A 71,301-nucleotide genomic window follows, 5' to 3' on the forward strand; every position below is an offset into this window, starting at 1 on the left:
GGAAATACTAGCCCCACATTCTGAGACCAGGAGTAGCTTGTAGAGATCCAGATGATGGCATGTCCACCCTGATGATGAGACAATCATTCCACACGTCTTGTCCATTTCACTTCCTGAATATCCCTAGGGCTGGTCCTTTTTGTCCATCCCCATGCCATCTCCTGGCCGCTGCCACCACCCACGCCCCTGGATGAGGCCAGCCTCCTCATTGGCCTTCCTGCCTCTACTGCCTCTACCCACAGTAGCCAGGAGGGATTTTTAAAAAAATGCAAATCTGATCATGCCGTTCCCCAGATTAAATCTCTGTGTCCCCGTGGCCCCTGGACTAAGTCCAAGCCCTTTTCCCAGCCCACAAGGCCTTTCAGGCTCTCATTCCTGCCACTCAGCCTTTATCACCCGCCCTCTGCCCTTCCAGGCCTTGTTCATGCTGTTCCCTTGCCTGGCACACTCCTCCTCCCCTTTGCCGGGTGAACTCCTCTGCATTCCCGAAGCTCCCTCCTGGACGCCTTCCCTGATTCTGCAGTCCTTCTCCCAATGTGGCCCTTACCAAGCCCTGCTGCTTCTTGGTCTGCTCTCCCCTCCCCAGACCACGAGCAGGGACTGTGCCTGGGTGTCTTCACTGCAGTGTCTCCGGTGCCGCCTAGTTGCTGACACACAGCAGGTGAGGAACAATGAGGAGCGAGGAACTGGCTCAATGATACAGACAACTCTCTACAGCCATTGTCCTGGGCTCTGACCTGCCCCAATCCTGAGCGATGAGGGGTCCCTGTGGTGCCCTGGGAACGATGTTGAGTCTGGCAGACGTTGGCCACTTTGCGTGCCCACCCAGGGGGGCCCAGGGCTGGTTCTAGCATGCTGCCTCCCCGGTGGGCTCTGGTGGTGCCGCTGACGGCTTGTTGGGCTCATTTTCCGTAGCCCACCAGGAGGATGACCACGGAGCCCTGTCCCGGGCGGGGGTGGGGGGTGGGGCGGGGCGGCGCATGGCCGGCAGCCTCGGCCCCGTGTTCCCAGTGAGCAGCAGCAGGTGCCTCTCCCAGCGGCTCCCCAGCAGGTGCAGCTCCCTCACTCTGAGCCTTTTCCCTCGGAGAGCTGACTTTCAGCGGCAGTTCCTGCAGGCCCGTGGTCCCGGACCCTAGCCCAGGCCCAGGCCCAAGCCCAGGCCCAGGCCCAGGCCCAGGCCCAGGCCCAGGCCCAGCCAGGGGCCATGCCCACTGCCTCTCAGGATGGGTCCCCAGAAGCTGGCTCTGGGAAGAGGATTCTTGGGAAGAGGATTCTATTAAGGCCTGGCCCCCGGGGGACATGGTAAGGGAGCGGGCAGCAGGATGGGGAAGGGAAGCAACAAGCAAAGGGGAGCTTTCAGGCAACGTCTCGGCTTCTGTCTGAGCCCAGGAGGAACGGTGCTGTGCATAGAAGTCGATTTCATGAGGCGTTCTTGCTTGTTGTAAAGAAAAGAATTCAAACATACAGAGGTGGTTTATGGCGACAAAGGGAACTTCCTGCCATCTCCATTCCAGAGTAAGTATCTGGTCAGAAGTTTTCTATTTAATTTATTTCTATTTTTTTACCACGTTGGGTGATGTGGCTATTTTGTCATATTTAATGCCCACGGACCCCTGAGAAACGGATAGAATCTCCCATTTACCAGAGGGGGAGCTGGCTCAGGGCGGAGACATGACCTGCTGACGCCAGCAGGCGGCAGAGCCAGCACTCCAGCTGTGGTGGGTGACTGCAGATGAGAACAAGGGAGTCAGCTGAGAGGAAAGGAGGGGCTCCGTTAGGCGTCAGCTTTCCTCAGTGAGGCCTGGGGGCCGGGAAGGAAGGTGTTGGGGTTCAGTGGGAGCCCCTTGTCAGCACCTGGTGTCCGGGGTGGGCAGGGGGCCTGGCCGCTTGGGACCACCTGGGAGGAGTGGAGCACATTTGTTTGCTTACAAAGCTGCAAGCATCCTATTGGATATTGACGTGGTGTCTGTGTGAGTGGTTGGCTGGGGCAGCCAGCAACCGCTCCACCCCTTCTAATCCCCGAGGGCGGGAGGAGGGGTCGATGGAGCTGCCCCGGCTCCTTCCTCAGCCAAGCCTGCTCAAGCCACCCATCAGGCTTTTAACCTTGATCTTGACCCCACTGCGCCTGCAGCCCGTGTCCTGCCCACCATGGCCCTGTCAAAGCCTCCCACACCTGTCCTTCTCCTCTCCAGGTCCCCTCAGCACATGTCTGTCCCCAGGACTAGGGAGCTGAGAGCCCAGACCAAGGGGTGTGGGACCCAGCTCTGTCCCCAGGGCTGGGGGGCTGTGAGCCCACCCCAACGGGCTCGGGACTTCAGCTTCTGTGGGGCCACTGCTCGGGCGTTCACGTCAGTGGGGGCCAGTGGCTGGGATGGACAGCTCTGGGCCAAGAGCTGTGTGAAGCTGAGATGACCGCGGGCACTAGCAGCCCCCCAGTAATGCCCGAGGGGCGGGGCGCACGAGGACCCCAGCTCCCGGCGCTCATGGAGAGATCTCTGGGGTGTGCCCCTGGGGTTAGCTCCACTCGCTCACATACAGCCTTTATGGGCTCCTTCTCTTCTGTTTTCTAGAACCACTTTCTAAATAAACCTAAGGGGTGCGCCTGGGTACTTGGCGAAGACAGCGGGGACGCTCTCCCTGAGGCCTGCCTTCCAGGCCCCTGCGAGGTCCCCCCTTCCCTGTCCTCTCCAGCTCCCACTCCAACAGCAGGTGCATGTTCTCTGCGCCCCGCCCTCGCTCTGTTCTCGGGGGTCTCACACCCTGTGCTGGGGTCCACGGCATCACTCATGCCTACACGGAAATCCCTCTGCCATCCACCTCCTTCCTGGCTGCAGACCAGGCCCCGGGAGCTGTCACCGACCTGTCTGAAGGTGGAGCCCAAGTCACCCCAGTCTAGGCCATTTCCATCTCAGGGAGAAACGCTGCACACCGAGTGGCCAGAAAGGTCATTCAACACGAGCAAAACACAATTTAATTCTGCCCGGTGCGGGCAGTCCGCCCTCTCCCGGGGCCCCGGTCAGAGTTCCCGAGGGAAAGCACCTGTTCTCTCCGCCGACAGCGGCTCCGGAAGGACCCTCCGAGGCTGGCCACCTCCGGGCGGGACAGCTGCCTCCGCCCATCGCCCATCGGGGCTTGCGTTCGCCGGGAGGGGAAGCTGCAGAGAGTGCGGGGACCTCAGCACCTTCATGCTGCTCGGCCGGCCTCCTCCGCTGTCCGCTGTCCGCTGCCCGCTGTCCGCTGCCCGCTGCCCGCTGTCCTTCAGCTCCATCCAGTCCCGCTGGCGGCCGCCAGGCGGAGCCGCAGCCCTAAAACACCTTCCGGGGCACACAGCCCTCCAGCTCCAGCAGCTCCGGCCAGCCCTCGTATTTGTTCGTGTTGGGGGTGTTCTTTAAGTACTGGAGAGGCGAGAAGAGGGAGGAACAGCGATAACGGGGGAGGCTGCGCAGAACGCACACCTGCTTTTGCCTGGAGCTTTAAAACCGAAATGCTTTCACTTACTTCGTTCTCACCACTGCCCCCTGGTGGACAGCGCCGGGTATTACTAGTCCATTTCACAGACGGGCAAACTGAGCCCCGGAGGGGATGCAACTTGCCCAAGATTTCAGCGATGGGGTCAGAGCCGGATCACTGACTGTCATGGGGTGGTGATGGGGACACCAAGAGCGGGGGTGGGGCTGCAGAGTTTAGGCCCTCTCCCAAATTCTCTATCAGCCTCTCTGGAACATCCAAAATAATCCTATATAATAAAGAGGTAATATGCAAATTGACCATCACTCCAACACACAAGATGGCCACCCCCATGTGGTCAAAGATGGCCACCCCCATGTGGACACAAGATGGCCATCAGGGGAGGGCAGTTGGGGGTGATCAGGCCTGCAGGGGAGGGCAGTTAGGGGTGACTGGGCTGGCAGAGGAGGGCAGTTGGGGGCAACCAGGCCTGCAGGGGAGGGCATTTGGGGGTGACCAGGCCTGCAGGGGAGGGCAGTTGGGGGTGACCAGGCCTTCAGGGGAGGGCAGTTGGGGGGGACCAGTCCTGCAGGGGAGGGCAGTTGGGGTGGATCAGGCCTGCAGGGGAGGGCAGTTAGGGGCAATTGGGCCAGCAGGGGAGCAGTTAGGCGTCGATCAGGCTGGCAGGGGCGTGGTTAGGGGTGATCAGGCTGGCAGGCAGAAGCGGTTAGGGGCAATCAGGCAGGCAGGCAGGCAAGAGGTTGGGAGTCAGCAGTCCTGGATTGTGAGAGGGATGTCCGACTGCCCATTGGAATCAGGCCTAAATGGGCAGTTGGACATCCTTCTAGGGGTCCCAGGTTGGAGAGGGTGCAGGCTGGGCTGAGGGACACCCCCCCCATGCATGAATTTCGTGCACCGGGCCTCTAGTAACAATAATAACAAAAAAAGCTTCCTAGCAATTATTAAATGCTTGCTCTATGCCAGGCACGAAGTGTCTTAGGTAGTTAATCCTCCCAGTAGCCCTAAGAAGTGCATACTATTAACATCCCGTGACACAGATGGGGACAGTGAGGCACATGGGACCAAAGTAACTGCTTATGGCCACCCTGCTGGTACGTGGTGGAACCGCTGTGTAATATTAATTCACATAATTGATACATTCCCAAGGGGATACAATCAGTTAAAGATTGTGTTTAAATGCCCAGGCTTAGTTTTTGGAAGAAAAACTGTAAATGGCAAAATCTACGGCTGGAATAGTCGTGGCTAACCCTTAGGAAGAAAGACTAGAATCTAGATGCCCCTCCTCTAAAACCCGGCTCCCAGGTGTGGGATCAAATGACACGATGGCTTTCATCCATCATGGTCTTCGGCTCACTGATGGGTGATGGGTCTCAGTCAGCTGGTCATAAATTTCAGGGGAAGGATGGCGCTGACGCTTCCTCTTTGCTGTCTCGGCCCAGCCTGGATGGGTCTAGAAGCTGTGCTTTAAGGAAGAACAGGGCCTGCCCTGCATCTTCCTAGAAAGTCCCCCCCACTCCATACCTCCCTCAGGGATGTTCTGGGGACCCTGGCCCCTGCCTCCTGTGTCCTCCACCCAGAGGGTATAACAGAGGCGCGTCTCCTTTTCACCTCCAGCTAGTTTGTATTATTTCTTATTTTTAAAAAGTAACTTCTAATTAGGATACATTCTCTTAGAAGCAGATGCCGATGAACCAGGCCCACGTTTTCCAACAGGGCAAACACCTGCAGCCCCATGGTGGCCCCCTCCCTGTCCCCTCCCTGGCTCCCTCCCTGGCCTCAGCACGTGGCCTCTGACTCTGCCCCGGCTCTGCCTCCGCAGCCCCTGCCCCTCCAGGCTGCTGGCCCGTGTCTCCTCCCTGCCTTCTGAAGGTCCCGCCCACAGAGCTCTCCAGCTCAGCCAGGGCGGCCCTTCTGAAAGCAGCCAGGACAGGACATCTTTGTGGAGGCAGCAGACCTGGATGAGAAATCCATCTGGCTCACTGAGACCGAGCAACCGGCTAAAGCCTCTGCAAGGCTCTGGATCCTCCTCTGTGAGATGGGACGGTAATTGTACCCACCTCATGGTGGCTCCTAAATAGAACCCTGGGGGAACTTGCTCCAGTGCCTGCACAGAGCAAGTGCTTGCTGAATGCTAGGCGTTCTTATTATCAATCTGCTCTTGTCACTCTCCCTCTTAAGCTTCCCATGGCTCCCCGCCGCCCCCCAGGACAGAGTCACCTCAGTGGCCCTGCATGTCTGACTCATTGACCTTAGCTCCCTGTCTTGGAGCTGGGCAGAGCTGAGCGTTCTCATCACCGCCGGGGAAGGCCTGGCCAGTTCCCTCAGGTTTCAGAGTTGCTCTGGGCAGGGGATGCACAGATGGGGACCGCCTTGGACAAGGGGAGATGAAGCATTTCCCTGGGGCCCCCCCCACCCTCTGTTTATCCCCCCTTCACCTCAAACTCCACCTCTGGGGGCCTCCCTGACCCCCTCTCCTTAAGCCACCCCAGGAAGTGACCGTGGATCCTTTATGGGGGACCCCTCCTGACTCCTCCCACATACTCAGGTGGGCTCCCCAAGTCCCCTAATTGGTGCAAGGTCACCCTGTCCACAGGGAACTCAGAAGGAGCCTCAGGCTCCCCTGGTCCAACCCCTCTCCCCCTTTACAGGTGGGGAGACTGAGGCCTGGGAGGAGGGGCTTGGCTAAGGTGGGACCAGAAGCCAGGCATCCTGACCCCTGTGCTGGGCTCCCCTCCCCCCACCATGCAGGCTTCATCTCTACATCTATTTATCTTTCTTCCATGCCTCACTTGCCGGGTACCCTTCTTTTCTCCTCCCCCTCCTTGTTGGTACTCAGCCACGTGCCTATGCATTTGTATAATACTAGAGGCCTGGTGCATGAAATTCATGCACAGGGGGGTGGTGGTCCCTCAGCCCAGCCTGCACCCTCTCCAATCTGGGACATCTCTCTCACAATCCAGGACTGCTGGCTCCCAACTGCTCACCTGCCTGCCTTCCTGATTGCCCCTAACCCCGTGGTCGGCAAACTGCGGCTCGTGAGCCACATGTGGCTCTTCCACAAAATATCACATGCAGGTGCACACATACAGTGCGATTGAAACTTCATGGCCCATGTGCAGAAGTCAGTTTTAGGCTCTCAAAAGAAATTTCAATCATTGTACTATTGATATTTGGCTCTGTTGACTAATGAGTTTGCCTACCACTGCCCTAACCGCTTTTGCCTGCCAGCCTGATCACCCCTAACCACTCCCCTGCCAGCCTGATTGATGCCTAACTGCTCCCCTGCCAGCCTGATTGCCCCTAACTGCCCTCCCCTGCAGGCTTGATTGCCGCCAACTGCCCTCCCCTGCTGGCCATCTTGTGGTGGCCATCTTGTGTCCACATGGGGGCAGCCATCTTTGACCACATGGGGGCAGCCATCTTGTGTGTTGGAGTGATAGTCAATTTGCATATTACTCTTCTATTAGATAGGATCCTGGCAAAGTGGTCAACACCATGAACTTCTGGGGTGAGCCAAGCAGGCCACCCTGACCTCTGGGGTGGATGACAGCTAAATGGCCCTCCCCACACTACCCTGTGTGTCCTTCCCAAGCCACCCCCGTCCTGTCCATCCATCCAGGCCCTGCCCCTCACTCGCTGGGACGGGAGTCACCAGGAACCCACCTGCTCAAAGGGGCTTTTGTTACTGATGTCTCTGGCCCCCAAGAAGACCCAGCTGTCCCGGAAACCCAGCTGCCCCGCGTAGGAGCTGCCCAAGTTGGAGAAGAGCTTCCGGAGTTCATCGTTCATCCTGCAGAGGACAGAGAGGATGATCAGCTCAGCCTGGAGAAGGGGGCGGGGGGGGGGGGCATAGGCTTCGAGTCGCCAGGGGGAGCAGGGGGGCGGGGCCTGACGGGACTCCTCTCCGAAGGTGGAGGGGGGGTGGGGGGTGTGAGCTGGGAGGTGTTAGAATGATTCGCTTCTGTTTACAATGCAATCGGTGTTCCTTCGGAAAATATGGAACATCACAAAGTAACAAAAATTACAGCCTCACCCTCTTGACACCATCATTGTAAAATTTTAATGCATTTCCTTCATGTCCTTTCCCCCATGTATTGGGGGAATTATAGCAACTCTTTTGTAACCAGCTTTCCCCCTACTTAATACTAAGGGATGAACCCCTGAAACAGGACAAAATAGTGTTGAATGCAAACTGCAATCAAAAATGAAATAAAAAATACTGAAGGATGAGTGTACTTCCATGTCCTTAACTGTTTTCTACATCACCATTTTCGATGCAGTATATCCTCCTCCGTGTATACAGAAACATGTCATATGTCACCACATGCCACGGTTTCTGTAACTATGTGTCCAGTTCGTCACGGTTGTAACCAAGGCTGCAATGACCTTCTAGAACCTCTCTCTGCGCTTGTCTGCTATTTCCTTAGGAGGAGTTGCCGGACGACGGGGCTGGTGGGGAGCGAGAAAGGGCAGGGAGGGTTTGGCTCCCTTCCCCCCAGCAGGTGGGGGTTCCCACTTACTTGGTCCCCGGGTCATCGTAGGAGGCCACTAGCACCAGCATGCCCTCGGGAATTGCTTTAAGGAATTTCACCAGGAGCTTAGGATCTGGGGGAGCAAGGAGAGCAAGGTGCGGGTCACTTAGGGAAAGACCATTGGCCATTCTCATTCCCACCTCCCGCCCGGGTGACCCAGGAGTGGCCGGGCAGCTCAGGGCCCAGCGGGAGGCGGCCTCCCGGGGTGGTGCTCCCGCACTGAGGGGTGAGGGCGCCCTCGCTCCGGTGGTCTGGGCCCCGGTTATGGAATTGGCAAGTTCCCAGGCGATTCGGACGTGCAGCTGGTGGAAGGGCCCTGGGGACTTCCACTGGGGGTCAGAGGTCAGTCGACTCTCAGGAGCTCGGGGCTCTTTGCACACCCCCGACACCCCCTTCTGCAGTGGCTACGAGCCTCGCTGGTCTTGCTGACTTCATTTTTAAAAATAAGTATAGTTAACATATAATGTTATATTAGTTTCACATGTACAACACCGGGATTGGACATTTATCTACCTTATGAAGTGACACCACGGGAAGTCTACGAACCACCTGTCACCATACAAAGTTACTGCAACATTGTTGACTGTATTCCCCGAGCTGCGCATTGCACCCCGGTGACTTACTTATTTTATAGCTAGAAGTCATAAACTTATTCCCCGGCACCATCTTCAGCCATCCTATCCCTCTATCCCTCCCTCCGCTGAAAACCATCAGCTTTTCTCCGTGTCTGTGAGTCTGTTTCTGTTTTTTGTTTGTTTGTTTTTAGATTCCATACATAAGTGAAATCATACGGGATTCTTCTCTGTCTGACTTATTTCGTTTAGCGTAATATCCTGTAGGTCCATCCATGTTGTCACAAATGGTAAGATTTCATTCTTTTTTATGGCTGAGTAATATCTCACTGAGTAATATTTCAGTGTAATAATCACATCTTCTTTATCTGTTTATCTATTGATGGACATCTGGGCTGCTTCTATGTCTTGGCGATTGTAAATAATGCTGCAATGAACCTAAGGGTGCATATGTCTTTTTGAGTTAGTGATTTGGATTTTTTCGGAGGGCACATTCACTGGACTGCAGGTCACAGAGAGAGAGAATTTAGGCTCCTACAACTCGCCAGTTTATATTAAGGAGCAGGTCCCGTCCCATCTGCATCTTTCTCACCTCCCTGCACTGTGAAGGCGCTGCATCTGACCCAGAGCAGGCCTAGGTGCGGGCTGGGCTGGGGGACGAGGCGGGCATCAGCTCCCTGCTTCCTTCAAGGACTCTGATTTGTTCCTGTTGTGCTTACTTTGATGACCAAAAAAGCAATAATGTCTTTCTACTCAGGACAATGATATAATTTCCTTTTAAGATATATTTATTTAGATTAAAAAGCGGCACGATTTGAAGGAAATTCTAATAATGCAGATGGCTCTCTGGATATGGAGCAACTTGCACAGGGGCCTGGCTTTGCTCAGGGCCAGGCGGACTGTGACTTCCTGAGGGGTGGCCTGTGCACAGAGGCGCTCAGGAAGCACGTCTGCGCAGAGAGAGAAGATGCTGCCAAAAGGCAGCTGGGCGCCTCAGAGCTGTCCTTCTGGGCCCAGGAGGCCTCACCCACTAAGGACCCCTGTGGCCTTAAAATGAACACCCTCGCCCTGACCGGTTTGGCTCAGTGGACAGAGCGTCGGCCTGCGGACTGAAGGGTCCCAGGTTCGATTCCGGTCAAGGGCATGTACCTTGGTTGCGGGCACATCCCCAGTAGGGGGTGTGCAGGAGGCAGCTGATCGATGTTTCTCTCTCATCGATGTTTCTAACTCTCTATCCCTCTCTCTTCCTCTCTGTAAAAAATCAATAAAATATATTAAAAAATAAATAAACACCCTCTATCTAGCAGAGCAAACTGGGCCCTATACCTCGTTCTTAGCACATCAGTTGCACACATGCCTGGCCTCCAACTCCAGCCCCAGCATGTCTTTGCCAGAAGGTTTTCTTTGGCCTCCATATTCTTTTTTTGTACCCTGGGGCAGGCCAGAGTGTGGAAATGCGACGGAATGAGGGGTGGGAGCCCCCCAGCTCCCTTGCCCCTCCGGGATATCTCTGAGGCGTGTATTCGACTCTGGCCCCCGAGTTCCAGTTGCCTGCCGCGTTCAGTCTCTTGATAACACACTGTACCGGCTGCTTTCCCTTCCCCATCTCACTTCTCCACTGACACTGTCTGAGATCACCACGTTTCAAAGGCCGCAGGACGGCGTGAACCCCAGCCACGCCTCCTTCTGGTTGTCTTCTGTGGAAACAAGAGCCAGGCCCCCCAGCACCCCAATAGCTCTTTCGCCACAGGAAGGAGCTCAGCCCACCCGTGACCTCATTGCCAACAGAGGTGCCCACCTACCTCCAGAGTACATGTCGAAACTGGCCTGTCTCAACATCTTCCCTGTGGTTCCTGAGGGGTGAGAGAGCAGAACTATTATTTGCTGTGCTGTGTTGTTCTGCCTGTCATTTGGTGGAAAATGAGTACTTTTTAGTCTAAAGTCTAAAGATCCTATCTAATAAAGATGGAATATGCAGATTGACTCTAACTCTGCGACAAAGATGGCAGCACCCACAGCCAATAAGAAGGGAATATGCAAATTGATGCAACAAGGCGAGAGGCAGAAGGCGGCTCTGGCCTGGAGCAAAGGTGGTGCTGGCAGCCAGAGGGGAAGGAAGGCCTATTCTTGCACGAATCTTCGTGCATCGGGCCTCTAGTAGAATAATAATGGAACAAAATCAGGTCCTGTAGAAAGCATGCAGGACTAAGCAACTTTCTGGGCTGATGTGAGTGGCACAACATAATGGAGGAAGGTCTCCGGGATCGAACAGAATTCCACTGATCTGGGTCTGTGTTCTGCCTTTTCACTTCCTAATGCACCACTGAGCATTTTGACCTCTTTTTTTTTTTCATCTGAACAATGGGCTTTGGGAACTAAATAAGATGTATTTAAAGTAGATAGTCAGCATACAAGATACAGTTTAGCTACAAACTAGTCATGAAAATAACCACAATTGTCATCTTTACTCCCACCTACGTCAGAGCTCTGCAATTTGAGTCCTCTGACGCTTGAAGGGAAAGGGATTTGCAGGGGGGTGAACCGAACTCGGTGTCTTGAGTTCAGTAATCTCAATTGCGTGTTGTGGGTTTTGCAAAGGGTCCAAGACCTACAGAGAACCGGGAGTTCTGGAGGAAAAGTGCATTCTCGCTCTGTGCCACTAGATGGAGGTGTTGCAGAGGGGATGGCAGCGCTATAGTCTCACCGGGGGTCCTTCCCCCTGCCACCCAATAGTAGGTCCAGGATTCCTGAAGAGAGTGGGGCTGGGCCCAGGAGGTGGAGGGTCTCCCGCTGGGTGGAGGGTGGGGTGGGGGAGGGATTCTTCCAGCCACTGCGGTCCAAGCCCCTGGGCACTTCACCTGGCCTCTTGGAAGGGGAACGTGACCCTGTTAAACTGAGACCGTGGGCATCTGCGGAATATTTTGGAATCGGAGGGAGGAGATATAGTTTGAACAGTTCCTCAAAGTAACTGCCCCCTGAAAGGTTGCAAAGCGCCAGTCTTCGACAGTCCTTGTGTTCTGGCTCCCTGTGCAGAGGCGGCCCTGGCCTCGCACAGAGCTGGCATACAGTAGGTGCTGTGTACATGCTTGGAGACATTTCTAGTCTAGGGAGGTGGTTCAGGTGAGTGATGCAGACCTGGAGCCAGCCAGATCCGGGTTAAAATCTAGATGATGCTCTTGGCTGTGCAACCTGGGGCAAGTCGCCTAACCTCTCCGAGCTTCCATTTGTCCACCTGGCAGTGGGGACACTGAGCATCGTGCCATTCTAGCGTGGCGATGAAATAGCGAGCCCGTAGTAAATGCTCACTAAATGCTAGCTTTTGGTGTTGTTGATCGTTGTTTTCATCTTCGGACTTTGTGAGGTGAGGAAACGAGGCCCTGAGCCCCTGTCATCAGAGACTTTTTGAGAGGTCTTCTCGGGCAGGGGCCCAGGTCGGGGCGGGGGGGGGAGGGGGGGAGAGAAAACCAGCAGGTTCAGCCTGGTCAGCGGCGGCAGGAGCATTTTCTGCAGCCTGAAGGGGCTCTGAGACCAGTCCCAGCGGCCTGCATGCCCCCCCTCCGGGAGGGGCCACCATCGGAGGCAATCAGGCTGCTCTCTCCTCAAGACTTTGGAGGAGACCCACCTCTTGGCCTCCTCCTCTCCCCGCCCCCACCCTTCCTCAGCTTCCAGGAAGCTGTCAGGCCGCCTGTGACCCCGCTCTGGCCAGGCTCCTGGGAAACGCACCTCCAGAAGTTCCAGTCTTACCCCCTCGCTTCCTGAGTGCGGGACTGTGGTCACGTGCCACACACACTTGACCTTTCCCCTCCTGATGCCCACTGTGCCCTTTCCCGCCTGCCTGCCCTTTGTCCGGGAAGTGGCTCTTAGATCCAGGGAAATGGCCCATGTTCCCCCCATCTAGGAGCTGAAGGCAGAGAGGGGGTCTTGGCTGGGGCCAGGCCCCTGGTCCTTACTCGAATCCCATAAACAAACCCCCTCCTGAAATGCCTCCCCATTTCAGGCTTGGCCTGCAACTGGCCTCCCGTTCATCGCCTGCTGGAGAGGCAGGGTCAGTAGTACTGGGGCCTCCCCTGGGTCTCCCTGCCCCCAGCCCCCCTACTTCAAGTAGGAGAGAAGTTTCTGGAATGCAGGGCTGGGCCTCATGCTCTGCTCAAAGCCTTCCCGAGGTTCCTCATTGCCCTCTGCTTCAAGCCACACTTTTTAGTGGGACGCACAGCCCCTCAGCCTCTGGCCCTGCCGGCCTCTGCAGCCTCGCCGCCCACCACTGCCTGGCTGCGGGGTGCAGCCAGAGAGACCCCCAGCCTCTCCTCCCTCTTCGCCTCCCTGCGCCCTGCACGGTGCGGCCCCTGCCTGGGAGGAGCCTCCCCACTTTCCTCCCAGCCATCCTACCCTCCTTCAGGCCTCATCTAACCATCACCTCCCCTCCCGGACCACCCTGCCCCAGCTCTGTGCTTCCGGCTCCTCGGACGCTCCCACACTGCGCTGTGTGTGAACTTCATGCACACCCGCAGGGGCTGTGAAGCCAGGGACGCCCCCCACCCCCACCCCCGGCCCGCCCCCAGCGCTCTGGGCAGGGCCTGGCCCACCACAGCTGCTGTTGACGTGGCTGAATAAACGAATGAAGGTGTGCACCCAGCCATGATCTCATGTTGTCATCGTTGTCTCTTAAGGTCTCACGGTGTCGGTTTAAACCCCAGGGAGAAGCATGTCTCCTGGGACACACACACGCACACACACACACACACACACACACACACACACACACACACACACGGCAGGGCCCGGCCAGGGCTGCGGCAGGACCGGGCCTTTCATACCTTCTAGGCCCGCGGGCCTCCCTGCCTGACACCACGGATGACCCAGGGCATGTGGCAGGAATTGAATGAATGCACCCAGGGTCCCCCCCACACCCCCCTACAGTGGGGGCTGTCTGAGGGGTGGACCAGCAACTCACCGTTCACCAGGGCGATGTTCAGGCCTCTGCCCACGTTGTCCTTCACAGGACTCATGATCCTGAAGAAGAAAAGGAAAGCAAAATAGGACAGCGGGTCCCCAGTGTGGAAAGAACACGGCTCCGCCGCCTGGACTCGGAGAGGGCCCACGCGGGCGAGGCAGAGCGTCAGGAAGTGGCCGGCGGGTTCAGGCCGTGTTTCCTCCTGGGCCCGGCGGAGGGCGGGGTTCTCCGAGGAGTCACTCGGGCCTGTCCGGACCGGAGCAGTCTGCTCGGAGCAAAGGGCCCAGGGTCCCCCTCCTGTCTGCTGGTGTCCTTGGGAACACTGGCCTCCATCTCAGGCCGGTGGTTCTAGGACCACCCTCCCTCCCAGGCTTCAGCAGCCATGGGCCCTGGGGACTCTCACGGGGCAATTCGGGTGGGACGCTCTCGCCCCCACGGGGTGCTGGCTTGGGCCCACGTGCGGACCTGCTGTGGTCCCCCCTCTTTCCACACGCCGAGGCCTGTCCTCGGTGAGGAAAGCAGAGCTGAGGACCGTGCGAGAGGGAACCCTGATGACATGGTGTGAACCCCTGGATGCCGCTGGTCCTGAAGCCACGGCCTCTGGCCTTTTAGGTACGGGAGCCACTGAGGCCCTTGCTTTGCCTCAGCCAGCGGAGCAGGTTCGGATTCCCGGCGAAACCCCTGCCTCGGGCTCCTTCCGTGGGGTGAGCTTGCCATCCCAGGGCCTCAACCACCCGGCTCTTTCTCTTGCACCTGGAAGTCCCGGCACCTCCTGGATCTAGATGTTGACACCTGGATCCTGACCTTGAATCCTCCTCAGAGGCACCTCCCTTCGTGGGAAGCCCGGCCGCGTGGCTGTCAGACAGACCCGAGTCCCAGTCCTGCCTCCACCACCAGTTAGCCCAGGGACCCTGCCTGAGCCTGGGTTTCCTCATCGTTACAAAGGGGACAGGTGCAGCCTCCCGCTGGGAGTGTGGGGGGCTGGGTGAGACGGTGCGGTGAGCACTGAGCGGGGCGCTGGCGGACCTGGAAGCTGTTAGGGTTCTTGGGACTTGGGGCTCACCCACTGGGAGTAAAAGGAAGTGTGTGGGAGGTGTGGGCTGGCCTCAGGGCCTGCACCCACAGCCTCTGGGTCAGCGAACGAATGGATGGATGGATGGATGGATGGATGGATGGATGGATGGATGCAATAAAGGAAACGAAGCACGGGAGCCCTCTGGTACTTACATGTGGTCTTCGAAGCATATGGAGGGGCCCACGACATTGGCGGCCCCGCTGAGGATTTTAAACGCAAAGAAGTTGTCTGGGCAGGGCTTGCTGAGGCCACACTTGATCTTCACGACCTCTGGGGAGGGAACAGACCAGTTTTGGTGGCAGCAGCTGTGTGTAGGACCACCCAGAGTTCGCTTCTGGGTTTCCCGTCACAGCCCCAGGCCCAGGCCCAGCCCCAGCCCCACGCACAGTGCCTCACCCAGCGCAGGCCCCCGGTCAGTGCGTGTGGAGCGGTGAGAGTGGGCAATGCCAGAGGCACCGTGACGAAGAGATTCTCCTGAGAACCTTCCTCCGGGGCCACGGCAGCCTGTGGAGCACCCTCTCCTCCAGGGAGGCCCCCGCTGACCCCCCGGGGCCCTGGCATGGTGGGTAGGAGCATCTCTCCCCAGTGGGTTCCCTTGGGCAAGTCTTCAACCTACTTGCACCTCAACTTCCTGATCTGTGAAATGGGATAACGATGGTGGCTTCCCCCCTGGGTCCTCATGGGGATCGGTGGGTGATGCCCACCGTGGGAGCGGGCAAGGTGGGCGGCACAGGTGTGCCTGCATTTGCCGTCTTCCCAGCCGACGGCCTCTGAGTGCTCGCTCAGCACCGCGATGCTGTGACTCTGTGTCTACTTCAGAAGGTGGCCCCGGAGGCGTCAGGGAGCTGGAGCGGGGTGCAGGGTGAATGTTTGTGTCCATCCTTACAGTCTTTGCTCTGTAACCCCACAGGGCACTGGACCTCAGGCCTCTCAATCAGGTCAAGTCCCACCCCTGGCGCTGCTTTCCCGCTCGGTCAGCACCGCGTAGGGTGAGAGAGGAGGGACCGGGGACCTGGGGTGTTGCCTCTTGTAAGGAGGTGTTGAAAGCGTGGGCTTTGGACCAGATGAGGAGATTGACTCCCACTCCACCATCTGCAGTTCACCTCTCTGAGCCTCAGTTTCCTCATCTATGAAATGGGGATAATTACAGCACCTACACGGGATTGTGGTGAGGATTGCATGAGGTGTCTGTAAAGTCCTGAATACATTGTTTGGCACACATTAGCCCTCGATCAGCGTTACCATTCTCATCATCGTAGCTGCCTCTCCCTCCACTTCTTCCCACCCAGGGGGCTGGGGTCCTCGCTGTTCAGACATCTGCATGTCCAGCATTTGGGGTGTCAGCATCCCTGCCCTCCCAGTGCTCTCTCCACTCTACTCATGTCCTTGACTCTGCAGCCAAGGTCTCCACGGGAGCCCCAGCCTTCCTGCCTCTGAGCCTTTGCATAGGCTGTTCCCGCCTCCACAAGGCACAGCTGAAGGTCACCTCCTCCCTGACGCCATCCATCCCATGGGCAGGGGTGGCCCTCCTGGAGCCCAGAACACTTTGCCCCATTGCTCTCAGCACAATTGGCACTTCTCCCCCAACAGATAATCAGCACCCCCTTCTGGGGCCCCTGTAGTGCCTGTATGGTACTTTGAAGCAGGAACCGTGAGCCAAGCTTGTGGTCATTGCCACAGTGACAATAAGCACAGCCTCCATCTTCAGGGCTCCCAGTGGGTGGATGGGGGCGGGGGGGAGTCAAGGGGAGGCAGCAGTGCAGGGCCAGGCGCTGGGACAGGGGAGGTGGGGACAGGCACATACAGACTGCAGGGTGGGGGGCTGGGGAAGGGGGCAGCTCAGCCATTCCTATCAGCCTGAATGGCTGGGAAGGGGCCGGCCCTGCCACAGGGCTCAGGGGGTCAGAGGGCACATTGGGCGGTGGGAGGAGAGAGCCGGGCAGGTTCTGGAAAGGAGATTTTTCTGGGACCTGAAGGGCTGGGGCTAGAGGCCCTGAGCATCTCACTAAGGCCAAGGGGGTTCTGGGAGATACTTACCGATCTTCTTGGAGGGTGGGCCTGTTGGAGAGAAGAAGAGTCTGCTTAGTGAGAAAGGGTTCAGGGCCCTCCTTGCAGGATGGAGGCTGGGCTGGGCTGGGAGTGGGAAGAGGGGACTGAGCGTGGTGCTGGCCTGGCTGAGCAGAGTCCCCTCCCATGGCAGGTGTTGAAATGAGCTGAAAGTCCCATCTCCTCAGGTTGTCCTTCCTCACTTGCCACTGATACCCCTTCTCACACACACACACACACACACGCACGCACATGCACACACATATACGCATACACATACCCGCACACACATACAAGCACACACATACATGCACAAACATGCACACGCAAGCACACACACGCATACACATACCTGCACACACATACAAGCATACACATACACACACAAACATGCACACACATACATACACATGAGCATACACATACACATGTGCACACATATAAACATACACACAATCACACAGAGACACACAGGCACACAAATACATAAACACATAAAACGTACACATACATGCACATACAAGCATGTATACATGCATGCACATAGACACATGCAGATGCACTAACACAGGCACACGTGTATATTCATGGACACATGCACACACACATAAGCATACACACACATACAAGCGCACACAAACATACACACAAGCATACACATACACATGTGCACACATATAAGCATACACATACAAACACACACAGACACACAAATACATAAACACACAAAACATATACATGCATGCACACAAAAGCATGTATACATATATGCACATGCAGATGCACGGACACAGGCACACGTGTACACTCATGGACACACACACACACACACACACACACCCCTCATGGTTGGAAAGCAGCCGGGCTCTGTTGTGAGACCGCGGAGCTGGAGCCCTGCTCCTGGCTGTGAGCCGGGTGTGGGTTCCCCTGACTTCAGTGGAGGCCGCCACACCCCTCGCAGGCTGTGGAGACCATCCAGTGAGGTCAGGCTGGGGCCCTGGCCTCAGTGACGGGGCGGAGCAGTGGCTGGTGTTGGCCAGCCAGGTCAGAGTGTCCCTTTCCTGACCCCCCGCCCGACTGTCTGCTCCGGGCGCAGGGCCGTGGTCACTTTCTAACGTCTTGTTCACACTGAATCCCGTTGTTTCAGGGGTTCCACGGCAGGTCTCCCCCGATACTGGCAGTGAGTCCTAGAGGACAGGGCTCCTGCAGAAATCCTAGGGCTGGGAACTCTCCTTTTTGGGGGCCCCCCACGGAAACACTTTCCATTTGTCATCAGGGGGCTGTGCACCCTGGAGTGTCCCTTCCCTCTGCGTCCAAGACTCCAGGAGTAGGCTGGGACCCAGGCGGGAGCGTCCTGATATCACATTCCTGGGGACAGCCATTCCCGGGGGTGGGGGTGGGGGGGTAATATCGCCCGAGGGAGAGGGAAGTGTCTCCGTTCAGTGGGAAGACGAGCCTCTGGAGAGCTGGTAGCCACCAGCCTGCCAGAGAGAGTAGCAGCCAGCAGAGCAGGACCCGGGGACTCTGGAGGCTTTGTGAGAGCCCCTAGGGCCAGCCACGCCTGAAGCCCGCTATCCATGGACCCCCAGTCACATGGCACAGACATCCCGTTACGTTTCAACCAGTTAGAGCTGGGCTCGTCACGCCCATCGGAAAGAGCCTGCCCAGTTTGCAGGTAGACCAGGAGTTCTTAGTCTCCTGATTTCGGTGCCATGGACCTGTGGTGGTTTGGGAAAGCCGATGGATACATTTATTCCCAATTCTCTAGAGGCACTTAGCACCTCCGACCGTAACAGACTGCAAGTTACCAAATCATGAAACAAAATAGATTGGATTAGAAAGAAAACCAACTGTATATCAATATATCACAACATATTAGAAGGTAAGTGTGTATCCTAGTAATACATGTGCTTCTATATTAATGCATTATCTACAAGGTGGGGTCTGGGCAGCCGGTTAAGGATCTCTGAAGTAAATGAACGTTACCTCTTCCTGCACCAAACACAAATGTGTTTTTGTTGTTAATCCTCACCTCAGGATATTTTTTCATTAATTTTTTAGACAGAGTGGAAGGGAGGGGGGAGAGAGAGAGAGAGAGAGAGAGAGAGAGAGAGAGAGAGAGAGAGAGAGAGAAACATCGATGTGAGACAGACACATCGATTGGTTGCCTCCCACATATGCCCCAACCAGGGCCGAGGATTGAGCCTGCAACCAAGGTACGTGCCCTTGACCGGAATTGAACCCGGGACCCTTCAGCCTGCAGGCCAACACTCTACCCACTGAGCCAAACTGGCTAGGGCAACACTAACGGGTTTTGATGGTCACTTTTCCCACTGGTCTATTTCCTGCCACTGTGAGCATTTCTCAGGACTCGGGATCATGCACTCTTGTTTTTGTATATTCTGTAATTAAGTCTGTTTGTCTCCCCAGCTCAAACTGTGAGTGGGGGTTGGGGGTTGGGGGTGGGGGTGGAGGGGCATGGTCCTCACTTCAGGGTCTGGGACCTAACAGAATAGTCACTTGATAATTTTGGTTGGAGGTATTGATTTGTCAAACCCCAGGTGGTTGAGTTCTGGGGTCTCTCCCACCTCAGGCTGGGGCTCTCTCCTCCAGAGGACACCTCTGCTCTCAACTCCTGTCTGAGCCTCCATCACCGACCTGGGCTCATCTCCTCCAAGGCCATCAGTGCAGCCCAGCCAATCTCTAGTCAATAAAAGCAGTGCCCTGGGCTGGGGACATGGCGGCCAGCATGCATCTGTATAAATCATCCTGATCTGGGTATAAACCGTGGTTGACAAGTGGACGAGGTGAGGGACAGCTGAGACTCCATGGTGGGGAGCATGTGTTAAGACAGGGTGCCTGGCTTCCGGCTGCTGTGAAGCTATGGGCTGGCCTGGGCCGCTATACGCTATTATGTTTGGCTATGCCATTGCAGGTGGCTCTTGGTCTTCGAGGAGGACAAATTCAGAGGTATCAATCACTTCCCTTACTCTCCTTCCTTTGATAGGATTTGGATCTGGGAGGCTTGGGTTCCCATTTCTATTCTGACATCTACAAGGGGAATTTGGAAGCTTCTGTTTTCTCAGACCACACATAAACCCACAACATGAGGTCAAGCTTGAGTGCACTCCAGTCACAACATGGATCACCCTGGGGGCCTTTGTGCAGATTAAATGAGACTATGACTGTAAAGTCGCTAGCAACCATCACCTCCCATCACCCCTCATCACCCATCACCATTCATCCATCCCTCCGCCCATCCATTCACCCATCACCCATCACCATTCATCCATCCCTCCACCCATCCATTCACCCATCACCATTCATCCATCCCTCCACCCATCCATTCACCCATCACCCATCACCATTTATCCATCCCTCCACCCATCACCCACGCATCACCCATCACCATTCATCCATCCCTCCACCCATCACCCACCCATCACCATTCATCCACCCCTCCACCCATCCATTCATCACCCATGTATCCATCCATTTTTCTTTCACTTAGCGAATGTTTACTGAGCATCTGCTCTGTACCAGGTGCTAGAGAGATGGGTGTGCACAAGCTAAAATCCTTGCCTTCAGGAAGCTTACACTCCAGAGGGTGGAGACAGACAACAACCCAGTGAAAAACAAATAAATGACATTGACGACAAATGCAGCTGTAGCTGGGAGGTCAGGAAAGGCATCTGAAGAGGTAACATCTGAGCAAAGACCTGAAGGCTGAGAAGGAGCTGGCCACAGGGCGATCTGCGTGAAGAGGGTCCCCGGCGGAGGAACAGCCAGCGCAGGTGGAAGGCACTCGATGCACAGTTTTCTTCCCCTCCCCTCCCTGCTTTCCTTCTCTCTGCCTTCCTTCTCGGGTCTCATCTCCAAACTAGCCCTTGATGCAGTAGGCACATGCTTTGGCCAGGGCCTTGGGACACTTCTCTGTTCCCCATGGGCTCCAGGCTTTGGACAGGCTGGGGTGTCCTCTCTCACCTCCCACCCCACAATGGCCGGGGTGCCAAAGGCAAGCCCACACTCTGTCATGTCCCCGGGGGCCCCAGGGATGGAGGGAGGGCGAGATCCTCGGCCCTTCTCAGCCCTGGTCCACAGGCCTTGCCCCAGCAGTGAGCTGCACTCACCCAGCCAGCGGGGCAGACGGATGGTTTTCACGCCGATGCTCATATAGCTGCGGATAAAGATCAGTGAGGTGACCAGGACAAAGATGACGGCCAGGAAACGAAACAGTCCTGCAGAGCAAGGAGACACGGACATGAGACCACAGCACCAGACGGCATCGCTAAGCCACGTGGCGAGACGGCTTGCGAGTCCTTGCCAGGTCCGCACAGTGCGGCCACGTCATGAGACCCCGCGTTGTAGGTCACACCGCATCCACACCGTGGGCCAGCCCCCGGGCCCCCGAGCTGAGAGCCGTGTGAACCACGTGATGATGAGAACGGTGAGATGGTGCTGCATGATGACGGGCCGCGTCCCCCAAGTGGGGCCGCGGGAGAGAAAGTGAGAAACACACCTTGCTGGAGCCCCCCAGAGAGAGAAGCTCCAGGGGCGAGGCCTGGGCACCTGCTGCAGGCGGGCAGGAGGCGGGCTCTGCTGCAGGCAGCCCGGAGGTGAGCCTGCACAGCCGTCAGGAGGGCCCTGGCCAGTGCGGGCAGCCACCCACCGCTGTGCGGCCTCGGACGGAGCTTGGCCTCTCTGAGTCGGAGTCCCTCAGTCACAGAGTGAATATGATGACACCCTTGCCACTGAGCCCATGCTTGCTGGGAGAAATGTGATTGTTGTCACCGTTAGGCAGCCTCCAGGGTGGCTTGGGGGTGGTGTTTGTCCCCACATTTTCCATCAACTCCCCCCGAGAGCCACCACAGATAACCACACACAGGTCTCGACTGGAACACCAGACAGAGGCGGCCTCCCCTGCCTCACAGACACATGCTGCCTGACCCCATCCCATCGCTGGGGACCAACCCACACATGGGATGGACCACTCTGAGCCCCTGGCCCTGCTCTTTGCTCTTCCATGAGGGCGAGAAGCAGGCTCCAATCCACCTCCCGCCCAAGGACTCTGGTGGCTGCTGCTGCTTCTGGATCCAATCCAACCACCAGGCCAGAGCCCTGCTCCTTGTCTGACCACCCCCCACTCCTCCTCCTCGGCGTCACGCTTCTCCTCAGCCCTGAATTCAGCTCTGTGGCCTTGCGCTGGTCCCAAGCTCCTTGGGGTGAGCGAGAAGGCCCCCTGGATACTGTGGGGTGGAGCGCAGGGGTGTGGGGGACCCTCATCCTCAAGGACACAGTGTGGCTATTGGTGGGATTTTCTCTCGGGGATCACATTACATGGCACTCGTTTTGTGCCAGGCACCGTGCCAACAGCTTTTACATGCGTTATCTCAGTTCATCCTCACAGCAACCCTGTGCTGGATCCTACTGGTTATTCCTATTTTACAGATGAGGAAACTGAGGCTCAGGGAGGTGGTCACTTGGTGAGTAAGTGATGGGGGTGGGACTTGAAGCCAGGCTAGTAAATTGGCTTTGAAACTCAACTCCCTCACGGCTGTTTTGGGATGTCAGGGAACTGTGTTCATTTCCTAGTTAGTGCCTCAGTTTCTCTATCTGTCCAAATGAGGGCATAGACTAGAAGGCAAAGTTCTCTTCATGCCCAGCTCGATGGTATGAGGATTCTGGAAGAGCTTTCCTTGAAGCAAATATTTTGTCCCTAATTTCCAATCAGGGTCAGGGCTTTCCAAGCTGAGGACTCCCCATGATCCCGGCCGCACTGGGGTCCCTGCGCCAAAGGTTTCCTAGCCCTTCAGCCTGGAGGCAGAGTCGCCTCCTCCACTCCCCAGGCTCGCCCTGGATCGGTTTCCTCCTGGAATTCTGGCCTGACCCCTTGTCCCAGATACAGCCAGATGACCTCTGAGTCCAGAGCAGCAGACGCTGCTGACAGAAAAAGGATTCCAAACCAACCTCGGACCCAACCTCGAGCCCTAGAATCCCCGTTCCTGGTCCTACCTGATGGTCTCATCCTGTCCCAGGAGGGGCGGCTCGGGCTCAGCGGGAGCCTGTGAGAGAAAAAAATCGAATTCAAAACCGGAGCTTGGCTCTTGCATGAGGGTGAGAAGGGGTCTGAGACTGACAGGACTGAAGGTTAGGGACCGGCACCTCTAAGGGAGGCCGCCGTCCTTTCAGATCGGTGCCTCACCATCTGCCACGTGGACAGAGCAGTGGTTTTCTTTCTCCCTCTCTGCCTCCACCTCTCCTTCACTGGGATTTGATAGTCAACATGGCTTTTTCGAGTGCAGAGATTAGAAAATAGAGTAAGGTGCAGTCTGCCAGCCACCATCTCTTAGAGAATTGATTTATTTCCCCATCCATCCATCCATCCATCCATCCATCCATCCATCCATCCATCCACCCACCCATCCTCTTGTTCATCCATTCATCCATCCATCCATCCACCCACTTGTCCATCCATCCATCCATCCATCCATCCATCCATCCATCCATCCATCCATCCACCCACTTGTCCATCCATCCATCCATCCATCCATCCATCCATCCATCCATCCATCCATCCATCCATCCGTCCATCCATCCATCCGAGAGACATGAGCTAGCGAGCCCCATGGGAACCATCAGGGATCTTTGCTGATGTAGCAAATGAAGAGCGATCAGGGCCTGTGTATTGCAGGTGCGTTTGCACGGTACGTGCATCATCTGCTTTAATCCTCACAGCCAGCATTTTCGGGGAGTAGCTAAGATTCGCCAGGGCTAAGCTCAGGGTTGCTCAGCTTGCAAGGGTCAGAGTCGGAATCTGGATGTGGGTGTCTGGCCACCCCATCCCCACAGGGTCCTCCCTCCAGTGATTGATTTTTGTCTGAGATGAGAGTTGAAATAGAAGTTTCCTCCCCTTTTGAGTCCTGGGCAAGGGGAGGGTCATGCTTGGGCCCACCTCGCCCCAGGCCGACCCCCAGATGCTGGGCAGTTACCAGCGATTCGGCAGCTTTGACCCCCAGCAGGACTGGAGATGCTGGGCTGGAGACCCTGTCCCAGGTCTGGGCCTCCCCACAGCCAGCCCAGGGCCTCTGAGGGCCTCTGACAGCAGCGACCGGCTCCCACCGCTCTTCCCGTCTCCCAACCCCCCCAGAATCTTCTTCACCCTAAGAATCTATCTCAACAGACATGGGGTCCGAAGCCCAACCGCCAAGGACCCAGATACGAGCCGAGCCAGGGACCTGGCACTGAGGCAGGTGGGCTGGATCTGTCGTTGGTATTTAAACAACAGCGACAACAAAGGCAAATCCACGTCTCCTCTTGAGAATTATATAAAATCCACCGTCCTGGCTCGACCCCTCCAGGGCCTTCTAGATGAGAAAGTGGAGTGGTGGTCTGGCCCCACCCACAGAGATTTTGTACAAGTTAACTTTCTGAAATTCAAGTGACCAACGCCCCCTCCTCCTCCCCCCACCGCCATATAAAAATGTATTATCTCGTGAATGTTCTTAGGGGTGACCTATATAGTCCAGGAGCTCAGGCACCTGGATGAGGCTCAGAGGACAGTGTGTGGGGTCCCCTGTGCATGGAGGAGTTAGGATAACTGGGGCGGACAGGAGCGAAGGACAGGGGCAGGGTCAGACAGAAGGGAGAGGGATAGACAGATGAATGGACAGACGTGGATATTCCACAGGGAGCATCCACAGAGACAGACTAGAGAGACAAGGACAAGGGGAGAGGGAGATGGAGAGACAGGGACAGAAGAGAGACTAGGACAAGGAGGAGAACAGAGATAAAGAAAAACTATCACCTGTGTACAGAACGAGAGAGAGAGAGAGAGAGAGAGAGAGAGAGAGAGAGAGAGAGAGAGAGAGAGAGAAGAGAGAGAGAGAGAGAGAGAGAGAGAGAGAGAGAGAGGGACATGGTGGGAGAGAGAGAAAAGCGATAGGGGCAGGGCATATACCTGGGCAGGGAGCTAGACTCTTGCTGTCATGCCCAGGCCAAGCAGGGACTCTGGCTTCAGTGCAGGGACAGGGGAGGGACAGGGACGGCCTGCCCTCCCTCCTGGATGAGCCCCCACTACCCTCTCAGCACTGCAGGGCTCTCTGCTCTCCTGAGTCCCCAATGGCTCGCCCTGCCAGCTGTGGCTGCTCTGGAGTTGAAGCCCAAGGCCTGGCCTGCTGGGGGTGGGAGGGAGCACGGCACCAGGGACAGGGTCGCAGGCTGGGTGGACAAGAATTCCCTCTGCAGCCACCCAAACCCCAAACAGTTCCTTTCTTCCTCGTTCCTGCTGAGATGTCACAACCTGTTATTCAGGTTAGGGTGTTCCGGGGCCAGGGGCCAGGGAGCGATGTCCTGTCCCCCCTGTGTGGTTGCTCCGTGGGCCCAGGGTGGTGTGTGATCACCAAGGAGGTAGATGGGGTGGGAGGGTGGAAAGTAGGGGATGGGGTGGAGGGTGGGGAGTGGGAAGTTGAGAACTGACTCGCTTCTCCCTGACTGGAGAGCCCACCGTCGTCGGCCTCACTGTCCTTGAGCCTCTCTCTATCCTGCCCCTCCCCCTGGGCCCCTTCTGATTTCTGGCTGCAGGTCTGGCCAAGTGTATAAGCTTTTTTTTTCATGGCAGGCAGGCCTTGTCTCTGCACAAGTCGAGCACGGAGGAAGTGCTTGGGTAGATTCTTGCATCGTCTTAGAAGGTTAGGCTGATTAAGCTACCAGCTAGAGAAGGAAGCTGAAGTTCAGAGAGGGCAAGTGACGTGTCTAAGGCCACACAGCCAATTCTGGATTTCATTCCCGAAGCATTCTCTGAGCGCTGGTGGGATGGCAGGCTGTGAGCGAGCCACCCTCCGGAGCAGCCTGGGCCTCTGCATGGCTAGGCCCTCTGTCTGAGCACTGTTCTTCCGCCTCTTTGCCTGGGACACTCCTCCTCGCCCTGCAGGTCTCAGCGTAGAAGTCGCTTCCTCTGGGTTAACCGCTCACCTGTGCTCCTGGATGGGGGGACATTCACCACGGTGCCCTGACCCTGTCCGAAGGCGCTGGGCCAAGCAAAGCATTGAGTTTTCTTGTGATTGGATCAGGAAGGAGCCTGTGACCCAAACAAGGCCAATCAGAGCTTTTCCTTGGATGGGTTTACGGGAACTGGGGAGGAGGCGGTTTTCTCCCGATAATGCTAAGCTAGACAGCAGTACGTCTGGGGCTGCTGGCGTCCCTTTCTGGGCTGTTACACACACCACCTCCTGCTGCAGACCAGTCGGCCAGCAGATGCGAATGCCAGGGCCGAGCAGTGGGCGCTCCGTGTGGTTTCGGTCCTGAGAGAATCAGGCAGCGAAAGGCCTGCGACCTTGGGGAAGAGGGTGGGCTTTGTGAGCCCGCAGACCGGAGTTGCCGCTTACTAGCTGTGTGTCCTGGGGCCTTGGCTCCCTATTCTGTACCAGGAGGGTGATGCTCTCCACCTGGTGGGAAAGGGCGTGGGGCAGGGAGGCCACCTGTCCGGAGGGGGTTTGCTGGCCTCCGCCCGGCTCCTCCCTGCTGGCAGCCCCGCCACCTGCTGCTTGCTGCTGGTGCACCCCATGGCAGGCTCCCAGCGGATGTTTGTTGTTTGTGTGCAGCCACAATGCCACCACGCAGCTCTCTCCTGGTCGCTGGTGACAGTTCTTAATGGCCCTGTGGGAGCCGGAACCTGGGCTTCCTGCTGTTTCGGAGACCTCTGTACAAAGGGCCTTTCAGCTCCCCCGTGGCCTCCCGGAACCCACGGGGCGGAGAGGGCACCGAGGCCCAGAGTGGACGTGCGGCAGCTGTCGTTAGAGGGAGGAGAGTGGCTTTCTGCTTGAAAAGGAGAATCATGAGGAAACACAGACCGACAAACTGGGAGCTGCTGCCTCCATCTAAGTGGCTGCTTCCTCCCCCCAGGCCCCCCATTTTCTCCGAAGCTGAGCTCCGTCCAGGGGACCTGCTCAGCCCTTAGAATCTCACGCGCCTCCTCGGGAGATTCCAGCTCGGGCCATTTCCTCCTCATCCCTGGAAATGCTGTGGATTAAGTGTCGCCAAAGGCAGGGGCTCTCTCTGTTTCCCCTGGCGTCTTTCTGTTGGGCGGTGTGTGAGCAGGGAGTCATGGCGAGGGAGGCCCGCATGCCTGGGAGGGGGGGTGGGGACCGAAGAGGGAGCGACAGGGTCTGAGGGAGAGGGACCCGGGAGGAAAGACTGAGACCGAGGTAGACAGACAGGAACAGAGCAAAGAAGAAGGAGAGACACTGAGAGACCGACAGTGACAGCCCTGTGTGACACACACACACACACACACACACACACACACCTACACGCGTGTCAGGGCCTAGAACCAGGCATGTGTGTGACCTGCCTGGACCCAGTTTTCTCTTGCCCTGAGTTTCCCGCCTTGGGGCCCAGGCCTGTGTGCGGTAATCAAGTAACCAGAGCTGCCTCCTCCTCCGAAGGGCCCTTCGTGTGAACTCCCATGTCCACAGCAAGCGTGTCAGACTCGAGGCCGCAGACTGCAGGCCTCGTTTATTAAAATTCCTGAAATACTCCCCAGACTGAGACACCAGGCACTGGGGTGAGGCCTGCCTTATTTCCACTAAGTTAATCCTACAGCAGCTCAGTGAGGAGTCTGGGGAAACTGAGGCACAGAGAGGTCAGGTCTCACGGCTGGGAGGAGGCAGAGGAAGAAAGGATCTCAGAGACAAACCCAGGCAGAGACGGACCTGGGGGCCGCATTCTCAGCTACTCGTTCTACTCCTCCAGGCCAGGCCCCAGAGCGTCCTGGGAAGGCCCAGGGAGGAGAGCTTCGGGGCTTCGGGGGCCCCTGGTCTCAGTCACGAAAGTCACCTCTGCCATTGCCCAGGAAAGCAGCGCGGACAATGTGGGCATGACTGCACACGGCCGTGTTCTAATCAAACTTTGTTTACCACAACAGGTGGTGGGCAGGAATTGGTTGTGGGCTGTAGCTTGTGGACCCCAATTCCAGGTGTGGCCCCCCCTTAGCCCGAGGTGGGCGTGAGCCCTGCTGCTCCCTTTGATGGGCGGCAGTGCCTGGGTTTGGTGGGCTGGGCTGCCGCGGTGGTGGGATTAGAGTAATGGTGGGGAACCTTTTTCTGCCAAGGGCCATCAGGGTGTTTATAACATCATTCAAGGGCCATACAGAATTATCAGCTTAACCATTAGCCTGCTATACTTGGTCAAACATTTAATGAACTCACCCCAGTGCCTTGGCCGGGCCAGACCAAATGATTTCCCGGGCCTTAGATGGCCCTCATGCGATGTCCCCCACCCCTGGTTAGAGAGTCCCTCATCTTCAGCCCCCCTCACTCAGGGGGAGGCTCCGCCAGCCCCCCTGCTCTGCAGGGCTCAGCTTCCTGCTCTGTCCTCACGTGGGTTTCCAGGGGGACTGTCCTCCCAGTTCACTGACCAGATTATAACCCGAGGGTGCTTTGCTCAGTGCCAGCCCCCAGGGGCCCCCAGGGAGGGGCAGCCCGAGCCATATTTGCACTTTTGGGTTTGCAGAGGCCGCCTCTGGCTTGGGAACTGCGTCTGTATAACAGGGCAGTTAAGAGTGGGGGCTTTGGACACAATCCTGTCTCAGCCTCAGCTTCCTCATCTGTACACGGTCACCACAATCTTTAATGCGGTGAAGGTTAAATGAGAGAATTCGCCCAAAGAATACGGTACTGAGGAAGCGCTCCTGACCACTAAGCAAGCAGGCCCCTTGCTCTGCCCCTTGGGGCTGTGCCCTCCGCTCTCCCCCGCCCTCCCAAGGAGGCAGAAACCCCTCCAGGATGAGAGAAGTGTGCCCAGAGGGGAATGGGCTTCTCCAGGCTCTGCCAGAGCAGCGGGAGGAAGGGGGAGGCTGTCTGGTCCATCATGTAGCCCCTTCCCCCTAGTGCTGGGGGGATGGAATGACCTGAGGCTGCTGGGCATCTTCAGTTTGGGCCTCGTTGCTGAAAGCCTGGCTGTGAGAGGACTGATGGGACCAGGGAGGGGCTGCCTGGAGCCTCTGGTCCCGCCCTGACCCAGCAGGCCAGCTGGTGGCCTGTCTGAATCACTCCAGCAGGTGGAGCATGAGGAAGCGCACTTCAGACCCCGTGGGTGGGTTTATTCCTTCCCGAAGAGGCAGCTGGGTGGTGGCTGCTTGGATTAACTAAGGCCAGGTCCGGGGGAGGCACTGGGAGAGAAATCTTCCCTGGGGAGCTGGGATCCAGAGATCTCGGGAGGAGACAGAATCTTACTAGTAATCATGATAATGATCCTGCTAAGTATTATTGTTGTTAGCCTGTCCATTTTGAGCCCTGTGTCCTTTCATTTAATCTTCCCAACAGTCTTGTGAGGCAGATTATTTTATTAACTGCCCTTTACCCAGGAAGAAATTGGACTTAGAGAGATTAAGTGACGTGTCCAGTAGAAAGTGACTCATACAAGTAGAATGCCAGTAGGCATTGCTATTCATTACCTCAGTAACCGGTTAAGTGAAGTAGGGGTGGTTGGAGCCAGGGGTGGTGGCCCCCTGTTACTTTGGTCACCTGTCCAGCATCCATTCTCCCTTCTTCTAATGCTCGTCCTCACACCATCAGCAGGTGGGTAGGGCTGGCCCCATTTCTGGCTCCAGGGGGCCAGGTGGCCCAGGCCTATCTGATGAGGACGTTCCACCTCTTGCTCACAGGGGCCTCCAGCCCTCACCCAGGCTGGCCGCTGCCCACCAGGAGCTGTGCTGGGCCTGCCAATGTTAGACAGGGGTTGGTCTCATCTGAGGAGGAGGCGCCCAGCCCAACATGTTGGCAAACCATGGCCTCAAGCGTCCGCCACCCCAGGAAGGACCCCTTGGCTCTGTAGGCTCCTAACTTTCCCTTGGATCCGAGTTGCTGGGCCTGTGTGTGCACATGGAGTTGGGCTCAGAAGGAGGCGTGTACAGGACGGCCATAGGACAGACCCCAACGGCAGCTGCTCCTCCTCAGATGAGACCAGCCCGTCTAATACTGGCTGGCCTGGCCTGAGTGGGCAGTGGACAGCATGTATGGGGGCTGGCAGATGCACTGGAGCGGACAGGCAGATGGACAGACTGGAGCAAACACTGGGCAAAGCCCAACTCCTCCCCATAACCGTGCTCGGCCTGGGAGTCGCCACCCGGCTGCTACCTCACCTCCCACCACCAGCTCCTGCCTCCTCTGCAGAGCTCTCCTCCCTCCCCTCCCTCTCCTCCCTCCCCTCCCTCTCCCCCTCCTCCTGGAGTCTGCTGTGCGCCAAGTGCCTACCCATCCTGCTCTCCTACCCCTGCTACCACTCCCCTGCAAATGTAATCGCAGGGAAGTCTGTCCTGATTCCCGGGCTGTCTCCTCTATGGCTCCTTTCCAACCTGGTTTGAAATGGCCACCTGTACCCGTTGTTTTACTTCCAGGTGAGGACCACGTCTGCTTTGCTCTCCTGTCTTTTAAATCACTGAATCCTTGTTTGTCTGACATGCAGGCTGAACTGCTCATCGAAGGGGTCATCTGGGAAGATGCGCCTGCCCCAGCCCTCTCCCAGCCGTGGAGGCGGCATCAGCTGGGCCAGAGGCAGCGCTGCGGCGGTGGAGCACGGTCCGGGGAGGGAAGCTGTTTAACCTCCCAGTGCCTTGCTTTCCCACCTGCAAAGTGGGAGTAGTAATGGTGCCTTCCTCAGAGAGGTGACATGAAGGTTAAGTGTGTTATTATAGAGAGAGCACTTAGCACAGAGCCTGGCTGTTATATGCGTTTTAGTGATTATTATCCTAGATGCCAGACAGTGAGAACTGCAGGGACTAATAGGGGATATCCAGATGGTCACTCCCATTTTACAGCTGAGAAAATTGAGTCTTAATCAAAGGAAGGGGTTAGTCTGACGTTACATGGCTAGAAAACCTCTCCAGACCACGAACCTTTGTTGTAACTTTTCAGACCATTATTTTTTGAGAAAAATGAGAGTTGGGGCCAAAGAACAACATTCCTTCTTCAAATATTTGTGTGGCTCATAGTTGAAGGTCAAGTGTGTTTTTTTTAATGACCAGATGAGTGAATGAATGAAGAAATACCCAAAGCTCTCTGTGGTTAAGGAAAAAAGCCTGCCATGTGGGTTATCAGATCCCTGGCTTGCAAGCCCCACCTCATTCTTGGGCCCTTAGCTAGGCAGATGTAGCTAATAAATCACGGCACACTTTGCTCCGAGTCTGAACCCAGGCTCAACGCCTCACATCCTCATCGCTGTCCTCCACTAACCGATCAGCACTGGCCCCTCAGATAAAACCACCTTCCTCAGTCTGACCTCAGAAATCTCTTTCACGCTGTGGTTTCCCTCCTCTGCTTTCGGCTTCCTCTCCTTATCTGCTGCCCGCCCCCCTTCATTTTCCTTCCTCTCAATAATGTGACCCCGAGGCCTTGCCCTCTGCATTCTGATAGGAACATACCTGACGGCTCAAGCTCCCGCTTCCCCGCTTCGGTGGAGAAAGAAGGCAAGAGGGTCGGTCCAGCTGGGGTCGTGGGTCCCTGAGCCAGCGACCACCACCCTGTCGGAGCGTCTGGCTTCCGGGTCTCGGAGGGGCTGGGGCCTCCCAGGCGGGCCCTGTGGGTGCAGCAGGCCCGGAGGGAGGATGAAGCGGCTCATGGATCACCTTCCGTGGCCAGCTCCTCCTGGCCCTGCCCAGGCGCTGCCCTCCTTCCGAGAGGCCTGCCATAAACTCTCCCTGCCCTCTTAAGCAGCCTCACCCGGAAGGAGGAAGTTAACCTAAGGGCTCCCTGGCAGGAAATGAGTCTCTAGTCTTGCCTGGCCGGGGAGCCCCTTGGAGTGAGCCCTGGCTCGGGCCCAGGCTGAGTGGCTGCTCCCCACAGAGTCCTGGCCTTGGCAGAGGAGGTTCGGCTGGGAATTTGAGCAACTTGGGAATGATATACCACAATGTCTGCCTGAAAACACAAAACACAACAAAACACCGGCCCGCCCCCAAAACGGATCCCATGCAGACCACCTCCCAGGCCTGGGGATGAAGTGGGGTGAAGCTGCTGTCCCCTGGCTGAGGCCCTGGGGCAGGGCGGGGCTGCTGGGGGGAGGGGGAGGTGAGCCTGGGGCGGGACCCATTCAGCCAGGTGTGTGGGGTGGGGCAGCACAGGAGGGTGGGAGGGACGGTGGAGAGAGAGAGTGAGCCTGGGTGATGAAAAGGGGCCCTCCTGATCGGGAGTGAGGAACAGAGAGAGAGAAGTGGTCTGGTGTTTGGGGCACCGGAGCACGTGGAGTTAGAGGTTACTGGAGGGAGGAAGAACAGAGAGGCCCGTAGGCCTAGAATGTCAGTGCAGCAGTGAATGCAGGTTTAATGCCTCTCTCCCTAGGACTCCAGGTGCATTTAGAGGGGCTCAGTGTCCCCCACTCCAGAGTCAACAGCCCCTTCTCCCCCCACTTGTCACTTCTCGGGATTGTTATTCCTGGGGCCCTTCCCCCTCAGGACGAGTGCTCTCCCAGGAGGCACCGGTTCCGGCTCCCGCGGGCCTTCCTCACTTGTTTGCGGTTGGGATGCTTCTGTACTTGGTCATTTCTACCCTGACTGCTTCCAAAGAGGATGTGTGGCCTGAAATGAATATCCAGGGGCAGGAGGTCAAGGAGCTGCTCAGAAAATAAGGACGAGTAGCTAGGAGCTGGTGGGAGGATTAGGCTCTGGGGACTGAGGTGGTCCCAGGCCTGCCTTCTGGCTGCACAGCTGGTTCCTGGGGAGGGGAGGTGGGTCCCCTGGGGGCACATCGAGGACAGGCCATGCTTTCCTGCTTCCTGACTGGTTTTGGGCCTGGTTTTATGTATGCTCCCACCGCTTCCTCTCCTCCCCTCTCTTCCCCTCCCCTCTCTTCCCCTTCCCTGCCTTTGTCTCCCCTCCCCTCTCCCCAGCCTGGACAGTTCAGCTCAGGGCTGGTGCTTCTCAGTAATCAGATCTGACCTCCACTGTCACCTCCTCTGGGAGGCCCTCCGACCCTGCTGCTTAAAGTAAATAAGCAATTGAATCAATAAGTTAAAATTCTGATACGTACTCTGAAGGAGCCTGTGACAGCAAGTAGCAGGGGAGCTTCCTTCATCTGGCCGCTGGTCAGGGAAACCTCTCGCAGGAGGCAGCTTTGGGGCTCTGCTAGTTTCCTGTTTGTGCTGTAGCAAATGGTGGCTTTAAACAGCACAAGTGCATAGCGCACACTTCTGTGGGCCAGAGAGGTCTGACAGGACTCACGGGGCTAAAATCCAGGTGTTGGCAGGACTGCATTCATTCTGGAGGCTCCGGGAGAATGTTTCCTGGCCCTTTTCCACTTCCCAAGGCCTCCCCCACGCCTTGGCTCAAGGCCCCTCTTCCATCTTTAAGGCCAGCTGTGTGGCATCTGTATGACCTTCTTCCATGGCCACATCCTCTACCTCTCTCTTCACAGCTCTTGAGGACCCTGTGAGTACAGTGGGCCCCCTGGCTGCTCCATTCCTCACGTCCAGGAGGAATGCTGGGTGTGAGGTTTTAATGGCCACACAGGACTGTCACAGAGCACCATCCCCATGTACCCTCCTCAGCTGCCAGTGTTTTTCTGTGTGTGCGTGCGTGCGTGCGTGCGTGTGTGTGTGTGTGTATGGGTGTGTGAGTGTGTATGTGTGTGTGTGAGTAAATACATGGCAATGAGATTTTACAGGCACACCTTGTGTCCTTTGTGCACCTTTATTTCCTCCCTTTTAAAAAAATGGAACCAATAAATCCAGCCTTCCTTCCCCACAGGCTTTATGAGGCAAAGTGAGAAAACAGTATCAGGTGCTTTCACAACCCAGGGAAAGAGCCGTCCAAATGGAAGGCCAGGTTCTGAGCACCGCCTCTGCAAGCACCACGTGTGTGTGTGTGTGTGTGTGTGTGTGTGTGTGTGTGTGTAAGTTATACCGTTTTAATTAACCTAGTCCTACATAATAAAAGAGTAATATGCAAATTGACCCTAACTCAGCTACACCCACAAGCCATGCCCACCAGCCACACCCACCAGCCAATCAGAGTGAGTATGCAAATTAACCCAACCAAGATGGCTACAGCCACGGAGAAAGTAGGAGGGAGGCTTGGGTTTCCCTGGTAACAAAAGAAGCCAAGCTTTTCCCTGCCCTGGCCGGCCTAAGCCTCCACTCAAGGCTACAAAGTTTCAATTATGGAAGGTGAATTAACTCCAACAGAAATGGCTGCTGGCCACGGAGTGAGCAGGAGGCTTGGCTCTGCTCCAGGATACAAAGTTTCAATTGTAGAAGGTAAATAAATTCCAGATACCTGGGCCTCTGCTTGCATTGCCAGGGGGCATGGCTGGCCTGCAAACCACCACAGGCCCCTTGCTCAGGCTGCCCCACGCCCCAAGGGAACCCCCACCCTGATCCAGGACACCAGGGCAAACAAGCTGGCCCCCACCCATGCACCAGGCCTCTATCCTATCTGATACAAGAGTAATATGCAGATTGACCATCACTCCAACACACAATATAGCTGCCCCCATGTGGTGAAAGATCCTGCCCCATATGGACACAAGATAGCCACCACAAGATGGACAGCAGGGGAGGGCAGTTGGGAGGCACCAGGCCTGCAAAGGAGGGCAGTTGGAGGCGATCAACCCTGCAGGGGAGGGCAGTTAGCGGTGACCAGGCCGGCAGAGGAGGGAAGTTGGGGGCAAACAGGCTGGCAGGGGAGCAGTTAGACATTAATCAGGCTGGCATGGGAGTGGTTAGGGGGTGATCAGGCTGGCAGGCAGGCGAGCAGTTGGGAGCCAGCAGTCCTGGATTGTGAGAGGGATGTCCGACTGCCCGTTTAGGGGTCCCAGATTGGAGAGGGTGCAGGCTGGGCTGAGGGACATCCCCCCACCCCCGTGCACGAATTTCGTGCACCAGGCCTCTCGTTATTAATAACAGGAAAGGAGCAAAGGGAAGGTCAAATAGTATAGGCATGTCATGTGGGCAGCTTCACCAGGAAGCTAAAACTTCACACTCCCCAGGGGTCCTGCAAAGAGAGATGCATGTCCAGTCAAGTTGGGGGGACTTGCCAAGGTGCTTGTTGTCAGTCACACCTGGGAACAGGGCATTGGCCAGAGTAGGCGTGGCCACTGCAGGTGGACCAAGAGGTGAGGTAGTTACGCCCTGAACAAAGGCGCTCACTCTCTTGGCGCTTGGCCCTCTTGCTGCTCTGGGTGCCCGCGGGTCTCTTGCTGCAGGGGGCGCGCTCCTCGGCTCCCCTTCCTCCGCACACAGTGGACTGACAGACTGCAGCCAGCCTGGTGCTGGCCTGGCCCCGGCTGCAATATGGAAACTTGGGCAGTGACTTTGCTCCCGGCTCTGTGAAGCCCCAACTCCACTTCTTCCAGGGCTGGACTAAGGGAAACGGGACTTTGGACACCCAGGGAGGTAATCCCACTCAAATGAAAATCGCTCATCCTCCGGTGCCAGTCTCATTTCCTCAAAATATCCTAAGGACACCACCTCCAGCACTCACTGGGGGAAGGGATACCCCACTTCCACTGGTAACATTAAGAGGTGAGAGCTTAGATGAGTGGGGGACTAGGAATAACAGCAGCCACAGCTTTTATGAAGCAGTTACTGTGTGCCTGGCGCGCTGGTAAACCAGGCACATGCATACCTGAATTCATCCTCACAACAACCCTCCAAGGGGTAATAAAGTACCATTATTACCTACAATGAGGAGACCGAGGCACAGAGAGGTTAAGTAATTTGCCTGTGGTGACATAGCTAGCAAGCAGGAAGCTGAGGAAGGACACACACACACACACACATACACACACACACACACACACCCTCTGAGAGCTGCAGTCGGCAAGGAGGACTCTGGAATCCTGCAGACACATCTTTCTGGGGGCTTCGGGATACACAGGGGTCCCCAGCATTTCCTGAAATAAGGCGCTTTAAAAAAATCGAGCATGTTCCCGGCAGGTAGACACAGGAATCTAATGAGTATTTCCCCAGAGCTGGGAGGTGCTGAATTAGAAGTCTTCACTCAGAGGGAAGAGCGGAGAGGAACAGGCCTGTCCCTGGCACCCTGGCACGTCTGAGACAAAAGGGCAGAGCAGCAACAGCGTGTGGGCATGTGTGTGCATCTAAGTGTGGGCTCCCCTCGTGTGTGAGCCTGTGTGTGCACAGGGCTCACAGATGTGTGTGTGTGTGTGTGTGTGTGTGTGTGTGTGTGTGTAGGCTGTATTTGACCTTCTGGGTGCCCAAAGACAAAAGAATTGTTTACTACTGAAATAAATGTCTACCACATCGATTTTTCTAGTTCTAATATTTGAGAAGAAACTGGACCAGGACCTATGCAGGGATTTCTTCTGTACAACCTTCAGCATCAGATCAGCAGCATTTCTCACAGCAACCACGGGCCTTGAGCACAAAAGACGCAAGGTGTGCGCTGAAGGCGGGGAGAAAGGCAGAAAGCACCACTATGCCGAGCGCCACCACAATAAACTCCCACAATTTACGGTTCTTCCCACCCTTGTTAATTGACCAAATCCAATGTGGCCACGTGTGCCTGGCGCCTTGGTCTGCCGTGTAATAAAATCAGTGCCTCGGCATCAGAGACACGGCCAACGACAGAATGCAAATAGAGTTAGACGTTTCTTTCCAAGCATTAATAATTCATTCCTCCATTCACGCCTCTCGGGGCTCCTGCTGTTCCGCTGAACCACAGCGACGGACAAACAGTGGGAGTGTCTCCCTCCGAGGCCAGGGCTGGAGTGGGCAGCCGGGCAGAGGCTCTCGGGCTCGGAGGCCTGGGTCGCCAGGAGCCCAGCCAACTGTCCACAGTGTGTGGGGACAGGGAAACGGTGGCTGAATCAGGCCAGAAACCTGACCTGGGCCTCCCTCAGCTAAACTCAAGGTGTCTCGGGGCTGCACCCCCTTCTGCAGGCTCCAGGGAAAAACTTGTTTCCTTTTCCAGTTTCCAGAGGCCACTCCCATGTCTTGGCTGGTGGCCCCTTCCGCCTTCGTCAAGGGCAGCGGGATTGCATCTCTATGACCCTCTTCTAGGGTCGAAAAGATGCACGTCTTCCTCTGAGCCTCTGCTTCCCTCCACTTTGAGGACCCTTGTGGTTTTGAGTCCTCGCGCCCCGCCCCCCTGCCCCTCCCAATACTCCAGGATCATCTCCCTGCCTGAGGGCCCGCTGATGAGCAAGCTGAGTCCCATCGGAGCCTAATTCCCCTTTGCCATGGAACCTAACATACTTACAGTATTTGAAGTGGGAAAATCGCTTCAAATGTTCGAAGAATGATAAAATCAATGCTTGTTTATGATAAAATATTCAGAACAGTGCAGAGCCATATGAAATAACAGTTTAAATGTCCACCTTTATCTGTTCTCCAAGGTGGAACCACTGTTCACACTTTTTAAGCATCCTCCTAGAATTTCCTGTGCACATACCTATATCTATCTCTCTGGTCTCTGTCTCTGTCCCTTTCTATGCCTCTGTTTCTCTCTCTCTCTTGCCTGCTATCCAAGCTGCCATCCGTCAATCTACCCATCCATCCAGCTGGTATGAATTGTGCTCCACACCATGGGTATGAGAAATGCCACGTTTCTTTATTTCTCTAAATCAAGTTAAATCTCACTCCAAACCTCTACTTGTCAGGGTGCAGAGAATTTCAGTACCAACCATCATTCTGGAACTCCCTTCATCCTTCCTCCTTGTCAAAAAATGAGGGAGCGAGGAGCTTAGAGATGTGGAAATGGGATCTGGCCTCTCTCCCGCTTTCCCACAGATTTCTAACAGTGTCTGTGAAGGATCCCAGTTAACGCAACGTAAGAAACAGGCAGGCACGTGGATGGAAGACGGCAACACAGCCAGTATCAACAGCTTGTCTCTTGGAAGTGGGATTACAGCGATTTTAATTTCCTTCTTGACACAACTCTTCTCCCCCTCACCCCTTACATGTTCTATGGTTAACAGATATCTCTATTTTTTAAAAATATATATTTTATTGATTTTTTACAGAGAGGAAGGGAGAGGGATAAACAGCTAGAAACATCGATGAGAGAGAAACATCGATCAGCTGCCTCCTGCACATCCCCCACTGGGGATGTGCCCGCAACCAAGGTACATGCCCTTGACTGGAATCGAATCCGGGACCCTTCAGTCTGCAGGCCGATGCTCTATCCACTGAGCCAAACTGGTCAGGGCCAGATATCTCTTTATAATCATTACCATAAAGTTCATTATCAGTTTCCTACGTCTCCTCTGGCCTCTCCTTTCAGCTGAGTGCTGGCTCCCCAGGACCACAGTGTGGCTGCGGGCACAGGTTTAACAACGCAGACAAACCCTGGGAATGTGAACCCAGGCCACCTGCTTTCCTAGGCACGGGGTGGGGCGCGCAGGGGGAGCTGGGGTTCCATGGTCTGGAGAGAAGAGCCTGGTGTTTACGGTCACCTCACAGCTTTTCAACTGGAGCTCACAGCTGTTGTCCTTTCCCTCCGAGGAGGGCTCCCAGCTTCCAGGCCGCCATGCTTAGGAAGAAGAGTCGGGTCTCTGCCTCCTGAAACTGAAGTCCTCTGCTTTGGGAGCACCCCTGCCACCAACTCAGGATACATTTTCCCAGAACAGAAAGCTCACGTGGTAAACCCGTTACTACAGCTTCATTTTGGTCTCTGTCCCAGCCCAGTCTTCAACCCTTGGCTGCCTCCCTAGACACACTTGGCCACTGGGACGGTGCTTGACATTCATTGCAGAGGCCAACCTTGACCTAAATCCATAAAGAGAGCTGAGTAAATTCGCTGACTTGGGTCGCATTTAGACTCTCTATTGAAGGATAATAGCTTGTTAGTTTTGCTAAGCCTCCAGTCCTTTGATGAGAAGTGTTCAGGGAAAATATTGATCGAGGTTTTGTCCCTATGTGCATACAATTTGTCAACATTTACTTGTGAGTCTTGCTCTCTTAGGGACCAGCAAAGTGACTGAGATTTCAGCAGATGGGTAAGCAGGACCGCATGGAATGGGTGTGCCAGTTGTCTCTTTTTTGTTCAACGTTAGTCCTTTCATTTCTCTAGATTTCACCCATCTGTTAATATTTTGGTTTACTTTCCCCCCATTTGTGTGCATATGACAAACATCTGGATCCAGCACTAGTCTGCTTTGGACTGTCATTTGCTAGAAGCCTTGGCCTTAGCCTCCATAATTCCCGTAGCTATTAATTGTTAAAAATAACAGCCATCCCTGATACCTGCTTATCACTTTATGGTTGACACATTAGTTGCTCCTGCATTGCTCAACTTGACCCTGTGAGGTTTTGGGGTCAGAGAGACATGAGACCAAATCCCAGTTTGACTATTGACTAGCAAGCTGCTTAACTTTCTCATCAGATATGAGTATTCTGGGAATAAACTATAGCCTACTTCCTCGATCATGGTTGATATTCAATATACAGGGACTTGCTAGGATCATTGTTCCCATTTTACTGATAAAAGCAAAGAGAAGCTAAAGAACTTGCCCGAAGCCATACACTCCCAGTCCTGGGTTCTTTCCTCCCCACGAGGCTTCCCAGCTTCCTCTAGGATGCCAGGCACCAGGTATCTGATACTTGAAATCCTCTCAATACTAACCAATTCATCGGGAGGGTATTATTTAATTGCATGTTTCCCAATGGGATGGAATGCAATGTCTGGTGATGTATAGACTTTGCCTCTCCCAGCCCCCTACTCAGTGGTTGAGCTTATCCCCATCTCCTGCCCAGCTGATAAAGACCTGCCAGTGATTGGGGGGGTGGGGGGGATCCCATCCCTAATGCCATGATTGGAAATGGGTCCTCTTGCCTCCTGTTCTGCTCCGCCTATCTCTGCCCACATCCACAAAGAGTAAACATTCAAAACAAATGTTTGGAATAAAATGGGTAATTTGTATGTGAAAAAACAACAGATGTTTGGCTTCAATAAAGGGTATTGGGAAAACTGGACAGCCACATGCAAAAGACTAGAACTGGATCACTATCTTATGCCGTGCACAAGAATTGACTCAAAATGGATGAATGACTTGAATAGAAGACCTGAAACCACAAAATACATAGAAGAAGCATAGGTGCTAAGCTCCTGGACATCAGTTTTAGTGGTGTTTCTGCAGATTCAACTTCAACAGCAAGGGGAACAAAAGCAAAAATGAAAAATGGGACTATATCAAACTAAAAGCTTTTGCATAGCAAAGGAAACCATCAACAAAACAAAAAGGCAGCCTACGAAATGGTAAAAGATATTTGTAAACCATACATCCAATACGGGGTTAATATCCAAAATATAAAAAGAACTCATGCATTTCAACAACAAGAAAACAAACAACCCAATCAAAAAGTGGGTGGAAGATCTGAATAGACATTTTCCCAAAGAAGACACACAGATGACCCAACAGGCACGTGAAAAGATAACCAACCTCACTGATTATGAAGAAAATGCAAATCAAAATCACAACGAGGTATCACCTCACATCTGTTAGAATGGCTACCACCAAAAAGACAAGAAACAACAAGTGCTGGAGAGGATCCGGAGAAAAGGGAACACTAGTGCACTGTGGGTGGGGATTAAATTGGTGCAGCCACTGTGCAAAACAGTATGGAGGTTCCTTAAAATAGTAAGAATAAATTGGTCATATAATTCAGAAAAGATATATGTACCCTTATGTTCATTGCAGCATTATTTACAATTACCAAGATATGAAAAAATCTAAATGTCCATCATCAGACAACTGGATAAAGAAGTTGTGGTACACACACACACACACACACACACACACACACACAATGGAATAATACTCAGTCATAAAAAAGTGAAATTCTTCCATTTGTGCATGTGCCCTGACCGGGAATCAAACCGTGACCTCCCAGTTCATAGGTTAATGCTTAACCACTGAGCAACACCAGCCATGCTGTGACACATGGATGGACCTTGAGGGTATTATGTTAAGTGAAATGAAACAGATGGAAAAAGTCAAATACTGTATGATTTCACTTATAAGTGGACTATAAAAACAAAAGCAGCCTTCCATCAGGGCAAGATCTTCAAGTGAACATCTCTTGCCATCGCCTAGCTGCCTGCACCCATCCTTCAGGGAGATGCAGGTCATTAAAGGAAACCAAACATTGAAAAAAAAAAATACAAGCAAAAATATGAACAAACAACAGCAACAACAACACAAACTCACAGAGGCACACAACAGATCAGTAGTTACCAGAGGGGACGGGGTGGAGGGAGGGTGAAGCAGGCAAAGGAGGCCAAGTGTGTGGTGACAGATGGCAACTAGACTTCTGGTGGTGAGTACAGAAATCGGAGTATAATGTTGCCCACCTGAAACTCATATAATGTTATAAAGCAATGTTACTGTGATTAAAAAACTGAAAACGAAGACCAAATATTTTAGAGGCCACATTCATAGAGCTGGATGGCTTTAGGTTATAGAGAGCAATCATTACCAAGCACATTTCTGTCCTAATTTCCTGCTAACAAACACGCCTTTTATTGCTGGGTGTATTTTCTCCACACACAACCCACCTTTATCAGAACTAGAGGTTATCTGGGTTTTCACAAGGGCTTAGCTTTCCACCTGGCTGCCTACGTGCACCTTTGCTCATGGAGCTGGAGCAGAAGGAGGTGGGAAGGACCAGCGATGTTTGGAGAAGGGGAGGATTTCATGTGGCTATTTATAGGCTGGGCTTCTGAGAAATGGGAGGCCGTAAAGGCCAGGTGCTCTGGCTGAAATCAGAGGGGTAACTTCTGGGTATGTTTGCCACCTGGGGAGGAGAGTACCAATGTAGTGGCTGCTCCTGTCACCTCCTTCCTTCCTTCCCTGTGCCCCTCACCATTCAGGGACCCCACTCTGAGTTCGAGGTGCTTGACTGCAAACTCATCTTATTGTACGTTCTGGGACCTGGGCATACAATGTGGATACCCAAGCAGCCCTATGATACTCAGACTGCAGATTCAATATTGGCATTTCATGCAACATGCTGTTGCTTCCTGTGATAAGGAGGTTGGCGCATGCTGACGAATAGGGGGGATGCTGTATTCTTGGGCTCACTAGTGCCCCACCTTTGACAACTTTATTAAAGGGTCCCTTGGTGACTCAGCCTTGGTATATTAGTTATCTATTGCTGTACAACAATTACCCCCAAAGTGAGCAGCTTAAAAAGACTATATATCTCGATTGTGTGTCCACCACAGATGATGTATTACAGAATTGTACACTTGAAACTTATACCATTTTATTAACCAATGTCATCCCAATAAACTTAATGAAAAAAAAAGGACAATAAATATTGATTATCTTTGCCTGACTGGCTTGGCTCAGTGGTTGAGCATCGATCTATGAACCAGGCGGTCACGGTTCGATACCTGGTCAGGGCACATGCCGGGGTTGCGGGCTCCCTCTCCAGTGTGGGGAGTGCAGGAAGCAGCCAATCAATGATTCTCTCTCATCATTGATGTTTCTATCTCTGTTTCCCTCTCCCTTCCTCTCTGAAATAAAAAAATTAATATATATATGTATATATACATATGTACACACACATAGATAGATAGATAGATAGATAGATAGATAGATAGATAATCTTTCACATTTTTTGTGGGTCAGGAATTTAGGAGAAGTTTAGATGTCTAATTCTGGCTCCTAAGTGGTTTGCTATAAACTAAATGTTTGTTGCCCTCCCCGCCCCCCCCTCCCCAATTCATATATTAAGTCCTAATCTTCAATTTGGAGGAGGGGCCTTTGAGGGGTGATTAGTTCATGAGGTGGAGCCCTCAATAATGGGATTAATGCCCTTATAAAAGAGCCCCAGAGAGCTCCCCTGCCCTCCCTCCCCCTATGTGCAGACACAGTGACAGGATGGCCATCGAAGAACCAGGATTGGGCTCTTACCAGAAACTGAATCTGCCAGCCCCTTTATCTTGGACTTCCCATTCTACAGAACTGTGAGAAATAAATTCCACTGTTTATGAGCCACACGCTTATGGAATATTTGTTATAGCAGCCTGAATGGGTTATGACAAGGTCATAGTCAAAATGTTGGCCGAGGCTGCAGTCATCTGAAGCTTTGATTAGGGTTGGATAATTCGATTCCAAGCCAGCTCACTCACAGCCTGGCCAACGTGGCCTGGCTGCTGGCTGGAGGCCTCAGCTCTCTGCCTTCTGGGTCTCTGTATAGAGCGGCTTGAGACCCCCCAGCACATGGCAGCTGGCTCCTCCGGAGAGGGACCTAAGAGTGGGCGAGGCAAAGCCACGTGTCTTTTATGCCTCGGCCTCAGGGGTCACATCACTTTTGCAAGATCCTAATGGTGACCCCGCTCAGCCCTGTTCAGTGTGGGCGAGGGCACTGAGAGGCAAAGACCACTGGGGCCACCTTGGAGGTTGGCTGCCATGTTTGCTGCACACATTTTAACAGCAGCCCTTTTTCCTACCTGCTCACCGTTTCCCCGGGAGTGTCGTTGTGGAATGACCCCTGCCCAGAGACCTTCCTCCGGGGGCCCCCACAGTTAGGACCTGGGGGCACAGGGGCCTCTTCTGGCACCGTCCTGTTTATCTGTGTTTCACAAAACATTTACAGGAAAATGCAGGCGAAAAAGAACCACATTTTACCGAGCACTTTTTACGTTCTAGGCATTGTGTCGAGCAGTTTACATGCTCATGTAAATGAGTATACACGAGGCAATGTTGTCATTAAACTCTTTTTTTACAAAAAAGAAAACGGAGGCCCAGAGCAGTGCCACAGCCCAAAGTCCCGCAGCTGGAAAGTGGTGGGTGGGGGTTGGGCCACAGAGTCTGTGGAGGGCCCACCTGGTACCTCCTGACATGTTTCATCACAGCCAGAGGACAGAGAGCTGAGAGAGCATTCGAGACAACGGCGAGGCAGGCTTCCATCTTACCCCAAACACAGCCCAAGTCAGGGGGCTCTTCACAGGCCCGCTACAGACCGACTTACACTCTACAAATGGACTTCTGGAAACTATTTCCTTTAAACCAGAACTCATTTTAAGAAAAATAATTTTATATCTCTTTTTTCTCTCTCTATAAAACAAGCTATACCACTCATTTCCAAAAATTGGAATGTAAACACAGAGAGAATAATTAAAAGCCACATGGTACTTCCCTCCGGAAAAGAAAACATTTTGAACATGTTGGGGTCCAAACCCCCTCATGTGGGCGTTATTCCATATACATGCTTGAAATAAAGATGGGCAAAGGTGAGAATCGTAACCAGCACACTGCGCAGCCACCCCCGACACGTAACTGTGCCCGTGGGTTGATGCACAATTGAATGTGACCTTCTTTGGGCTTTGGGGTTGGGCATCATGTATTTCTAAGCACTGCTGGCATGTGCTCTCTTAAACAAATGGATTCTTCTGCCTGACCCGACCCCTTTGGCAAGGCCAAGATCACAACCCGTGAGAAAGAGGAAGAGGGGAAGGCCCAGGGAGGAAGGAGGGTTGGAGGGGCACTTTGTGGCTCAACAGAGGGGCTCCTGCCTCTCCTCTGCTACAGATAGAAGCCCCCTTACTCCTCTTGCGCTGCGGTGCTCAGCTGAGGCCCCGAGAAGCTTGGGCAGTGTCTCCCTCCTGCCCGGAAGCTCCAGGGGTGAACACGCTAAATGTGCTCCAACAGCAAGGAAGCTGGGATACCCGTCCTGGGTGACTAGGGACAGTGCATTCAATTAATAACCACCGAAGAGGGTTTGGTGATGCCCTTGGGTGGTGTGCACTAGAGTAGGAGCCCTCCCATTAGGTCTGACTAAGATCTGTAGCGGGAGGTTAATCAAAACATCAGTTCAAGTGGGGGACTGGCTGGAGGGAGCAGAGAGCACCTTTGAGCCGCTGAGGATATTTGGAACGGAGTGGGCAGTTGGCACCGTGCACCTGAGGTGTGAGTGAATTGGGTGGGTGGGTGCGTGTGGTCAGCGACACCCTTAGACGACAACCAAAAACCAAAAAAGCACAAATGAATCTTGACCTAAACCTGACACCTTGTAAAAAAAATTAACTCAAAATGGATCATAGATCTAAATGTAAAACTAAAACTTTTGGGAGAAAATAGAGAAGAAAGTCTTTGTGACTAGACTAAGGCCAAGTGATCTTGACACCAAAAACACAATCCATAAAAGAAAATAATTTGAAAAATTGGACTTCATCAAAATGAAAACCTTCGCTCTGTGAGAATCCCTGGTCAGGGATGAAAAGACAAGCTAAAGAATGGGAAAAAATATTTTCAAGTTACATATCTGAGAAAGGACTTGTATCCAGAATCTTATCTAATAAAAGAGAAACATGCAAATTAACCATCACTCCGCTACACCCACAGCCAATCAGAGTGAGTATGCAAATTAACCCAACAAAGATGGAGGTTAATTTGCATATGCAGGCACAGAGCAGTGTGAAGCCTGCTATGAGGGGAAGGGGGGCGGCGGAGGGAGCTACTGGAGTGGTGCTTCGGTAAGAAGCGAGGACTTGCCTGCTCCCAGAGGCCCGGGAGCGGGGACATGCGGGCTCCCGGGCAGCCGGGGTGCGGGGACTTGCTGGCTCCCGGGCCGCTGGGGTGGGGAGCAGGGACTTGCTGGCTCCAGGGCGGCTGGGAGTGAAGCCAGGGGCTTATTCTTGCACGAATATCGTGCAACAGGCCTCTAGTATATAGATAACTCTCTAAACGCAATCTACAGAAACAGTAGGAAATGGTCCTATTAAAAATGGACAAAGACTTGAACAAACATTTCATCCCATGGGGATACAGATGACAAATAGGCACATGAATATTTGTTCAACATATTAGCCATTAGTCAAATGTAAATTAAAATCATGATGAGATACCATAACACACCTATTATATTGGCTAAGACAAAAAATACTGACAATACCAAATGCTGACATGAACTCAGAGAACGTGGATCACATGTACATTCCTGGTGAAAAAAAAAGGTGGTACAGCTATTCTGGAACAGCCTGCCAGTTTCTTGTAAAGTTAAGTATATATTTATCATGCAACCTAGCAATTACACTGCTGGGTATTTATTCCAGGGAAATGAAAACATTATGTTCACACAATAACCTATTTCCAAATGTTCATAGCAGCTTTATTTGTAATACCCAAAAACTGGAAGTTGGCCAAATATCCTTATCCTTCAACAGGTGAATGATTAAACAAATGGCGTTAAATCTGTACAACAAAATACCATTCAGCAATACAAAGAAATGAGCTGTTGATACAGCCAACGACTTGGATGACAAAATTATAGTGATGGGTGCCAGCGGCTGGGAGTGGTAGAGGGTGTGACTATAAAGAGAGAACATGAAGGAGTTTCTTTGTGATGATGGAACAGCTGTGCATCCTGGTTGTGGGGGTGGCTGCACAAATCTATCCATGTGATAAAATTTCATAAATCCATACACCACAAAAAGTACATGTAAAAACTGGTGGAATCGAACAATAGTTTAGTTAATAGTGTGCCAATGTCATTTTTTGGGTAAAATGTTAGATGTTACCATTAAGCCGTGTGAAGTATAGATGGGAACTCTGTACTGTTTTTACAGTTTCTTGGGATTATCACATTTTTTTTCTCCAAAATAAAATATGTTCAAATAGACAAAACTGCAAAACAAAGCACTCTGGGTCTTCTCACTCCACGTCTGAGCTCTGCCTACCTGGCAGTGACACCCCCATCTGATGCTTCATGATTTGCCTTTGCCAGGACATATGAATTGAAAACAGAGTAAACCGACATTTTGGATAAAACAGTGTTTCCCAAAGGGTTCTGTTAAACACTAATTCAGCAGGAATTCCTATTAGGCAAGAATAACTATTCTGTGTCCAGGCAAATTTGGGAAACTCTGGGTTAACTTCCTTGCCAAAAGATTGCTTCGTAGGACATGAACATATGTGTGGATCTCCAAGAGGGGGCTACAGAATACAGCAATTCCCTAACATGTTGTCCACAGAATCTTTCCCCCACCTCCTCTGGTTGTCCAAAAGACTAGAGGTTCATGTGCTTAAGAAACATTGAGCTAAAGCATTCATCAGAGAAGAGAAGAGTGAGGCATAAGGAATCGTGTTTACTCTGGAGCCAGGCTTATGGTTTCAGGCAGGGAATCTGTTAGCTTTTGCCAGGTGGTGAGTATAGCGACATAGGAGGTACGTTGGAGAAGGAGAGTCAGTACTTATTATATGGAAAGGTCTGAGTTTTATCTTTTTGCTTCTCCACGTTGAGTTGAGACTTTGGAGAAGATTGTTCCTCCCCTTCCTCTTAGGGGTGAAGGCCCTGACAGTGGAGTTGGATGGAGTAGAGAACAGCTAACAACTCACCCTGGAGGCTGAGCATGAGGAGCTGGCCTTTGGGAAAGTGCGGGGGAGGGGCATGAGGAAGCAGATCCATAGGTGGGGTATTTTCTGATGACTACAGGGTCGGTTATATGGAGTGAAACTTGGGGATGGAGGAGACTGAAGAAGTCACCCCAAATCTCTATCTTTCTGTGCACTTCTTATGGATTATAACATATCTCTAGTGCATTCACTCTCTTTCATTGCAGGACACATTACCCTCAAACTTAGCAGCAGTAACATTTAAAACAGAAATGACATTGACTAGCTCCCACAGTGTCTGTGGGTAAGGGATTCAGGAGTGACTGAAGTGGTTCTAGGTCATGGTCCCTCAAGGTGCTGTGGTCATCTGGAGGTTGGTTTGGGGCTGGAGGCTATGAATCCAGCATGGCTGGCCGGTTCATGCTGCCTGCTGGCAAGAAACCTCAGTTCCTCCAGGAGGACCGCTCCTAAGGCGGCTTGAGTGTTCTCACGACATGGCAGCTGGCTTCTTCCAGAGCAAGGGACCCCAGAGAGAGCAAGGTGGAAGCTGCAATTCTTTTATGATGTGGTCTTGGAGGCCACACTCCATCATTTCAGCAATATCCCATTGGTTACACACATCAGCCCTATTCAGTGTGGCATGAATTCTGGCACGAGAGAATCGTTGAGGGCCATCCTAAAGGCTGGCTACAAAACCCTATAAAAAAAGAAATACCGAGTGAGCCTTCTTCAATAGATGGTGGAAGTTCTTAAATGGCTAAGTGCATTTCCTAGAGGCTGTACCATTTTGGGGTCCCAGTTTGGTCATTCCTTCAACAGTTATTTATTGAGCACCGACTACGTGCCATCCGTTTGCTTTGGACATTTGCAGAGGGAGCCCTGCTAGAGAAGCATATCCCAGGAGCACGGCCAGGAGCCAGCCAGCCAGGCTCAGGAAGAAGCACCGCCTTGGCTGGTGACCAGACCTGCATACCTTGCCGGCCATCCTCATCATTCGAAGCGGGGGCCTTGAGGCGCGTACCAGCCGGAACAGCACTTCTTCCCTCTGTTTGTTGGACAACGACTTCATTTCGCGTGCTCTGCTAAACGACCTCCTCCCCGCTCCCTCCTCTCTTTCTGGTCATAATTCTTCCTGTTCCCATTTTACTTGCAGACAGGTGCCCTCCAAACCACACTCCCCACATGTACTAGAGCTAAGTAGTTTCCTGCTGCCTTCTCCCATATTTCTAAAAGCAAGCTCCTCTTTCCTCACACAGAGAGCCTACCCTGATGGGGAACTTGATTAAAGCACAATTTGCCTCTTCCCTCAGGCTATTTATGTCTCAGTCAAAAGTCTTGGTTGCCAACTCTGCCCATCTTCAGCATAAATGAATTTCTTAGAAGACATCTGAGTTCTCAGAATTGATAGATGTCTTGAAGGTCAAGCTTAGGAAATGGGTACAAACCCACCTGGCCGGCATCGCTCAGTGTTTAAGCATCGACTTATGAACCAGGAGGTCATGGTTAAATTTCCTGTCAGGGCGTATGCTTGGGTTGTGGGCTCGATCCCCAGTGGGGAGTGTGTAGGAGGCAGTCGATCAATAATTCTCTCTCATCATTGATGTTTCTCTCTCTCTCTCCTTCTCCCTTTCTTTTTAAATCAATAGATATATTAAAAATAGATTTAAAATGTGACAAATGTAGAAAAAAGGAAATGGGTACAAATCCTGGACCTTCTGCAGGGCCAGGCAGCAGGGGCGATGTGGTCAGCGGGCCACTGTGCCAATGTTCCTTCAACTGCTCCTCCTCCTCCTGTCCTTGCTTCACAGCCTTAGGATCCCAAATCCTGGAAAATCGCATCTTTGGTTTGGTCAGAGTCAATATTGGCCTCAGGCTCCAGGAAAAAATAAGACTTGACCCATTTTGTATAAAATAAAATGAAAATTAAAAAGCCAGTGTTTTTACATGTTTACTAATTCTTTCAATGGCTCTCACCGGTCTGTCACCATGCCATTCACACCGAAGCTCTCCAGTGCTCAGTGAGTAGACAATTACTTCACCGTCCTTAGGATCCACCCAAGCCTTGCATTTTTTCATAAATGAGCCCTCTAAATTGGCAAACACTCTCAAGAAGTGGTTTAATTGGATGTTCTGTTAATTTACCAATAATCATCTCCTAATGCCATTTATTACAGAAAATTAGATGAATGTAGAACGAGCAGAAAAATATTGATTGCCGCCCTCTGAATTTTTAATGAGTATTTGATTTATGAATTAATTCTTCATTTCATTAATTAGAGTAGCAAGGCAGTCTCCCAAACAAGGCCACGGTGCTGAGGATTATTGTGACTTTTCTCATCAGCAATTTTAGATAACGATTCATTAAAATGAATTTCTTTCCTGGTCCATTTTTTTTATCCTGCTCTAGCAGGAGCCTTATGCTTTATGATTTTTTATGTTCCTTCACTCATCCTTTGTTTTTGATCTATGTGCTCATTTTGGACAACTTTTTTCATCTTCCATAGGGGGTGGCCTGGTTGACCTCTACCATGCCCCTGGGTCATGTAAGTTCATTCAGAAGAGCATTTGGTTCTAGTTGGCTCAAAGACCCAGGCCCCTAAATATGCAAATATCTGTCCCCAAAACTTAGCCGCAGCTTGGTATGTAGCAGGGGCACAATTAATTACTTGTGGAATGATTGATAGAATCAGTGAATACACGCTTTCTGTTTTTCAAAGATCTCCCACAACGAGTATCCTGTTCCGTCTTTTAAATCACCTCTAGAAGTGGAGAAAAGATGGCCTGGTTGACCAGAAGCTCAGGTTCTGGAGTCAGACAGAATCCTGTCTTTGCTATATGCGAACTATGTGATGAGGCAGGTAGATTTACCTCTCTGGTCCTCTGTTTCTTCATCAATGAAATGGGAAGAATTAGATTCTCTGTCTCATGGGGTTTACTTTGTGGTTGTTCTCTGCAACCCCAAATTGGTTCAGATTTGAGACGGATGATGTCACAGATGCACCAAAAGGGTATAAAATATTTATTGCAGCACGAGACTTTCTGGGGGAGGACTGGTCAGGCACCTAAGTTGGTCTTACTATGGTTAGGGGTGAGGCTGGGGTGAGAGTTTGCACACATGAGTAGGGTTTGCATTGGTTGAATTTCCCCATGGGAGGAAGTGTCCGGGCTTTTATCAGCTTGCCCAGGTGTGGGGCAAAGGAAAATGGGAATAGTGGGGGCTTGAAAGCTGTCAGCAGGCAAACATTAAAGATGGAGTCTGACCGTCATGAGAAAATAGTTGCTTAAAGCACATCATAGCCCAGTGTAGGGCTAAGTGTTTAATAAGTGGATTATCAGTGCAATGATTGGTTTAATCCTTCTAAGAAACTTCTGCATTTATTAAGTCATTCTCTCTGTATATCAGTGCAAGAAATTGAGAGACCTGCTCAGAAGTTGTTCTGGCAGAAAGAAAACAGTCGACAAATGGTAGCTGCTGACCTCACTCTCACCATTGCCATCATCATCACCAGCTTTATCTTCACCATCACCATTATCATCATCACCATTGCTACTGCCGCAATCAGCAGCAGCAGCACCAATACCAACACCATCCCATTGTCCCCAGCAGTGCCCCTTCATTGCCACCAACACCAACACCCCTTCATCCCATCGTCCCCAGCAGTGCCGTCATCATTATCTCCACCACCACCATCATCACAGGATTTCTCTTATATTACGTAGATCTACTTTCTTAGTTTGGAGAACTATGTTGCAGACTAAATGACATAACAAAAAATAAAGGTCCATCTTGCTTAAGAATAAGGAATTTAGTCTCTCACATAGCAAGAAGTCCAAGAAGAGTAGTTCCAGGAGCTCAAAGACATCTTAAAAACCCCAGGTTCTTTGTTCTGCTCTGCTATCCTCATCGCGCTATCTAGTCCTCCTTGGTTTGTTTACAAATGTGTGTTTTGGTAGAAAAGAAGGATGTTTCTTCCATGAGTTTCTTTTTCATCATCAAGTAAAATCTTTTACAGAATTGTCTCCCCACAATCCCCCTGCCCCTAGCAGTTTCTCCCGATGTCCCATTGGCTAGAATGATGTCACATGGTCATGCATAAACCCATCACTGGCAAGGGTTGTGGTTTAGCCCAACCCTGGTGTACTCCCTGGGGCTGTGGAGTGGAACTGATTCCTCTGAAGTTTACAGGGGGTGCATGTCAATCCAGCAAGGAGGAAGGAGGGACTCTGGTGGGCAGTCAGTGGAAACTGCTGCAGGGTCTGTTGACTGAGCTCCTGTGCCAGAAAGACAGAACTTGGCGGGACTTGCTCCTTTGGCCAAGGTAGACAGTGATCTGTCTTTACCAAGCATCATTAGGCTGTCAGAGGGAGAAACTCACTCCAATGAGCTGAAGGGAAAAGAAAACTTGTTGGGATGATATTGGGATATATCAGAGTCTTAGAGAATGCAGGCGTGAGGGCAGGTCTGGGAACTTCATTCTAATGCTCTGCCATCAGTGCGTCAACCATCAGACATCTGGACATGGAGGAGCTGCATCCTCCCAACTTCTCTCTGTGCATCTGTTTCACTCTCCTGTCTCTGCCAACTTGTGTTGTCGGCTGTGCTCTGCCCACACCATGCCAGCCCTGGCTTTATAATGCCTTCTGTTCATAATTCCAATGGAGCTTATTGCAGGTTCTGAGGAGAGAGAATTTGATTGGTGCATCTTGAACCGATGCGGTCCACCAGTGTTCACCCCTGCTCCAATGGGCAGAGGCTGGAGGTTGGGTCATGTTGCCACCTGGTCGCTTTGCTCATCCATCAGGGGCCACTTGAGAACGTCCTCTGAGAAGGGGTCAGGGAGTTTCTCTGGAGGTGTCAGGCAGGGAGGAAATGACTGTCTGGAGGAAATGTGGGCCCTTCTCTTGTTGTGAAAGGCTGAATAAATACCTTGGAGTCTGCTCACCACAGCAGTAGCCATGCCTCAGCTGAGGGACCTGTTGGCATAGTGCTGTCTCCCTCATATGTGTAATATGTAGGTAGCAAAGACCCAAGAAAGGCATTGCGGCGGAAGGAACACAGTACTTGCGTAAACTAGCTCCTTTATAAGTATTATTCTGAGCACTCTCACAATGACAGAGTTCTCACTGATATTCTTGAAATCTTATTTCATAAACCCCTGTCATCTACTTCCCCCCATACAGCAGATTCTCTACACCCATAACCCTCCACAAACACAAAACCGAAAGCCTTCTTCAGATTTCACCCTTGCCTGCCTCCGGTTAAACTGCTTCACCCTCTTTTCCTCTCAATTTTCCCATCCCCAAACCCATAGAACCCATCTGGCTGGGCCAGGCCCTCCTTGGAGGGTGGAGTCAAGAAGTGGGCTACAGCCCTGGCCAGTGTGGTTCAGTAGTTAGAGTGTCAACCTGTGCACGGAAGGGTCGTGGGTCAAGGGAATGTACCTGGGTTGCAGGTTCAATCCCTGGCTCTGGTCAGGGTGCATGCAGGAGGCAACCAATCAATGTGTCTCTCTCATATCAATGTTTCTCTCTCTCCTCTGTATATTTTCCCCCTCTCTCTCCTCTCCACTCTCTCTTTTCAAAGTAATGGAAAAAATATCCTCAAGCAAGGATTAACAACAACAACAACAACAACAACAAAAAGAGAAGTGGGTTGCAAAGGTTAATGTTATGTGCAAACTTGGATGACCATGGTAAGCAGGTATTTGCTGAAACAGTATTCTGAATGTTCCCATGAAGGTGTTTTTTGAATGAGGTTAATGTTTAAATCTGTGGACTTCGAGTGAAGCAGATTGCCCTCCATAATGTGGGTGGGCCTCATCTAATCAGTTGAAGGCACTAATAGAACAAAGGAAAAGGTATTCTGACAGCACACTGACTTTGGACTTGAACTAAAACTTTCTTAAGTATCCAGCTTGCCAGTCTACCTAGCATATTTTGGACTTATCAAACCTCCATTATTACATGATCCAATTCTTTATAATAAATCTCTCCCACTCTGTATATGTACACACATCCTGTTGGTTCTACTTCTCTGGAGAACCCTGACTAGTGCATTGGACCAAGCCTGAACTCTCTTGTGTGGGCAGGGGGTGAGGGAAGTCTAGGAATACATTTACAGTTAATATTGGTGACATCACAGGTGGGACGATTCTGGAAACTGCATTTTGTTTTCTGCAGCTGCAGGTCAGATTTCCTGTCCTGAGCGGATTCCTTCCTGGGGCAACATTGAACACCCTGCCAGCTGCACAGAGACTCTGTGGCCTGTTTACTCCTTGTCTCTTGACCCCATCGATAACCTCCAAAGGCCTAACCTTGGCCTTAGATCAGTGGTTCTTAATGGAGTAAATTTGTCCCCTGGGGACATTTGGCAAAGTCTGGAGACATTTTTGGTTGTCACAACTGGGAAGCAGGTGGCATGGCTGGTATTTAGTGGGCAGAGGTCAGTGATGTGGCTAAACGTCCAACAATGCACAGCACAGCCCACAGCCACCCCAACAGAGAATTATCTGGCCCAAAATGTCAATAGTGCCAAGATGGAGGAACTCGAGTCTAGACAATTCACTAACATAAAACAGGCCTTCCTTTCAACCCAACTTCCAGGAGATATTTACTGTTCCTTTCTGTTGTGCTTTCTGTCTCTCTCTCTGTCACACACACACACACACACACACACACACACACACACACAGTCTTTTGCTAGTGTCACTTTATCAGTTGAGAGAATATGACAGAGACGGAAGAGACAGCATTTTATTTCACTGTATCTCTTGACCTGTAACACCCCAGTGCTCACTGCCCAGGGACTCTGGTACCCCAGCATAAAGTCTGTGAGATTTAAACATACACTCTGGGGTGCCGTAGAGAACACACAGAATATGAGGTGGCGAGGTCCTTTCCCAAAGCCCTCCTCCGAACAGAACCGCCAGGTGGCAATCCGATCAGGGCTTTTGTCCTATTAACGTGGGTGTGCGACGCCCCCCGGGCCCAGACTGAAGCGGAGTGGGGCAGTCAGCGCTGTGCATTCCCTTCTCTAGGTAACGGGCTTTACTTTACCCACAATGAGCATTAAAGAGGCACCAGTGTTTCTAATGATGGTTTTATTTGCCTTGGGAAATTCGAGACATTGCCACATAATGATAACAATCATTATCTTCAGGTTTATTCTGGGGCTGATGGATTATTAGAATGCTGTGGAAAATTATTTCCAATAAATGTTAAATTCCGTGTTTTTCCGAGCCTCTCTCTCTTTGCTTCTGCATTAAAGATGTGTGAATCTCAGACAAACGGCTGACAAAGGCTGTTGTGTTTTCTTTACCATTTCTGACTCTTTTCAAAATATGTACCATGTTAATTATTAGGTGGCATTGGGGGAAAGAAATGGGATTTGGTACCCTTTCTTAATAGGAGAAGTTTGGTGAGCTTTGTGAAGCTTTTTTTGTGAGGTTCTCAAACATTAAAAATGGGCGATTTTCACAAAATTCTCAAATTCAACCAGGTAGGTTGTAATAGTTTCTGTTGCAATTTTTTTTTTTTTTCCATTCATGGATTGTTTATCGCTGGGCAGGCAATACTGTGTGGAGCTGATGGGACTGCTTTAGAGGGTGTTCCCCCCGGGCCAGATCTTTCTCTCGCATTGGCTGCAGCTTCTGGGTGGCGGCTTAACGTTTTCCACGTGGGTGCGAGGAAATACACAGCATTCTGCAATGCCTTCTCCCCTTGACCTGCTTCCTCCTGCTGCTCTCCTCCCGGAGATGTACCCACTCAGTGCTTCTGCTGCACAGCCAGGGGCCTGCAGGTTAATCCCTAGGATGGAACAATCAACACTCAGTCCCTGGGTGAATGTTAACGACCATCCCCTATGGTCAGATCCAGTGTGTGACACAGACACGACAAAGACCCTAACCCAGAGAAGGTCCCCGTCCATATTCTTAGAGTCTCTGCAGCTCAAACCCTCTTTAGCCCTAGGGTGCTGGGATAAACAAAGACTGGAATGCCACATCAAATGGCAAGAATGAGAGGTCTCACCCAGCACCCAGCTTTACTGACATTGTTAAGGACACAAGTGAGGCAGGGAGAGACCAGGGCCCACCAGTGGCGTCCCCGGTGAGCGTGGAAGCAGATCCTCCCTCAGTTCAGCCTTAAGACGAGATTTAAGATGAGACCATGGTTCCAGCTGACAGCTTGGTTGCGGGCTTGTGGGAGGCCCCTAGCTAAGCTGAGCCGGGATTCCTGACCACAGGCTGTGTTGTTTTCAGCTACCAAGTTTTGGGGTAATTTGTTACACAGCAATAGATAATTTATATGATCACAGCCAAACTTCAGGTGCAAAATGCCACACGAAAGTCCAGGAACCTCTGAAGTGTACACCTAGCGGATGGGGTGTCCTTAAGAAGCGAAAACAGCATGTGTCTTGGGACCCCAGGCTGGGGTAGCAGGTGACCGTAACCGCACAGGGGTCCCGTGCCATCCGGCCACTGCCATCGGTAGGCCTCCCCTGGTCTCTGAGACCGCCTGGCTTTTCCTTCGTAGGCTCTGGCTCTGTTCTGCGGCCAGACAATAGGAAGAGCTAGCTGTCGGGCTTTCATCCTTACAAACGATGGCGTGGCCATCAATTCATCTCCCTGGGCAGCTGCGCTGAGGCCACAGAGAAAAGGTGACCTTTGCTTACCCCATAGATGTGACATGTTATTGTGTTTGGCTTTCCAGCTGGCCTGTGGGAGTCATGTCACAAGGAGCCAAGAGGCTGTAGTCTGAACAAATGGCTCTGGGCAAACCCGTGGCCGTGATGAAGGGCAGGTCATCCAGAGGGTGGCACGCCCGGCTGGGCAGCCATCAGAGCACACATCATGCAGAGGGAGACACGGAGTCAGCTACCATAAAGCACGGGGACTACCAGCAAGGCTCCCAGGGACGGTGGGCTCACCTGCCGATGACAGCACAGGTGGGAAAGGCCTCCATTCATTTCAAACCTTTCTGGCCCTGGGGAGGGGCTCCGCACTGACAAGAGGAAGCCAGTTCCAGCTCATCCGCTGGATGCTGTGCTGTGAGTGGTAGGCAGGCCCAACCTCTTTCCCATGCTCTGCATGGGCCAGGGGAGGGTCCTGTCAGAGCAGGTGCACTTTGAACAAACTAGACACATAAACTGAAAAGGGACCTTTCAAACCATAAGGGGCAGGAGGTGCTTATGGGGAAGATCAAATGAGTTAGAGGAAACAAACAGCAGCGTTTCCTTCACCATCTGGGGCACCATCACCTGCCTCAGACACCTCCTTATGCTGGGGGCCTTGGCCCAGAGCGGAAAGCCCACCCCAGCCTCTCTATGTGTTTCCCGTTGTCCCTCAGTCACCTGGGCCTGAGGGTGAGGGCCCTCCGCCTTCCCGCCACATGCCCAGGTCTTCCTCTCCTGGCGGTGTGGGTGCACTCTGGTCTGTTCCACTGGCTGCCCTCGGTGTGTTCAGGAAGAGCGTGTTAGTTAGAAATAGGTTGGTCTCTTCTACCAGCAAAGCCAAGCCAGTAGGCTCTGACCAGTCTCAGCATTCGTAGGATCTGGGGAGCAGCATTTAGGGGTGTGTGTGTGTGTGTGTGTGTGTGTGTGTGTGTGTGTGTATGTCTATGCGTGCATTGGCCGGAAAAGGTGGGGGATTAAAACACATGGCTTTGCTATTTGTGGCAGAGCATCACTATCACTTGAGGAAAGAAGAAAGGAAGAAATTGAGACCTGTGTGCCCACATGCTTGGCTGGGACAGAGGACTCAGGGTGTGTGGTGGGGAGAAGGGCTCGGTGGATATTTCCTTTCCTTCAGAAAGCATTCTCAGATTCCAAGGCTAGGTTAGGGGCCCCGTTTTTCTCCCCCAGAGCCCTTCTTTTTCGACTCACATCCCCTAGGTTTGTCTGTCTATCATGTCTCCACGTCTAGATGTGAGTTCCAAGATGGCAGAAGTGGGATTGTATTCGCACCCCAACACAGCACCTGGTGGATAGGACACACTCAATAACTACATAAATCTATCCCAACACCTGCTTATTAAACACCTTCTCTGGGCCAAGGAGTCCATAATTGTGTGTGTGAGTGTGTGTGTGTGTGTGTGTGTGTGTGTGTGTGTGTGTGGCTGGGGGGGGGTTACAGTGGTCATCAAAAATAGAATTACCGACCTCATTTATAGTCAAGATGAGAAGATTGACATTAAATATTAAGAAATTATAACCCTAATAAGGAACGTAGTGCTATGAGTGTCTATTCTGGGAATGTGACCCAGTCAGGGGCTCAGGAAAGCTTTTCACAAAGAAGTGACGGGTGAGCTGAGGTCTGAAGGCCGCGTGGGCATTAACAAGCCGCGGAGGGGAGGGAGCAAGCAGAGAGGCCCTGAGGCAGCGGGACCCAGGAACAAGTGCAACCAACCCAAGCGGGTCAGTGGCCGAAGAGTGAGGGGTCGCGTGATCCAGGTGAGTCTCGTGGGCGGGGGAGGACTGTCTCACGCAGGACCTTGATGGCGAGGACACACAGTAGCTGGTTTGTTGATGGAATAAAGAAATGTTCCGAAAGTCGCCTCTCCAGGGACCTGTGTTCCTTTCTCAACACAGGGCCAAATCCCAGGGGGAGACTGCGTGTCTGGCCACCTGGCGCGGCCTGGGTTCTCTAGGATTGCTGCAGCAGCAGCTGCCCCCCTCCTGTTCCTCTGCAGCCCGGCCCTGCCACTGCCCCCTGGAGCCTGGCAGGCTGGGCTGCCACCAGAACACAGTGTGACTCATGAGGCTCATTCAGAAGAGCTGGTGCGGCTCTCACCGGGTTCTGTGGAACATCCGCTTCCTGGTGTTCCCTCTTGGGGAGCCCCCTCCCCAACGTGGGGAGGGCACGTGTAGGTGCTCCAGTCAATAGCCCCTGTCACAGCACAACCTTTGCCACCCCAGTCCAGGCACCAGGCGTGTGCATGAAGAAGCTGCCAGATGATTCCAGCTGCCAGATGCCCGGTCACCTCCGCCTGTTTCAGTCTTTCCAGCTGAGGCCCAGGCACGGCGTAGCTGAGTTAAGCTGTCCAACACCCCCTCTGAATTTCTGACCCACAGAGTCTGTGTGCAGAGTAAACACCATGGCTGTGGTTTTACACCACGTAGGCGTGGGGTGGTTTGCTGGGCAGTCGTGAAAACAGAACACAGGTCAAAGGGGCCGAGATAGGCCGCTTTGCCAAGGGCAGCAGGAGGGAGCTAGTCACGGGGCTCCGAAGGTCAGCCTGGACCTCAGGGGGTCTCTCACAGGACCCTAATTCTGCTTGCTGATGGGGTGGACCACCTTCGGGAAACCATCTTCCACTCAGAAGCCCACCTCGCCCCTTTCAGGCAGCGTTGAGGCAGGAGAGGGTGTTGAGCCGATAGAGCACTCGCTTAATTCTTTTTTTTTTTTTTTTTACACCATTCTCCAGGTGTGGAAGTCACACGCCGGCTGTGATTGTCTGCCCGAATCCTTATTTAATTGTTATTTTCGGATCAGTTGTTTCTGAAAGATCCCTCAGCTGATACACACTGCTGGTATTTTGCCAAGAGAGATAAGCAGTCCCAGCTTGTACTGCGATTGGATTCAGTGGTAGCAAAGTGCAGCAGCTGCCTCCGTCTGCCCTGGATCTGATTCAAACTCACCTCTCACATCCTTACCTTGCCAGCTTGGGTAACCCAGTGCTGCCACGGCCGTGGCCACGTGATCAGGTTCCTAAAACCTCAAGCGGCTGTAAACCCTGAGAGACATGCTGGTGAGCGACTCCTCTGATCCCTGCAAGCACCGCCATGATCCTTTCCAGCCAAAATAGGGAAACAAAACCCGATGTTAAGCAAACGTCCACTTTTGTGGTCTTTCACACGTTATGCACTAAATTGAAAATATTCAGCACAACAACAACTTCTTCCCGAGTGTTGTTATTCTGCACATCAGGTGGTAAAACTGTAACTGTGAATAAATTGCTGATAGTAAGTTTCCCCCTTCAACGCTGTCGCAGCAGATGGACTAATAAATAGGCAACACTTTGTACCCACATTTGCAATTTCAGAGGGAAAAAGGCTCCCCCTTCACACAGGCGAAGTGCACAATCATCCAATGTTATACTTTTTAATGGAAAAACTTAAACTCGTGATGTAAATCGCGTCCCACTTGCAGCAATTTTCCTAGTTTAACGGCAGTTAGAATGCGGAAGAACACATGAGCTGCTCTTTATGTCCTCTCTTCGCAAGAACATTGTCTTTCCTTCTCGGAAACTTTTCTGACTTTGAATTTAGGGTGTATTCTTGCACCTTAACTGGCAACTAAGGGAGCATCGATGAGTAACAGTTTCTCACGCGGCCCTCTGCGCCTAGTGCATGAAGCGCCTGCGCGGTGGGCAGGAGCAGGCTGTGGTGACCACAGGTCTCTGCCCGTCATCCGCTGGGTGACCTTGGCAGACCCCATTCTGTCTCTGGCCCTCTGTTTTCGCACTTGCCACATGGGGTGTAAGTGGTACAGTCCCTGTAGGGCTAGTGTGAGGACTAAATAACGTGGGTCACAATGCAGCAATGCCTGGCCCAGGGTGGCACTCAATGACTATTGGCTTTCATGATGATTAAGGCGGCTGAGTGGGGTAGAGTTTAATAAAAAAATTCTTTTTTTCTGAGAAAGGCCAACCACCATATAAAATATACTAGTGACTACTTATGGGAGAGACAAGTCCCTTAAGCACACATTTTGTTGCCCTGGTGTATCTGCCATGGAAACGGGGCACACAGTCCCTCGCTGGGCTCAGAGAGGAAGCTTAGCCATGTCTGCATTGCAGGATGCGGTGGTTTAATCCCTCTGAAAGGCCTCCTCGCTGGGGAGAGGGGGGTTGTCAGGCTGGCCTATGGGCGTCAGGAGGCTCTCCCTCCTCCCTGCCGGGCCTGCTCAGGGCTGAGAGCTCCCCCAACACCTCATCTCTGGCCCAAAGGTGGTGAGAATGACCTCTTTGGGGAATGACCCCGGGAGGAGGTGGTACCAGATAATTAAAACATTGGGAGCAGCTGCGATTGGGACCTGGGGCTCGGCTCCAGTGAGCAGCCAAATGAGCTGATTTGCGGAGCCTGTGAGCACTGCTGAGGGAGTCCCAGAAAGAGCGAGGTCGCATTTTGATGGTGGAGGGAGGAGCAGAGGGGTCTCTCATGATCATCCTGGAGGGGGCTGCTGAATCATTAAACGTTGGAATTATGTGACTATTTTTAAAAAAATATGTTTTTTGCTGATCTGATGAGTATGTATCTACATAACCAGAAAGTAGTTAGTGAGATTAAACTGTAAAATTAGTGACTTTTATTATTCTGGCAAGCACGATAAGACCAAAATAGCATGTTTATGAAACATAAAGCATGCCGGACCTCTCTTGAAGGTCTGCACCGGGAAGTGCCTTTGGCTGTCCTACTGCAGAGGTCGTTGAAAGAAGGCTCAGTCCTCATGGCAGAGAAAAAGCTGGCAAGAAGGAAGGATTCTTAAACATTGGTTGTTCCAATAGGTTTCTGCCAAGGACTAAAGAAGTTTGGCAATTTTGGTGTTATTCAAGCCATTTAGTCGGGTTATAAAAACGTTTTCACATGGATGTGGATAAAAATGCCTCCCAGATGTTATTTAGGTTAATGAAGAAATTAGACATGATTGGGATGAAATGAAAGGGAGGTACAGACTTTTGATTACTGTTGAATTAACACAGAGCTAAGAAACTTGAGAAATGAATGAATGGCAGCGTTCCATTGATTTTAGGCTTCCGACATCAGAGCTTTGATAAACCTATTGGCGCTGCACGTCATAATGGAAAGAACTGACATATGATAAAGATGTTTCTGTTCCTGTGGTCTTTGCTTTCCTGGTTGTCAGTGATTTTGGTTTGTCCCTTTGTACATAATTTTTGGGGATTAAATTTTGGAAAAATGGTAAAGGCTAATGTGAGGCTCCAGGTGGTGGTATCCTCCTACAAAGAGGATTTGTATTCGCTTGCCGTGGGCAGTGAGGATGGGTGTAGGTAACTGATCCAGCCAGCGACTGCAAAGTGAGTTTCCGTGTTTGTGAGACCTAAGCTGTCACTAGGGCACTGTCTTCGGGTCTCCGGCAAGCTGGTGGTGCCGAGCGGAGCTCCTTCTTGGTAGGTTCTCTGTCTCTCTAGGAGATACGACTTCAGAAACCTCTGCAGGTTGTCAGCAAAGGAAAAAGCAGGAATGTGGGAATTGCCCATTCTTCCTATTGTTCTATCTTCTTGTCTCCTGAGTACCTACTGTCATGTAACTCTCTGATGCCTTCAAACAGGTTTCAGTTGGTTGCTGTGGACTGAATATTTGTGTCCCCTCAAGCCCTAATCCCCAGTGTGACAGTGTTGAAGGAGGGCCCTTTGGGAGGGAATTGGGTTTAGATGAGGTCATGGGGGTGGAGTCCCCAGATGGGACTGGTGACTTCAGAAGGGGATAGAGAGACCAGAGTGCTTGCGCGCGCCCCCTCCCTCCTCCTCCCCGCCCCCGAATTCCCTGCCACGTGAAGATACAAGCCAGGCTGAGGGCCCTCATTGACACTGAATCTGCCAGCACCTGATCTTCAATTTCCCAGCCCCCAGAACTGTGAGAAATAAATGTTGTCTATGTCACACAGTCAATGGTATTCTGCTATAGCAGCCTGAGTGGACTAAGACAGATTTTTGGGGGGTGGGGGTAGACTTTCCAGTTGTTCCCAATGGGAGGTTTGGTGTACACCAAATTAGTCACCATTATTGAAAGTTATTGAAATCCCTTGGGGCCTTTTGCGCAGACGAGCGTTCTGATATGTTATGTTTTAAAGGGTTGCTCTGGCTGCCGTGATGAAATAGACTGGGGTGGGGCCTCGTGGCGCTGGAGGGAGCAGGCAGAGCAGCTGCAGGCTGTGCAATGAGACAGGAGAGAAGACAGTAGCGAGAATGGTCAGCTTAGTGAGGAGGAGTCAGGTTGTGGATATATGAGGGCGCAGCCTGGAGGACTTCCTGACAGTCTGAAAGTGAGGTTGAGAAAAAGGGGAGAATCAACGTTACTTCCAAGTTTTCTGTCCTCAGCAACTAGAAGGATGGATTTGCCATCAGATGAGGTGGGGAGACCGGGGCTGGAGAAAGACTGTGAGTGGAGCTGGTTTGGTGAATTCTGAATGTTTGCGTTTGACAAATTAACCCTTTCAATCTTCCCAAATGGTGAATGCCATGTAATTGGGTGCTCATAAAATAATTATAGAATTTATTCTTAAAAAAGTAATCCATCATCCACTGCAGGTGAGGTGGTTCAGTAACTCGGATTCATTTTGAAGATGAAGGATGGCATTCTCTTTGCGGGGGGCTGTTGAATGCCTGTGTGTGTCTTGCCCACTAGGTGATCAGGAGCGTGCCTTGTGGTCAAGAGGCCCGTTAATGGCTCTTCTGCCTCTGCCACACCAGTGCCGGATTCTAGAGGTTATTTGGTTATCGAAATGACAAAAGCCTGTCATATCCTGTTCTGGAGACAGCAGAGTTAGAGGCTTTTCAGGGGAAAAACCCCAGAACACCGACTTTAGAAAAGATAGGTTTTCCGAAACCTTCTTTTCTTGGACATGACTGTATCTCTGGTCAGTTGCGGTCTCCATCGTGTAAGTGGCAGGAGAGGGGGACAGGGGTGAAGGGCGAAGGTTGACTTCCACGATCCCAGAACCCAGCTCGGTTCTTTTTATTAGTTGTGAAGCTGAAGGCTAAATCCGTCAACACCACGTTTCTTGATATTTTCACTCCCCTGAACATGAGAGTTTCAAGATAAGAAGTGCTTCAGGTCCTGTTAAACTTACACACTGTCTGTTGTGTTATGAAATGGAGGCACATTTCAGAACAAGTGGAGGACTGATTATAAACGATCTTTTAGTGCCAACGAAAAGGTGGAAGCTGAGGATGCCAGGTTACTATAGAAACACCAGGGGAGTGGGAAGAGCATAAAGGATGTTTTAAGGAGAAGAGATTCTTAAAATGATACCTGTAAACATCTTCCCTTTACAAAATGTGCAGATAATAGGAAGGAACACTCCTAATATGCAAACATAGCAATATCTTTAAAAATGTATTTATAGGTGTATGTAGTAAATTTCTCAGGGACTTAAAACTAAATTTTTTTTGTGGACTCTTTTTTTTTTTTCCAGTATAAGACACAACAGATAAATAGGGAAAATATTTTTTCAAGCTGCAACCATGGAATTCACACGTAGTCAGGAAGCAAGGTGCCATAATGAACACCTTCCTCTGCTAACAAACCCACCAAGAAGGTGGGTTGTGGCCATCACAGAGCCATTGCTGGCCAGAAGCGCTGCCCACAGGCAAGTCGGGAGATGGGACGTCGGCCTGACCTGACAGATCCTGCATCGTCACTCGGGAGAGCTCCTGAACCTGCCTGTGCCTCAGTTTCCCGAGTTATAAAGGGGACTAATGACTATTTCAGAGCTGTTATGAGAATTAAGTGAGAAAATGTATCCATACAGTTCAGTGCGATACATGGCAACACAGTGAGAGCTCCATACCTGGCTGCAGAGATGACAGTAAGGATGGGAGGGGGGCGGGGCGGGGGGGACAATGGCCAAGTCATTTCCATGCAGAGTAAAGCTTTGAGCAGAGTCACAGTCCAAAGCTCACCCTAATGAGTCGTTAGGTTAAGTGAGCAAAATGGACCATTTCACTCTGACGTGTGATCTGATGGTATTTGTCAAGTTCAGGTGGGAGAGTGCTACAGGAGAACCGCAGGAGGGCATGCTATAAACTCCGAGTCTCGCAGATAAAGCTCTGAGGCGCATGATGCAGATGCTGTTTGTGGGAGGAGGACACAGGGCCTCGCGTGGCCTGGGACGCATCCAGAGGCCCTTTCATCGCTCTTCGCACTCCAGGAAGAAACAGAGCTTTCAGAGAGCATCGCGGGACTTTTACTGGACACGCTGTGTCAGAGGCCGTGTACAATTTCTGTTACAGCTTGGTACTGAGACGGAAATAACACCTGGATGGTGTTGGAATTAATGGAAGAGTGAAGAAAGGAAGAAGAAAAACTGCGTCTCACTATAACAGGTTTTTAACACCCAACAGGGCATAAAAGCTGTGGCAAAAACATCTACTGAGGGGAACCGTGAATTCCCTTCCTCTTCTCAGTGGTTGAAGGCAGCAAACACCACAGAAAGGGATGCAAAACTCCGAGTTGATATTTCCTTTGTGGACTGTTCTGTATTTACTAGAGGCCCGGTGCACGAAATTCATGCACAGGGAGGTGGGGGGTGTCCCTCGGCCCGGCCTGCACCCTCTCCAATCCGGGACCCCTACATCTTTTTCTTATCTAGCTAACTTCTTCACATTTGAAAAAAAAAAATTAACTGAAATACCACCTACTCTAGGAAATCCTCTTTGAACAAATCTCTTTACAATCTGTATTAAGTATTTTCATAGTATACCATTCTTTTTCTTTAGCAGCAACTTAGAGTGGAAGCAATCTGCTTCTCATTCTTGCCTCTGAATTCTTTCTTGTTGCTCTTGTAATAGCAAAGCTTATGCAATTTACATTTGCCCTTCAAGGGCTTATATTTAGTTTAGTTCCTAGTTGGCTCCCTGCTTTTTTTTTTAAGCAATAAATTTGGGTTGTGATAGTAAACCTCACTTGTAATCAAGCCTGTAGGTCTCCCTATCTGAATATTTCTATAATACCGATCACTTTAGCATACCAGAGATTGTGTTCATTTATAGAAAATAACAATAAATGTCACCTGATCATTTGATCTTCTAGTAATATTTTATAGCAAGATGCATTATTCTAGTAATTTAACTATTACAAAACTGAGGCGTACAGAAATAAATCACATTGAACAATAAAGAATGTCTCAAATATCAAAGCATAGTACACTTAGGGCCTCCCTTGTTCTGTGCCTCAAATATAGCATAAGTACACAGTTCACATGGAATTCAGCTTCCTTTATAATAGGAAGGGATGCCATATTCATGAAGCAGCTACTTCCACACATACTTTTTAAATTTAATTCACAGCACATACTCTTTGTACTAATTGTTGGAAAATCACCCTAGCAATTGCCTCTGCTCCTCTCTGTATTGTTGCCTTACATTCTGATGTCATTACTGTGCTTTTATCATCCACTCGCTCTAATAAGATTGTGAATTATTTAAGGCAGAGATAATGACCTGAGCGTGTGTTTCTCTGTCATGGTGCCTAGATAAATACTCAAATGTCATCCAGTCCAAATGACTGTGATGAGCGAGGCCCATTGTTGCTGGAGACCTCTGATTTTTATTTAAGGGGCCTCACTTGTTCTGAGCCTTTACAGAGGGGTGAGTTGGGGCTGAGAGAATTTGGGGAAACCCAGACAGAATTCTCCTCCTGCAAGATTTTGCTAAGCTGGCGCCCGGACCGTGGGCGGCTTCTTCGCCCGGGGCCACCAGGCATTTGTCCAATTAAAACCCGGACACACAGCAATAACAAAGGCACTGGTCTCCTACGGCTAACGCGTGGGGATCAAACCCCAGCCTGCGGGAACTCACCCCAGTGGTCAGGGCCGGGCGGATGGGTGGACCTGGGCTGGTGCTCCTGACTCTGGGGAGGGAGACTTCCCGTGACCCGGGAAACTGCTACCAACCAGAAAGTCAGAGAAGCACAGAGGATGATTCAGAAACAAGAAAGATAACGCTGGCGATTCCTTCAATCTCGGAGGTAAAAACAAACCAGAACAAAACCCTGAACTTGTATACTCATGCGCGGGGAAACGTTGCTCAAGGGAAAAGCGATTCAGACCCAGCCGGAGGGCTGCGGGAGAGAGGCCCCCGATGCCACATGTGTGAAGGAGGGGGGCCCTGCGCCAGGCCCACGGCGAGCACCGGAAGCCGGGCTGCTGGCCCGTGGGGGCCACACACAGAGGCCGCAGGGGCCGGCGCCTCGAGCTGAGCCCTTTCTTCCTACTCAGCGAACATGGCGGAGCGCTCCAGGGCTCCGGGGCTGCAGTGCGCACGCTGGGGCCGGGCTGAGGCGAGCACGCTTGCCTGCCCTCTCCTCCCGCCGACCACCTCAGGCGCCACGGCCTCCAGGCCGCCACCAGCCCGCCCGCCTGTCCCCTTCTCCTCCCTGGCAGGGCGGCCCCTCACTTACCCACATCCGGCGGGCGCTCAGGTCCATGGCAGAGGCTGGTTGGCGGAGCGGCTTTGCCCGGGACCACCAGCGGCTTCTCCTGGGCCGGCCGCAGCCGGAAGGCTGTCCAAAAGGTTGTCCGGAAGAGATCCGGTCTAATTAGCATATTACCTTTTTATTAGTATAGTAAGGTGACCAGATTTTAACATTGGTAAAGCGGGACACCATTGACGGGGCTGGGGGGGGGGGGTGTCTTTTTTTTTTTAAATATATTTTATTGATTTTTTACAGAGAGGAAGAGAGAGGGACAGAGAGTTAGAAACATCGATGAGAGAGAAACATTGATCAGCTGCCTCCTGCACACCCCCCACTGGGGATGTGCCCGCAACCAAGGTACATGCCCTTGACCGGAATCGAACCTGGGACCCTTGAGTCCGCAGGCCAACGCTCTATCCACTGAGCCAAACCAGTTTAGGCCTAGGCGGGGGTTTGATTAAAAATTTGGTCTATATTGTAATCGCTTTTGGTTTTTTTAATAAAAGGAAATTCACTTCTTAGATCATCGTTGAATTTGCATCCTCTTTTCTTACTCATTATGTTAAAAATCTAAAAAAAATAATTTAAAATTATATTATAAATTATTATATACATATTGCTTAAAAACACAGTAAGTAGGTACATAATTACATGAACATATTTTATTGTTAGTTTATAAATTAAATTAATTTGATTGTTATAAAGTAACTATATTTTAAAAATTATTTTAATCCTATATTTCTTTCTAAATAATAACAATACTAACTTGTATTATTTTTCCTCTGAATTTGCTGTAACGTAAGTCGTGTCACTTTCAAGGCCGGCGCTAGACTTTTTGCCGCCACTATAAAATATAAATAATACAAGTACTGTCTGCTAAATTCAAGAAAATTTATGTATTTATGAAATAAATAAATTACTTACCTAAATTATCTGAATAGCTGATTTGTAATGACATCACTTGTTTAACTAGCTTACTAGCACGCAGTACGATGTGTCTCGTCTGAGAGACAGTTACAAAATGTTTTTGTCATTGCCAATCCCAAAAAATGCCATTGTTCATTAAGTCCAAACGATGGTGGTCGAATTCCAACAACTGATCAACAATGCGAACTTTGATAAGCAGTTCTCGATAATCAGTTCTCAACAATTATTTGTTATTATTAAAGTTTAACATTATAAAATTAACAAAAATAATATAAAACTCATATCCTGGCTAAATAGCCACATGGCCGCCGAAAACTGTATATTCCCTTCCCGTTCTCCCGCCGTTCCCTAGTTTGTCGGGCATTCTTTCCAAAAATCGGGACTTTTTTAAAACGCCGCGGGACGCGGGACAAATTGTTAAAAATCGGGACTGTCCCGCCAAAAGCGGGACGTCTGGTCACCTTATAGTATAGATAACTTGTGATTATGTTCTAGGTAGAAATTTGGGAAGAAACATTTGTAGAGGATGGTTATCTTCCTAATAGCAAATAAAGGCAAAGCTGAACATGATTATTTCCATAATTCTTAACCCAATCTTAGCCAATTATTACAAAAATTCCATTAATTTAGTCTATGGAGAAGAGAGCCAGATTACAGACAGTGTTTAAACATATAGTTTAAATACTTTTCATATGCCCCAGGATAAAATATGTATTAATTTGCACTCGGATGTCGAGTGTGACTCGACACGGTTAGCATTAGAATAAAGGAATCAAGAAAAAAGCAAGCGAGTGCGAAGGGTTAACAGATAAAATGAGATGAGTTAGAAAGACTGCTTGCAATAATCCTACACCACCGTGAAGAGTAAAAGTTGAAACCCTGCCGGGCTGGTGTGGCTCAGTGGTTGATATTATACCCAGAAACCAAGAGGTGACTGGTTCGATTCCCGTCAGGGCACATGCCAGGGCTGTGGGCTTGATCCCTAGGATAGGGTGTGCAGGAGGCAGCCAATCAATGTTTCTCTCTCATCATTGATGTTTCTATCTCTCTCTCCCTTTCCCTTCCTCTCTAAAATCAATAAAAACATTAAAGAGAAATAAAAGTAGAAACCTCCTTTAACATACACTAGCTGCTTGGCTCGGCATTGACCATTTCTGAAATCCTTGTTTTGAGGAGTTGCTGTTGATTTGGTCTTTACTCAGGAGTAAGACTCTGAAAATTCACAGTGGAGTCAATGATTTCAACCATACAGGTTAGACCTGGGTTGTTACAAATAACGAATAAATACAGCTTGAAAGAATTTCTGGAGTGTTCGTTTTCCAACTACATGGCCCTACATGTTAAATCTGTAATCAGTGTTGGCTGTATTTCCCTCAATTTTTAGGAAACTGTTAAGTTTTCTTGGCTGCTTATTGCATGAAACTGATGTTCCTATCTTTCAGAGTATGGGTAAAACATTTTTTTTAACTTAGTTTTATAGCAAAATATGAAATCCTAACGTACTATAGAAACACCATTAAAACTATATTGTTTTGATCTCATCTCATGATTTACTATGTACCGCTCACACTCTGAGGAGCAATGCCATAGCCATTGTGCTTCACCAGAGGCCCGCCAGGCCCGGGCATAGATAGCAACCACAGCAGGAAGCATTTGCGGAGCGCTCACTGTGTGTTAGGGGCTTTTCATGGGCAGGTCACTTATCTGCATCTCGGATGTCTCTAAATTCTCGATTGTCTTTTCAAATTTAGAAAAAGAACTAACCTAGGTCTCACTCCACAAGTAGTTGTCACCCCATTTACATTCTACACAGATCCTTGGCCGGGGCCCATGCTCCTCCCAGTCCCTCTGACTTGGTCACTGCCTTGTTGGCTTTTGATCTCTCTCCCTGCATTCCCTTCCTACTCTTCCCCTCTCTTTTCTGCACAGTGTCCCTCACTAGAGAGCAATTGTCTTAACTCCTTCACAGCCCCAAAGCACCTCCCATTCAAGGCTGTGAACAAAACAGACTCTACAAAAGGTTTATGACTCTGAGGAGAGTGCTTTAAGCAAGGTTTTTAATTCTCAGTGGGTCTCCTGTAGTCTATTTAGAAATATGCTATAGATACTGAAAAACTGAAAGCCACTGCTCTATACCTTCACTCAGATGGGGAAAAATGGCACTTTTATGTGGAAGAAAAATAGGTCTGACCCACTAAGAGCTACTACCAGTATAAGTGAAGTGACTCCAATTCCTAACAGTATTTAATTTAATGATGGGAAGTCGTAAACCGTTTTGTGAACTGATGAATTCTAGTTACAGAATACATACTCAGACATGTGCACACACTCCTTCCATAGCCTAAGACAGTGGCTCCCATGATTTTCACTCGTCACTTGATAAGCCATCTCCCCTTTAATAATTTAGAGTGGGACCTAGATATGTTCATTAACAAAATATAGTCTGAAACCCAGGAAGGAGCATGAGTAGTTTCGCTTGAATTGTATAAAATGCAGAATCGGGAAAGCTAAACAAAATAAAACAAGTCATGTTTTCCTTTCTAGTAATCACCAACCGCATGGCTAAAGCACGTTGTGAGAACATTGCGGGGTTACCAACAGGTGAAAGCCATCAAGTGACAGTTAGTGGACTGAAACTGTCCAAGGTCCCTGCCACCTTGTGCACTCGGGAATCTGGCCCCACAGGAAGGAAGAGCAGCGGTAACACAAAGTGAGAATGGCTGGGGGCAGAGGTCTCAGCCTTGGCTGCTCTTAAACGTTGTGAAGCCCGAGGAGGTAGAAATCCTCAGGGCAGGACCCTGTCAGCAGCATTATGGAGTCCCCAGATGATGCAATCTGCTGGCAAGATTGAGTTTTCAGATTAGACTGAAAGTAACAATTAGAAAACATGGGAAGGGATCTCAGAAATTCTGAGAGAGATGCAAACAGTGATATCCTTTACGAATTAAGGTTACAGACATCACCAGGCTGGGGATAATGCATGTTCTGATTAGAGAAAATTAGGACAGAAATCTCTGGAATTAATTCCTTTTCTGTTTGTCTGGACTCTGAAGCACCTCATAGATTCTTATGCTTAGCTAAATGGAGCCATCACTTTTTGATAATGGCACGTATTCTTGTGAAGTACCTGACCTGAGAGGATCACAATCTTCTGAAATAAGTGAACTTGGAGATATAAGTATATTGTCCAGACCTAGACACCTAGATGAATTTTAGATACATTTAAATATCAAAAGTAAAAGAAAACACAAGTATTAGGGGAAAAAAGAGATTCTGATATTAGAATTAGTCCACAATAAGATGCTATCAATTTCTTAAAAGGTTTTATTTTTATTTATTTATTTATTTTTATTGGTTCCAGAGAGGAAGGGAGAGGGAGAAAGATAGAAACATCAATGATAAGACAGAATCATTGATCGGCTGCTTCCTGCACGCCCCCTACTGGGAATCGAGCCTGGAATTGAACCTGGAACCCTTCAGTCCGCAGGCCGACGCTCTATCCACTGAGCCAAACAAGCCAGGGCCAACCAAAAGGTTTTAAAAGAATTGAGGTGGCTAAAAGTTTGTAAGTTTTGAGGGTTTGAAATGTCTAAATCACGTTTGCATATAAAAGGAAAAATGAAGGGTGAAATTTAGATTTCTTTAATTAGGATAATTTTGAGTTTAGGAAGCCATAAAGCAAAACCGGGGCTTGTTTTAATCTCATCTCATGATTTAATTACAGATTATTGAAACTCCATCATTAGTAGAAATTGTATTCAAAATGGCATATTATCAGAAATAAAGAGTAATTTCCCCTCCTGGACTTCCGAAGCCAAACACGCCAGGTGATTGCACTTATCTCAGTTATTCAGCCCCAGGCACACCCGCCTGCCCCATGCCTGTGGAAGTATCCTTTGCAGAAAATCAGAGGTACAGCAACCCCCTTCACCCGCAGCTTCACTTCCTTTTACACTTCCGGTTACCTGTGGTCAACCACAGTCCAAAAATATTAAGTGGAAAATTCCAGAAGAAAACAATTCAATAAACAATTCATAAGTTTTAAATCGTGGACTGTTCTTAGTATTGCAGTGAAATCTGGCACCGTCCTGCCCGGGACTCGAACCATCCCTGCACCCAGCGTCTCTGCACCGTGGATGCTCTCTGCGGGTTAGTCACTTAGTGTCATCTCGGGTATCAAAGCAGCCGTCGTGGAATCGCAGTGCTTGTGTTCAAAGTACCCCCATTTTACTTAATAATGTCACATTCTCCTTTTATTACAGTATATTGTTATAGCTGTTCTATTTTACT

The 71,301-nt window shown here is 51.5% G+C and overlaps 1 protein-coding gene across 1 annotated transcript; it reads right to left on the reverse strand.

Annotated features, from left to right (window-relative positions):
- Nucleotides 1-2,953: 2,953 nt before the first annotated feature.
- Nucleotides 2,954-31,339, reverse strand: FAM3D (FAM3 metabolism regulating signaling molecule D). Its single transcript, XM_079794611.1, has 10 exons — nt 31,061-31,339; nt 22,657-22,706; nt 20,775-20,882; nt 16,636-16,656; nt 14,751-14,868; nt 13,524-13,582; nt 10,375-10,425; nt 7,989-8,073; nt 7,132-7,258; nt 2,954-3,395 (listed from the first exon to the last, which is right to left on the reverse strand). Exons 2-10 carry the CDS (start codon nt 22,667-22,669, stop codon nt 3,306-3,308), a joined length of 672 nt encoding a protein of 223 aa, XP_079650737.1. The 5' UTR covers nt 22,670-22,706; nt 31,061-31,339; the 3' UTR covers nt 2,954-3,305.
- Nucleotides 31,340-71,301: the final 39,962 nt, after the last annotated feature.

Source organism: Cnephaeus nilssonii, assembly GCF_951640355.1.
Source record: "Cnephaeus nilssonii genome assembly, chromosome: 17".
Lineage (NCBI taxonomy): Eukaryota > Metazoa > Chordata > Mammalia > Chiroptera > Vespertilionidae > Cnephaeus > Cnephaeus nilssonii.

Coding starts and splice junctions, on each gene's coding strand:
- FAM3D (XM_079794611.1), bottom strand. Junction 14,869..16,635: donor CCCACCCTCCAAGAAGATCG/GTAAGTATCTCC, acceptor TTCCCTCCCCAG/AGGTCGTGAAGATCAAGTGT. Junction 8,074..10,374: donor TTTCGACATGTACTCTGGAG/GTAGGTGGGCAC, acceptor TTGCTCCCCCAG/ATCCTAAGCTCCTGGTGAAA.